This window comes from Adiantum capillus-veneris, chromosome 1 (genome assembly GCF_014529385.1).
Source record: "Adiantum capillus-veneris isolate H3 chromosome 1, ASM1452938v2, whole genome shotgun sequence".
Taxonomy (NCBI): domain Eukaryota; kingdom Viridiplantae; phylum Streptophyta; class Polypodiopsida; order Polypodiales; family Pteridaceae; genus Adiantum; species Adiantum capillus-veneris.
The window spans coordinates 74802463-74874551 of NC_140931.1; the positions used below are offsets into that span (position 1 = coordinate 74802463).

At 44.4% G+C, this 72089-nt stretch overlaps 1 protein-coding gene across 1 annotated transcript; it reads left to right on the forward strand.

Moving 5' to 3' along the window:
- Window positions 1–34132: 34132 nt before the first annotated feature.
- LOC147464982 (uncharacterized) lies at window positions 34133–37513 on the forward strand. The gene has a single exon (XM_086517322.1). It carries the CDS (start codon window positions 34348–34350, stop codon window positions 36697–36699), a length of 2352 nt encoding a protein of 783 aa, XP_086373448.1. The 5' UTR covers window positions 34133–34347; the 3' UTR covers window positions 36700–37513.
- Window positions 37514–72089: the final 34576 nt, after the last annotated feature.

Below are 72089 nucleotides of genomic sequence, written 5' to 3' on the forward strand. Positions count from 1 at the left end.
AGGGCGACATTATTTGTATGGTGCTCAGTTTGAGATTGTGTTTGACCATGAAAGCATGAAATGGTTTACACAACAAACTGATTTGAAGGGTCGGAAATCCAGGTGGGTTGAGATTCTTCAGGAATATGACGCCAAGCTCCGGTATCGTAAAGGACGATACAATGTGGTGGATGACGCTCTAAGTCGTATTTCGGAGATCAATTCTCTCTTGTTCACGGAACTTCATAGTGAATTTTTGTGTTCTCTAAAGGGCAAATATGAGCATGATGACACATATTCCAAAGTGTGGAGCCATGTACAAATGAGGGATACTTCTCACTCCAATGATGGTAGTGTAGCGTTAACCTCCACACATAGTTCTCCTTTGTCGAGTGATGAACTACAGCGATGGAAGAATTTCACCATCGACAATGGGTACCTACTCGATAAGGGGAGAGTTTGTGTACCGACGGACACAGACATTCGGCGCCAAATTCTTTATGAATGTCATGATAGTCCAAGTGCAGGGCACCTAGGTATTAGAAAGACCTATGCTCTCATGCGACGACAGTTTTATTGGCCAGGTTTACATGACTTTGTTCAAGATTATGTTTTGCATTGCCAAAAATGTCAAGTTAACAAAGCAGAGCACCTGAAAGCAGGAGGACTCTTACTTCCTTTGGAGATTCCCAATGGTAAATGGGAAAGTATCTCTATGGATTTTATTGTGGGTTTATCAACCACTGTACGAGGTCATGACTCGATATAGGTGGTTGTAGACCGGTTGACTAAACTATGTAAGTTTATTCCAACCAAATCAACAATTAAAACTCCAAAACTAGCCAAGTTATTTGTGGACAACCTATACAAGTTGTATGGTTGCCAAGTAGCATTGTCAGTGATCGTGATCCCAAGTTTAACAGCCATTTTTTGAGGGCTGTGTTCAAACGATTGGGTACACAACTAAACTTCAGTACAACCGATCATCCAGAAACAGATGGTCAAACTGAACAACTTAACCAAGTGCTAGAGGATATGCTACACACATATGTTAGCAAGAAACATTCAGATTGAGAAGAATATTTACCTATTCTCGAGTTTTCCTACAATAGTGCTAAGCATGTCACGACTCGATTTAGTCCTTTCATGCTCATGTATGGTTTTCAACCTAGGTCACCTGTTACGGTGGGATTGGCAATCGAAAAACTCCAATAGGTTAAGGATTTTCTCCAAGACCACATGGATATGTTGAAACTCACTCGTCAAAATGTCCGACAAGCGCAGGATCGGTATAAGAAGTACGTTGATGAGAAACGTCGGGGCAAGTTACCTTTGAGGAAGGGGAGGAAGTATTTTTATGTGTGCTAAAGCATTCAGAAAGGCTGAAAACTGAGCCAACACCTAAATTATCTCCACGATATTGTGGTCCTTCAAAATACTCAAGCGAATAGGTGATCGTGCCTACAAATTATCGCTACCTACACAATCTCGTATTCATCTGGTGTTTCATGTAAGCCGTTTACGTAAGCGGCTACATAGGGACAACAATGTCATTGTCCAACAGATTTTTGTTGATTTTGTTGAACCTCCTACCTTATCGCATGAACGTGAACGAATTCTCGACTATCATGATTTACGTACGTGTCATCATGTACGTCAATAAGCCTTAATCAAGTGGAAAGATCGACCTGAGAAAGGTGCCACTTGGGAAAACATTAGTGTTCTTAAGAAGAAGTTTCCCACTTTTGTTTTTGATGACGTAAACTGTTCCTTAAGGGGGGAGTAATGTCAGGACAAGGGCAAGGTTGGACTGGACAAGGGCAAGGCCAGACTAGGCAGTGTGGAAAGGGAGTCCAACTAGGGCAAAGGGCTAGGAGCTTGCTATATAGTGGGAGGTTGGGAGGTGGACTCCAAGGCACTAGTTCCCCTAGTCTTACATCCCACACGGAAGAGTGTTTTGCATCGAAGGTCCTCAACTGCACCTTGAGGGCTATCTGCTTCATTAGAGAAACTAGATCATAAAGTGAAGAAAGACAATCCCAATTCAACTTTGCAACTTTCATCAATCGTATGTGGCTAATAATTGATGGTGTATTGTTGAGGATAATGAAAGACCAGATTCAAGCATTAACATGCTTCCATAACTTTACTCCCGCAGGGTCCTTCTACTTTTGTAAGTTACTTGAGACAAAAACTCCAAGCTCGTAAGAGTCAAAGACCGCCATCATAGAAGGGTCCTTCTACTTGAGACAAAACCTCCAAATTTGTAAGAGTCAAAGACCGCCATCATGGTAGCTTTTTAAATGGCATAGTTGTCTCCATTCAATTACCAATCCAAGGGGAAAGTAGGAAGGATAGGTATCTTGATTGGTTGATCACATATGTCGAAGGAGAACTAGGATCAATATCCCTACTCCTCGTTGATGGTTGATTCACCACCATTGATCTCATTCTCATGATGAACTTCATCATCACGAGTTGAATTTGTTTTAGAGTCATCACTCTTCTTCATTGTGTTGGAGAACTTAGGCATGTGATAAGGCTAGGTCAAGGAGATAGAAGAGCAAATCTGCAAATCTATCCACTACTTCCAAAATCAGTCCCAAATGAGTGAAAATAGAAAAGAACAACAAATCTTCTCTCTTCATTGAGAAATTTAGCACCAAAAATTCCCAAATATCACCGATCCAGTACAAGAGCACACCGTGACTCTTATACCATGTCAAAGGTGCAGCAAAAAAGGGTGAATTGGGTGATGAACTTGTATGCAACCATGAACAAACCTCATGTCCATAGTGATAGCCAATAGATCTTGTTTTCTATTGTAATGGATCTCCTTGTTGTCAAGCTTCTAGCACGTACCACCCACCAAATGGGTACGGGTGGCCAAGCATGCATGTAACCACATGTGTAGGGATCAATGCAGAGAGGAAAGGGAGCACTAGTAGAGAGAAGAGAGATCATAGGTAAAACACTGAGAGGGAGAGAGATCGATGGTGCTCGAAAATGCTAGAGAGAGAGAAACCAGGCGTGCACACACAGACCGCTACAAACCAGGTGTGCACACACACCACTACAAACTAAAAACGCGAGAGAGAGTGTGTGATTCTCAAAACACTGGCTAACTACAGTACTCAACTCATATGCCATAAGTAGGGGAGTAGGGGGGTGTTGCCTATATAGGGAAATTGGTAAATTGCCCTACTGGCTTGGCAAAAAACCCCACGACCCTACAAAGCGGGAAAATGCTAATAAATTTGTAAACTCACTAAAAGTGACATGTTGTATATATTTAGTAGTAGAACTGCAGAGAACTAGACTTTGACAATGTGCAATCCTAGGAATGGGGGTCTTGCCTCATGCCAGCCTATTGGGTGAGAAACATTGTGGGATGCAACGTTGAGAAAGGTATGTCTACCTCAGATACAACCAAGCACAATCACAAAACAAGCCTCGTTTCCTAATTTTCTCCTGGGAGATACAGGAGCTACCACCAAACATGAAACTGAACTCTAACAGAAAGATGGCTACTAAAATACAGTAGATTTGTCACACAATGCAGAGCTGAAATTACAGATGATGATGGAGTTGATGATGGGCAATAATGGGAGCACTTGATGCGACAAGGAAATGACTGAGAAGAGGCTCAATGGGCTTCTAAAGTACTTAGCTACAATGAAAAGGCTAGCAATAACAGATTCGGGCCGATTCTGGTGAGGAAAAGGACTAAAAGTTGAAAACGTTTGGATGATTTTCTAAAATCTCGGCTCCAAGAGCAAAACACCAAGCTTGCAAATGCAATGCAAAAATGTTGGGCTGAAGAGTAGAGCTTGCAAAACTTATGACAAAATGCTAGGTTTGTTGCTCCTTTTATAGGACTTTTAAGTCAGGTCACAAATTTTAGGCCACATCAAGAAAAATGTGTAAATGTGTGCACATGGGAGTTTTCTAACAAAAACTCACTATATTGTGACCCATTCGAAAAATCGACTAGACCGACATGTTTCTCTAACCTAGACCTACATGCATGTCAAGTCGTATTACCAAGGCAAAGGGTGTACTCACATAATGAATTTGCCAAGGCTGTAGAGGGTGAGTCAATAGACTCATGAAGATAAAGAGGCAGTTGAGGAAGAAGAGGCAAGTGGCAAACTATCCCTGCTACCTGGGTCACAAATCTACCTTTGAGGCTGCAAACCAAAGAAACATTGGTGCAACCAAAGTGTGTCGATCCTAGCAGAGGGTAAAAGTAGTGATGTGTATGCTTGTAGATACATGGCAGAGGGCTAGAGCAGATGGGAAGAGCCTGGGCAGGAAAGTGGCAGCAGAAATGTATGCTTTATGTGGTCTTTTAGACCAGATGGGCTCCAGATAGGGCTTGATAGGGTGGCAGGTAAAGAATATTCGAGGTGCTATTTTTTGGCCCGGATATGTAGAGCTTGAAGTGTTGAAGGAGTAGCTGTAGACGACTCGTCAAACAGAGCCATGGTGCCCAAGTCATGACAGTTTGAAGTTGAAAGTGATTGTAGATCTGAGATGGATATGCCAAATGATGCCATGTAGTGCATGCCAATTTGGAGTTGTGGGTGTATAGAGCTCGGTTTATGGAGCCCAGTGGTCTTTTCAGATCGGAAATTGGAGTTTTGGATGCCAAGCTATTAGCAGTTGAAGTTTTGTTGGGGGCCAAGTTTGTATCGGGTTGGTTGCCTCGGTAGGTGTTCCATCTGCTCGTATTTTTTGGAGCTCGACATGGTTTGAGAGGGTAGTGCTCAGTACATGGGGCTAGCAGGAAGTGATTGTGCATCAATCAAAACCCGGGTGAAAAAGATATAATAAGTTGAAGTGTGTGCCAGTTGTCGATTGTATGTTAGCATACGATTTTGTGCCAATTTGTTGCTCGTTGTTGGAGGCCTAATGGAGGTTGGAATGTGGGTAGGTTTGCAGATATTGAAGTCCAAAATGGTGGCTCTAGGTCGGTCTTCAAGGCTCAAGGAGAGGAGCCATGTGCAGTGTTTGGCAGGCAGAGCAGGGAGGACCGCAAAAGGGGTTTTTTTGAGAACTATGTTTGATTCTTTGGGGCCTTGGAGGAGGGTGGCCTAGGTGATGCCACATGGGTAGCAAAAAATCCCACATGCGTGCGCCTTAGTGAGGAGTATGGAATATTCATAAAGCATGGTGGTCTCACTATAAGGATCAAGGGAGTGGGAGCTCACGTGAGCTTCTGGCAATGGGGTCGAGCGCATTTAGTGCTGCTAGGCGGCACTCACGGTGTGAGTAGGCGAGAGCGGCGGTGTTTTGAGCCGTCAAGGGCAGTGTTGATGCTGTGGGATGTTGTTGATGGTGCCATCCATCAATTGTGTTCAATGATGGCACCCCACTAGGGTATGTTCACACGCCCTCATGGGAAAACCTTTTTTGAGAGAAAGATGGGGAGCACTGGCAGCGCCGTCGGTGCCCCAGCTAAGGAGAATTTCATGTAGAGTGGGTTGCAAGCAAGTGTGCCAAAAGTTAAGTGGCCTTTCACATGCCATGAAATTCTAAAAAAAGAGTGGCCGACAGAAATAGAAAGAAGTGCCCATGCATACTCCCAATAAGGGCCCCATTTTGGCAAAGGTGGGGAGCTTTTTGGAGAGTCGACGCAGGTAAAGAAAGCTACTTCATCTTGGGTAAGAAGAGGGATTCTTTGGGGGAGAAGCTTCTTTATAGGAGTGAAGGGAGCTCTCGTTTTTGGTAGAGAAGGAGGCCGAGGAAGGGTTTACCAAGGGGAGGAGTAGTTCGGAGCCAACAAGAGCTTTGACGACAGTGTTTTTTCTTTGCCTGCCACTCTCAGCGAGGAGAGCCGCACAAGCGGTGAAGCCAAAATTACCAGATTTGTGTTGCTTGAGGTTGCCATGCCGAGGTGGATGTTATAGAGATTTTGTGAATGTTTGCAAAAGTTTTATTCTTTGTCACAATTGAAGCAAAGCATGCCAGTTTTTGGTGTTGTTTCTTCCTTTTTCCTCCCTTCTTCTCTTTGCTTTGTTCCAACTCTGTGGTGCCGGTTTTCGAGATGTCTATGCCTCCCTGGGCCTCTGTGTTTGTGAGAGAGAAAGAGAGAGTGGTGTGTGCTACGACACGGTCGTAAACGAGAAATTCGATGTGGATTGCTGTCAACAATTATGTGAGTTTTGAAGGTGAACTCTAGTGCATTGGGGAGTAGTGATTATCCTGGGCTATTGAGAGGTAGTCTGTTTGGATTTTGAGTGTGTTCCCCTTTCCCCTTGTCCATCTTTTAGTGCCCCCACTGAGGAGCGTTGATGATCTGATTTGAAGGTTAACGAGTCTTTGGGAGCCGACAAGCGATTGGCGAATGGTTGTGAAATATTTGGTGGTCAAAATTGAAGCTAGCAGAGATGATGGAACCAAGATTTGGCCCCATATTTATAAGTGTTGAAGATCATGAGGATTGGTTAGCAGATTTTGAATTGTGGATGCTATCGATGCATATGCTGACAGATGCAGAAAAGCTACAGACGGTGCCACTACTGATGCATGAACGTGCAAAGATTTGATATGATGATTTGAAGGATGATGGTCGAAGTTCAAGGCAGGAATTACAGAGGCAATTTTTGGAGCGGATTTGAGAAGTGATCACCCCGATAGAGATTGGTGCAAAGCTAAAGGCGGTACTCCAAGACGTAAGTAAATATTTTTTCGTATTCTTTGAGCAATTTGAAACCTGTTGGAAACAATTAGAGGTTGCCACTGGGATGAAAGGCGATCAGTTTTTGAAGCTATTGATTGTCAAAAATGACGTGCCAGGTGGGGTGGCCTCTACACCACACATAGCCTGAAATCCCCAAGCATCATCTCGAGGGGGGGGGGGGGGGGTAGCACCTGAGGCGTGCTATCCTATAACTCTAAAGGGGGCACCACCTAGCATAACCGCGGCTAGGATGCGTATCATAGCCTCCGACTTGTCACTCTAGCACAACACACCCAAACCACATTTTTTTGAATCCTGACTATGAGGGAGAGAGTGTGTGTGGAGAGAGAGAGAGAGAGAGAGAGAGAGAGAGAGAGAGAGAGAGAGAGAGAGAGAGAGAGAGAGAGAGAGAGAGAGAGAGAGATTTCCCTTTTCTTATCATTCCCTACTATGAGAAGTCCCAAATGGATACAAACCATACCACCCACACCTAGGAGTCTCCTTGAATCGTGACCGTTGGATTTTTTGGACCGTCGTCATGGAAGGTTAGATATGAAAACCAGACCCAAGAGCTTCCATAGAGAAGAGTTGTCACCTAGGGGGGTGAATTCTTACACCCAACTTCTACCACATGATGCAACACCAATACACAAGTCTTGATGGCGAAGAGGTCCTTGCTATTGATGTAGTTCCGCAACAAGATTACAAGCTACTTGAGCTTCAAGATGCGACTTGGGCTAATCAAGAGATTTTGCATGAGCTAGATGTGTGCCTAAACCCATGTTCCATGGTGCTAGAATCAAGTGCTCCTAATTCCATATGATTAGAGTGCCAACCTTCCCAAAACTACCACTTCTCTATCATGCTTGTGCAGTGAGTGCATAATGTCAAGGCTATGGTGATGTTGTGCTTCTCTGTATTGGTGTTATCTCGGTGTTTTTTTGAGTGGAGAGCTCACCCTTCTTATATAGGATTGACGTCTCTTACAAGTGGGGTGAGAGAGAGTGTGAGTTTTCCATGTGATTGCAGGACGTGCTCCAGTGGAGCCTTTTCTTATTTTATTGAGCAGGAGAGAGAAGGTGAAGAGAGTAGAGAGAGGGAATGAGACATAGGGAGTGGGGTAGGGTAGGTGAATTTACAAGTGCTAGCCATAGCTAGACTTAGGGCAACTTAGTTCAGGGCTTTTTTACAAGGGTGTTGCTGATGGGGGGAAGTCATAGAAGAGGGGTGGAGTATGCTTCTGCCGTTGCCGGTGTTTTGCCGATGCCGAGATGACACATGTCCCTTTCAAGGCTATCCGGGGCATGCCTTCAACGTCAATCTTTGATTCGTTGTTGCTATTGCGTGCTTTTGGTCGTTTTTATCCTTTTGTCGATGGTGTGGTGTTCGTTTTCTTCTTCGCTTTACGTGTTTGTGCATATGTTATTATGCTTGTGTGTATGTGGGTGAGTGTTCTTGTGTGTATGTGGGTGAGTGTGTAAGTAAGTGCATTTTTTTAATGCGTGAAAGTGTTGTGTGTGTGCAAAGCATGTGGGTGTGTGTGTGTTGTAGTATATGGGTGAGAGAGACCGAGAGATTGTGTGTGGGTATGTATATGGGGTTTTATGTGTGTGTGTGTGTGTGTGTGTGTGTGTGTGTGTGTGTGTGTGTGTGTGTGTGTGTGTGTGTGTGTGTGTGTGTGTGTGTGTGTGTGTGTGTGTGTGTGTGTGTGTGTGTGTGTGTGTGTGTGTGTGTGGGCAAGTATGTGTGTGGGAACAAGAGTGAATGAGAGGTTTTTTTGTTAATTCGCTGGCTCGCCGACTACACAGAGAATGAGAGAGGGAGGGAGAGCATGAGTGAAACGGGTGAGGGGAGAGGGACTGAGAGGGTGTGTGTGTGTGAATAATGAAAGAGAGAGAGAGAGAGAGAGAGAGAGAGAGAGAGAGAGACAGAGAGAGAGAGAGAGAGAGATTATTCTGTTGTTTCACGCGACTCAGGAAAAGAGAGAGCGGGAATCTGAACGAGGGGGAGGGAGATAGTGAGCGAGAGATGGAGAGAGAGGGAGGGAGAGTGTGAGGGTGTTGGGGAGAGAGACTAAGAGTGAGCGTGTGTGGTGGGTGTTTAGAGAGAGAGAGAGATTTTTTGTCGGCTTGTGGGCTACCGACACAGGGAAGAGGGAGAGAGCGAATCAACAAGGGTGAGGGAGAGAGAGCGGGCTAGGGAGAGAGTGTGTGTGGGTGTGGTTAAGAGAGAGGGAGAGAAATTATCCCATGCATGGCGGCCCCCTCCCGGGTTGACGAAAGAGAGAGAGAGAGAGAGAGAGAGAGAGAGAGAGAGAGAGAGAGAGAGAGAGAGAGAGAGAGAGAGAGAACTTGCTTGCGCCATATGGGCTGGCCCGGCACAAGACAAGAGAGAGAGGGAGAGCGTGAGTGAGGAGGGAGAGCTAAGAGTGGGAGAGGGAGTGTATGTGGGTGAGAGAGGGAGGGAGAGCTGAATAGTAGATGAGGGAGAGAGAGAGAGAGAGAGAGAGATAGCCTATGGCGGCTTGCAAACAAAGGAGAGGGAGAGAGAGGGTGGCGATAATGGAGGAGAGGGGGGGGAAGTGATTCCAAGGGGAGGGGGCCGGCCTTTGTGGGTGCATGCATGAGCAAAAGAAAAAGAGAGGGTGGTGGTAGCAATAGGCAAGAAAAAGAAAAAAACATTTTTTTGTTGTTTATTTTATGCTCCCCCAATGTGGTCGGTTCCTCCGGCCAAGCTCCGAAAGTCGGGCATCATTAGCCCTGGGTGAGCTAAAGTGTGGTACGGCTAACCCTGTGTCACTGTCAAAGTTTCTTAAGTGCTTGCATCCGAGGATGAGAGATAAGGTGGAAGACGGTGCTGATACCTATGAAGAAATGGTGTATCTGGCCAAGATGAAGAGCAAAAAGGTGAAGAGGAAGCTAGAGCTGGGTTTGTTGAAGCTTGTAGCCAGATTATGTGCCCGTTGCAAAGATAGTAGATTATTCTACAGTTCAATCAAAGGCAATGCCGGTTGTGTACGAGATGCCAAGTGTGTTGAGCTAAGGCCCACAATTGATTATGTTCCTTGGAGGTTTCGAGTTTATGACGTGCATGTGCCAGTGATGGATGAACTTGTCAAAGAGGATAGACCCCTTGTTGAAGTGAGCCAGTGTGCCAAAGAGGTAGCAGGTGTTGGGATTCTAGAGTAGATTAAAGAGGCAGAGCATGTTCTTGTGAGAAAGTTTGCATGATGATAACGTAGCAGGGTGCAACTCGAATGCAGAGGCCGACAGCTTGGAAGGAGATTAAGAAAGTGTGCAAGCCTAGATGTGGTGAAACTTTTGTGGAGCAGCAAGACTTTGAAAACGTTGATACCGAGTCAGTGTATGATGCTGATGAAGATGGAAAGGCCAGTTCCAATTTCTAGGAGACAAGCGAGGAAGATGGACCGGATGAGCCCACATCCTGGCGGCGAGGAGACCGTGTCTGATAAACCGGTGCTGGTAAAAGTAAAGGTGCCTTCTTGTTTAGCTAATGATGTGGTCATAGACAATGTGGAAGAAGAACAGGTTAATGTGCCAAAGCAAGTGAGAGAGGATGTATCAAAGGTGACATGCAGTGCTCTATTGGCAGCTATGCTGATGAAGGTAGCAATGGGAGATTGTTGTGGCGGTGCAATTGGTTCAAAGCTTTGAAATGAGGATAAATCTGAATCTATGGATAGCCAAGCTGGCCTACCAAGTCGAAACACGAGGGTGATGATGAAGCGGATATCAAGGGGGTTGAGCATATTTTTGATGCTCATGATATGCTAGATGTTCACCAAAGGGAGGAGCAGTTGGAGGTGCGTATGGATTTCCATGATGATGTTATAGATGCAGGCCTTTTGGATCAAGTATGCTATGAAAGTGAAGCTGATTGGGGATTTGATTGTGTCGAGGATGCCGTGGATGAAGAGATGCAAGTGCTTGTGGATAAAGCTCTTACCAGGGTACAGGTGATGCGAGGGTTAATCCCTCTTCAGGTGGAGCTTCCAGTGCCACGGGCATATTCTATGGCAAAGAAAACAGATGTAGAGGGTGAGTTCAAGCTGTCAAAAGAGGTATACAATGCATGGTTAAAGTGTATGCTAGTAAGTGCATCCATGAGGTATGTTATTAGCCAGATATGGAGTTCCATTGAAATGAACTCTACTTTACATGGTTGGGAGGGAGGGTCAAAATTTTTGGTTGGTTCATGTAATATACTTACAGGGCCAGGTGTGTTGATGAGGCAGGTAAATGTGCGAAGGGATGCTAAGGTGCTTTGGGCATATTGTGTGCATGGATGGTTGCGGACATGGGTGAACCACTATTGGAGGGTGTTGCACATGGATGGAGGAAATCATTACAAGGTTTTTGATCCAGGCAGAGACTATGTGATGCATGGTGTGGGGCAACCCACACGAGGTTTGGCAGTAGTGTACATATGGTAGGCTTTTTGTGGTTTGCTCATAGTTTTAGATAATGGTTGCCAGTGGTTGCAGTTGGTAGAAGAATAAAGTAGTTTTTTTGTTAAACATGAATGTTCAACAAGGGGGTTGGGCAATGATGGTGCAACCAAAGTGTGTCGACCCTAGCAGGGGGCACAAGCAGTGATGTGTATGCTTGTAGATACATGGCAGAGGGCTAGAGAAGATGGGAAGATCTTGGGAAGGCAAGTGGCACCGGAAATGTATGCTTTATGTGGTTTTTTAGACCAGATGTGCTCTACATATGTCTTGACAAGGTGGCAAGTAAAGAATGTCTGAGGCACTAGTTTTTGGCCTGAATATGTAGAGCTTGAAGTGTTGAAGGAGCAGGTCCAGATTGCTCATCAAACAGAGCCACAGTGCCCAAGTTATGGCAGTTTGAAGTTGGAAGTGATTGCGGACCCGAGACGGATAGGCCAAATGATGACATGTAGTCTGGGCTAGTTTGGAGCTATGGGTGTGTAGAGCTTGATTTATGGAGCCTGCAGGTCTTTTCAAGTCACCAATCAGAGCTTTGGATTCCAAGTTATTAGCAGACAAAGTTTTGTTGGGGGCCACGTTTGTACCGAGTTGGTCGCCTGGTAGATGTGTCATCTTCTGGTGTTTTTTGGAGCTCGACACGGTTTGAGAGGGTAGTGCTCAATATATGCGGCTAGGAGAAAGTGATTGTGCATCAATCGGAACCCAGGTCAGAAAGATATAATAAGTTGAGGTGTGTGCCAATTGTTGATCATATGTTAGCAGACGATTTTGTGCCAATTTGTTGCTCATCGTTCGAAGCCTAACGGAGGTTGGAATGCAGGAAGGTTTGCAGGTATTGAAGTCCGGAACGGTGGCTTTGGGTCGGTCTTGAAGGCTCGAGGAGAGGAGCTCTCTGTAGTGTTTGGCTAACAGAGCAGGAGGGCAAGAAAAGGGTTTTTTTTTGTAGCAAAATGTTTCATTCTTTGGGGCCTTGGCGGAGGGTGGCCTAGGTGATGCTGTAAAGAATGAGGATGCAAGAGAGCTACACAAGATAAGCACAAAGCACACAGAGATGGAAAGCTTCTTCTTCTTCACACAGAAAAGAGAGTACAAAATGAGTAAGTGCTAAAGCTGAAAAGTAGCATATGTACATGCGGTCACTAAGTGTGAACACGCTAGAAGCGTACTAGGCTGGCACTATAAGTGTAGTCCAGCTGTAGAATCACTGGCAGAGATCCTCCGTGTCGGTCACCTAACGCGCCAGTGAGTAAATGCCGTAAGCGGCCAAGACCCGTAGTGGATGCCAGCTCAAGATGTAGAGCTCGACATCTCAACACTCCCCCTCAAGCTCTGTATGTCGCAGAGTCCAAGCATAGTCCGGAAACGTCGAAGCTTCTCAGCTCCGAGGGCCTTGGTAAAGATATCTGCTATCTGCTCCTCTGTGCTGACGTAGACCAAGTCGATGTCGCCCGCCAACACTCGCTCTCGAACGTAGTGGTAATGGACCTCTATGTGCTTGGTCCTGGCATGGAACACTGGGTTCCTAGCCAACTGCATGCTGCTGAGGTTGTCACAATGGATGACAATCTGCTGGTCCACCTGCACTCCCAAGTCCTCAAGTAATGTGCGTAGCCAAGCTACCTCGCACGCAGCAACTGCTGCACCTCTGTACTCGGCCTCTGTGCTCGATAAAGCAACCGTAGGCTGCTTTTTGTTCCTCCAAGTTGCAGCATCACTCCCAAAAGAGAACATGAAGCCACTCGTAGATCTCCTATCAACAATGCAACCTGCCCAATCTGCATCTGTATACCCATACAATGCTAATGGCACATCTACTGCATAGAACAATGCGTAGTCAAGAGTCCCTTGCACATACCGAAGTGTGCGTCGTACTCCATCCAAATGTGGCTTCCTCGGAAGCTGCATGAACTAACTCCCCAAGCCTACTGTGTAGCTCAAGTCTGGCCTCGTGATAGTCAAGTAGATTATACTACCCACAATCTTTCTGTACATCTTGACATCCTCAACAACATCACCCTTCTCTGCACTCAGCTTTGCATTCACATCCAAGGGAATAGAAATTGGCTTACAATCAGCCATACCATACTTTGACAACATGTCCAAAGCATATTGTCTCTGTGACAGCCATACACCCTCTGGAGTCCTGATCACCTCAATGCCAAGAAAGTAGCGCAACTCGCCCAAATCTTTCATTTCAAACTCCTGTTTGAGAAGACCCTTCACATGGTCAATCTCCATAGCATTGTCACCCACAATAATAAGGTCATCTACATATATGGTAATGACCACAATCCCCACATCACTCTCACGTACATAGAGTGAATGATCAGCATGAGCTCTCCTAAACCCAATACTGACAAGATACTTGGAAATCTTGTCATACCATGCTCTAGAGCCCTGCTTCAAACCATACAAATCTTTGAGAAGTCTGCATACATAATCTGGGTAACCTGGATCGACATAACCAGGTGGCTGATCCATATACACTTCCTCTTCCAACTCACCATTCAAGAAGGCATTCTTTACATCCATTTGATGCATAATCCATCCTCTAGATACAACCACTGCTATGACAGCTCTCACAGTCGTCATCTTTGCCACTGGAGCAAAGGTCTCCTCATAGTCTATGCCATACGTCTGTGCATAACCCTTTGCGACCAGCCTTGCTTTGTGACGCTCAATGTTACCATCAGCCTTATGCTTGGTTTTATACACCCATTTATAGCCAATAGATTTCTTGCCACTTGGCAATGGCACCAACTCCCATGTGTCGTTTGCTTCCAATGCAGCCATCTCTTCATTCATTGCATCATCCCAATGCACATTTCCAACTGCATCCTCAAAACATGTGGGCTCCACATCCTGTATCACCTTAGCCATGTAGGCTTGGTGATGCGCTAGATACCCATCATAAGTCAATTTCTGAACTGGATTTCTGACTCTATTAGATGTGCGTGGTCCTAGGTCACTCCTTTGCCCTCTAGCATCTTCTTGTGCTTTCCTTACACCAGGGGTCCTGACAGCCAGGATTCCAAATTCCTCATCAAGACTTTGTTCAGAACCATCTGAATCCATGTCTACATGTGAAAAACCTGATGATGCATCAGCCATAAATGGAGGTTCATCAACCTTTTCCTTTCCTTTTCGTGATACATTCCCTGTACCTGCTGGTGGAGTAACATGCGTACGTAGTCTACCATTCCATGGCTTCTCAACAAAGCCACGAGAAGAGGACTCTTGTGGTCTACTCAAAACCTGTGACTGTGGCCTCACATTTTGTACAACCACATCATCTTTTACATCAGCCCCAATAGTGCCATGTGCATTACTGTACCAGTTGCTCATCTCATCAAAGACTACATCTCTGCTCACTCGTAATTCTCATGTAGTAGGATTGTAGCACCTATACCCCTTTTGTTCAAGGGAATATCCCACGAGAATACATTTCTCTGCTTTAGGATCCAATTTCCTACGCAACTCATCTGGTACATGCAAGTAAGCTATGCATCCAAACACTTTCAAGTGTGCCAAATCAGGCTTTGTACTTGTAAACTTTTCCTCAGGTGTTACATCATGCACCGCAGTTGTAGGTGTCCTGTTCATAATGTACACAGCTGTATTTACAGCTTTAGCCCAGAAATGATGAGGCATGTTCTTCTCATTCATCAATGCACGTGCAACCTCTGCAATGTGCCTGTTTTTCCTTTCTGCGACCCCATTCTACTGTGGAGTATATCTACATGTAAATTGTCTGCGTATACCATGCATTCGCAGAAAATCTGAAAAATCGTTGGAGAAGTACTCTCCCCCTCCATCTGACCTCAATGTCTTGATTTGCATATCTGTCTCCTTCTCAATCATGACTTTGAAGTCCTGAAAGTGACCAAACACTTCACTTTTGTTACGCATGAAGTAGACCGATACTTTCCTTGTATGGTCATCAATGAAAGAGACATAATACCTACAACCATGTATACTTGCAGTATCGGTTGGACCCCAAACATCTATGTGCACCACCTCAAGTGGATTTTTACATACATTGCGCTCATGTGGAAATAAGCCCTTTGAATGTTTTCCAAACTGGCATGCTGCACACACTTTATGCATACCATCGACCTTGAATTTGGGCAAACCTTTTACAATCTGTTTTGATTGCATGCTATGCAATCTCTGCTCATTGACATGGCCAATGCGTTTGTGCCAAATGTCAACATCAGCCACAACACCTGTGCCCCGTACAAATAATGCAGCTTTTACCTTAGGCATGTCTGCATTCAGCGTAAACATTCTGCCCACACATTTGCCCTCTGTGATCAGCTTACAGCCATTCTTGAAATCTTCTACATAACAGCCATTCGGATTGAAGCGAACCTGCAAACCCTACTCAACCATTTGTCCAACATAAACAAGATTCTTTGTAATGTTTGGGACATGAAGTACATATGCTAAGTACTTTGATTTCCCACTCTTCATATTTAGAGGTATTTCCCCTACATGAGCAATGGGGTGAGCTGTGTCATCTCCTGTCTGCACATAGCCTGACACATCTGGTCTGCGCATATCTCTAAACCACTCTCCACGAGACGTCATGTGATTAGAGGCACTTGAATCCACGTACCAAACATCATCTTGGGTGGAATTCTCTGCAATCATTGTATTCATTACATGCTGCATAACAAACATGCGCTCGTTTTTGCTGTCATCTGCATCTCTGCTAGTAGATACATAGTTGCCCTGTTCTCTCTTTCCACTTGCTTTTCCCTTTGGACAGTCACGTGACATGTGACCTCTTTCACCACAAATCCAACATTCTCTGCTATCTGCAGTATGTTGCTACCTGCTTGATCCTGCACCACGACCTCTTTGACTCCCCTTGCCTTGAGACTAGTTTCCCCTGCCACCTGTATTGTTTTGATTTGATTGACCTTCTTGAAATTGGCCCCTGCAACCACTTGGGCCTCGACCACGACCTCTACCTCTACCTCTGTTGGAGTTAGAATAGAAGGCCTGTTCATACCTATTTCTGCCACGAGAAGAAGATGTGTCAAGACCAAGGTTCTTCTCCTCAAGAATAAGCATAGAAATCAAATCTTGGAACACGGGGATGTCGTCTCTTGTATTCATGGAAGACCTGAAATGTACATACTCATCTCCTAAACCATCCAAGCATGCACGGACAATGTCATCGTCTTCCACTGAGAATTTAATAGATCCAAGAGCCTCAATGATACTCTTGATCTTCAAAGCATAATCTTTGATGGAGAGGTTGTTCCTCTTAACCTGATTTAGCTCCGACTTTAGTTGAAGCTTCCTGGCCTTGGTGTTCACCTCGAACACTCTGCCTAGGTTTTTCCATGCAATGGCGGCGGTTTCAGCATCCTTTAGATAGCCCATCATGCCATCTGTGATGCTCATAGAAAGCCAATACATCACTTTGCTATGGCCTTGTTGCCAGTCCCTCAAAGATTTTCTTTGTTCAGCTGTAGCATTTGCCTCGGGAATCTCTGGTTCCTTTTCATTGTCTCCTTCTACATAGTCCCAATAACCTTTTCCTTCGAGGAAATTTGTTATTCTGAACTTCCATGTAGGGTAGTTATTTTTCTCAAGCTTCTCAGTAACAATCTAACTGAAACCGTCAGACATCTTGAATCACTAAGACAAAATAGCTGCAATCTGCAAAAACCTGCAAATCTGTTGAACCTGCTATCGTGGTGCCTGTAACGCTTTCTACACTCAACGAGTGTCCACAATCAAGCGTACATACAACCACTGTACTTGTACAGTAAATCTCTGTGTACTGCACTTTGGAGACCTGTTCAGAAACTTGTACGAAAAACCCCTAAAAAAATTTTCGCTACGCGGGGCGCCTTTGGCATCTGGTCGTGGATTGCGAATGAAGGGATTGTGATTCTCTTGCTTTCTTAGCCTCTCTTGCCTGCACTAGGCTCTGATACCATGTAAAGAATGAGGATGCAAGAGAGCTACACAAGATAAGCACAAAGCACACAGAGATGGAAAGCTTCTTCTTCTTCACACAGAAAAGAGAGTACAAAATGAGTAAGTGCTAAAGCTGAAAAGTAGCACATATGTACATGCGGTCACTAAGTGTGAACACGCTAGAAGCATACTAGGTTGGCACTATAAGTGTAGTCCAGCTGTAGAATCACTGGCAGAGATCCTCCGTGTCGGTCACCTAACGGGCCAGTGAGTAAATGCCGTAAGCGGCCAAGACCCGTAGTGGATGCCAGCTCAAGATGTAGAGCTCGACATCTCAATAGATGCCATGTGGGCAGTAGGAAATCCCACATGAGCAGGCGTGAGCAGGCGTGAGCAGGCGAGAACAGTGGTGTTTTGAGCCGTTGAGGGTGGCACTAAGCTGTGGGATGTTGCGAGTGGTGTCATCCGTCGACCATGTTCAGTGATGATGTGGCACCCCACTAGGGTATGTTCACACGCCCTCATGGGCAAACCTTTTTTGAGAGAGAGATGGGGAGCACTGGCGGCACCGTCAGTGCCTTGGCTAAGGGGAAGTTCATGTGGAGTGGGTTGCAAGCAAGTGTGCCAAAAGTTGGGCGGCCTTTCACACGCCATGCAAATCTAAAAAATGAGTGGGCGACAAAAATAGAAAGAAGGGCCCATGCATACGCCCAATAAGGGCCTTGTTGGCAGAGGTGAGGCGTTTTTTGGAGAGCCGAAGGAGGTGAAGAAGAGGTGCTTCATCTTGGGAAAGAAGAGGGCTTCTCTAGGGGAGAAGTTTTTTTGGAGGAGTGAAGCGAGCTCTCATCTTTGGTAGGAAAGCAGGCTGAGGAAGGGTTTACCAAGGAGGAGAGATCTTTGGAGGAGCAGTTCCAAGCCAATGAGAGCTTCGACGGCTGTGTTTTTTATTTTGCCTGCCACTCTCAGTGAAGAGAGCCGCATAAGCAGTGAAGCTGAAATTGCCAGATTTGTGTTGCTTGAGGTTTCCATGCCGAGCCGGATGTTATCAAGATTTTGTGGATGTTTGTAAAGTTTTTTCTGTCACAATTGAAGCAAAGCATGAATTTTTTGGTGTTGTTTCTTCCCTTTTCCTCCCTTCTTCTCTTTTCTCTGTTGCAATTGTGTGGTGCTGGTGTTTAAGATGTGTGTGCCTCCCTGGGCCTCTGTGTATGTTAGAGAGAAAGAGAGAGCAATATGTGTTGTGGCACGGTCATAAACGGGCAAAATCTGATGTGGATTGTTGTCGTTTGTGTGAATTTTGAAGGTGAACTCTAATGGATTGGGGTGTAGTGATTATCATGGGCTATAGAGAGGTAGACTGTTTGGTTTTTGGGTGTGTTCCACTTTTCCTCTAGCCAACGTGTTTGATTTGCAAATATTTCCAATTCATCGCTATCCTCTTCTAACAGTTCAAAGAGTTTTTTGTCTTCTAAATCTAGTGATGAGGACAGAAAGGACTGGAAGCAAAGAAAGACTCAGAGAATGAAGAAAGGCAAGAATAAGGCAAAGAAGAGCATATCGCGCAAAAAATCTCAGAAGCACTTTGATCGTTTGGATAATGACTCCTCGTCCTTGGAGAGCTCAGATTCCAATGAACCGATGTATGCAACGAAGAGAAAGTATCTACATCGAGCCAATCAGTACGAATTCCTAGAGGACAAGGGAAAAAAACAAGGATTTCAAGGAGAGTAGGCAGGCTCTAAAGTTTGACACGTTTTCCAGCTTTAAGGGTACTCACAGATCCCTCACTTTTATCTAGTTGTTTTACATTGCTTTTTTGCGAGGTAGTTACTCAGAGCAACGTCTTATCTCAAGGGGAATGCTCAAACATGGTGATCTTCCTTAGTGCTACGTAGGGGAAGCACCAACAAGTGTCTATAGTTCAAGTGGGTTGTTCATGCCAAGTTAACTAAGTATTATCATTATGTTGCTATTGTCAATTTTCACCCTCTATGCTCTCAAAGTAGTCTCACAAAAATGTTATCTCTAATTCTCTTAATTCCGCTATTCTCAAAGTTCATAGGCCATTTCCATTACAAAAACCTATAAAGTAAACCTCAGCAAGCAGTAGTACACTAGGACACAAAAAGTAAACCTTTGCACGTAGAAGTAACCTCGGACATGACCCTTTGAAATCGGACGGCCGGGTTTACCTTGCATCTCGCATCCCACTTCGTTGCCACAGATCCCATCATTAGGGCTTCATTAAAGACCTCGTGCCCTTTAGTGAGATGAGGTTAGCACCTTGGTGACCTCGCCCTACGTGTTTTTGATCCATTAACTTCATTCCCTTGCTCACAAATTGGTTTTCCACCAAATGTGTGTGTGTGTGTGTGTGTGTGTGTGTGTGTGTGTGTGTGTGTGTGTGTGTGTGTGAGAGAGAGAGAGAGAGAGAGAGAGAGAGAGAAAGAGAGAGAGAGAGAGTCTCCTTAACTTTTTCAATTTTTGTTGTTGTAGGGCACATAGTCACTATCCATAATGGCTTGGATGAAAATAAATTCCCATCAATAATGAGATTCCCCCTTGCCCTCCCCAAAAATAACCTTAGTATGCGTGTCCAATTTTTTGTTGTTGTAGGACACATAGGCACTATCCACCATAATGGCTTGGATGAAAATAAATTCCCATCAATAATGAGATCCCCTTGCCCCCCCCCCCCCCCCCCCCAAAAAAAAAATAAAAAAAATTAGGTTGCATGTCTACATGCGCGACCTTCCTCCTCATGCATCCCCAATGTGCACAGTCCTAGCTTTGCAGACCCTACACCTTGCCTTGCGCGACTGTGCGCTCCTTGCCGCACTGTCGAAGCAAGGGACTTGCCAATACACCGTATGCGAGCCACAAACGGCTCCAAACACACAACAAGCCTAAACTAGCAAGCTCAAGAAAACAAAGGGTGTGTCACTCACCGCTCTACGCTCGCCTTCGTGGTGGATTCCTCGCCGCGATGAAGAAGAAGCTGCAGTCGTGCCGTGCTCAACCGCTTCGCCGCCGTCGTGCCTTCGTAATGCTCGATCGCACACACACTCTCCCTCTCTCTCTCTCTCTCTCACACACACACACAAGGAGGTGAAGAAGAAGAAGATGGAGATGGAGCAAGAGCACTCTTCAATTGCACAAATGAGAGAATGAGTAAAAATTAGGTTTAGTTTGCTTTTATAGGAGCTCACCCCATTCACACTTGGGCGCCCATGCTTAACCAACTAATCCCTTGAATGTCCAAGTTAAAGTGCGCCTCTCATCGGCGATCACTCTACCTTTCCCTATTGGTCCGACAAGCCCGGTACCTGACTCTACCAAATACATAATACACGTCCGTCGTAGGTGATGGGGTGTCCGTGTGCCGTGAGGGTTAACATGCCCCCCTTCCTGATGTAGATTCCGTCCTCGGAAGCTATTGAGTTGAAGCTGGTTCGTCGAGGTGGAAGAGCATTTGAGATGAATGTCCTTAGCCTTCTTCAGTCACTGCAAAATCAAACAACATTGGCACAGTAATGGCATTCTCTTAAAAAGCATATGCAGTTTGAGGTAGACACATTGATTGGTCAAAGAATTTCAAACAATTTGTTAGCAATGAACATTAAATTGCAATGTAATCAAATGCATAAACAGATGTAAAGGTATAAAATTAAACAAGTCTGGGGTCGCTAATTTGACGGTCGAAAGGCACTAGAGATCGAATATTAATACCATGGGTAAGCTTCTTAATTTTCTCTGGTCAATTAAGTTGTTTAATCGCGAGAGCCAAGTATTCATGTTCGAGGGCTGACTAGAGGCTATATCTAGAAAACTTTGTAGTTAAGCTACCATAAAAGGAATTTCTCATGAAATCATCGCCTGACTGATTACTTTTTCTTTGACCCCCCAAGGTCTTTTCACAGTGATTCAATTATGATGTGTGTGCTTATTTTGTATGCCTTGGGTTTTTTGCTTTTCAAGGAAAAGCGCCCACGCTGGGAACCTCTAGGGCTCTAGTACCATAGGCAATACATGTGAGTGAAGTACCAAATCAAGCTGAGATTTCTCTTCCAGCTTAAAATTTTACATTGTGGCACTTTGATTTTTTGTTTGTTCATTTTCAACATTTTAATTTTGTAACTTTGGGGGGTCATATAACACTGTTACACTCCCCAGGCTCATCACATTAGTAAACTCCCTTTATAATACTTAAGCTAAAGGTCAATAGGGTTAAGCCCACTAGAAAGCCCTAGTACATTTCATACAATGCTGCCTAAATCGGATTAAGAACCTAAGTAACCATTGATTATTAGGAAGGCATTCCCCATGGTATTAAGAGAAAATCTCTAACACCTAGCTTGGTCAAACTAGCTTAGTCGGACTGCTTGATTTTTAAACCTAGACAAGTGACTATGACAAAAGATTACATTGAATTAAATGTTTGATACTAAGCCAATGCGCTGAGTATTATGCTACCAATCATAATCAAAGCAGACAATCATGGATGCAAAAAAGATAAGGGCAATGCTAATGGACAAGAAACACCTGTTTGTGTCGATGGTCGCGCTTGATTTGAAGGTTCCATGAAGGTCCAAATCCTATCAATAGCAACACGCTCCTGTACACACTAGGAAACAAAAGGAATACCTCCAGGAGGCACATCAGTGGGAAAAATTAAAACTCCTAAAAAACAAACTCAAAACACCATCTAGAGCCCTAACCTACCTATCTGTCACCCCTTTTAGAATCAAGGAAAGAGGATATTATATAAACCGGGTGGCCACCCTAAGGCTAGGCCTCTATCCTCATCATCTAGATAAATAAAATCGTTGTCCGTGAGGCCATAGTCTTCCTCGGTCTCTATTAGTTCCTCTTCATCATCCTCTTGTGCAAGCATGCTAATCAAGAACCTCGTGATGCATGGATACTCATCTTGTGCAAAAGAATAAGCATGTGCCATTGGAGACACATTCGCTACTGGGTAGGGATCACTAGTTAGCCATAGACGTATCATCCATTCTAACTCCTCAAAATTTCTCTCACATGCAAGGCTCTCTATCAAATCCCATTCGCAAGAAAGTATAGGGTAGCATACGTAGAACACTTGTTGAAAAGACAAGGGGTACCTTTCATCAAAAATAGAAGTGCATGCCTCTGGTGAAGTAGCCATTTCTGACAAGACAGATAGATTTGGTTAGGCCTTTAAAACATAAGAGTTGTTTTTGTGTGTTGCTTGACTTGACACGGTGAATTTGGACTTATATGTAAGATCTGATAGGGTGCTCTCTCATTGCTAGGCGCTCTTGCTCTTTACTATTTTTGTTTTTTTGCGAGTATAAGGCTATATATATACATTCCCTAAGATCGGAGATTGAGAGGTCAGGGAAAAAGGTTGAGAGGGAAACAAATGAATGATGACTGTCAGCAAACACTCCCCCCTTCCTTGGGTAGATCATACCGTTTGAAATGAGCTTGTCACCCTTTGAAACCAATTGTTCCAGTTGGTAATAGGTGAGGATTTTTGCCAGTAGTTTGTTATTACCCTAGGTGCCTTGTCAAGCTGCAAGGGTTGTAAGGTACTCTCCCAGGATCGAACTTGAAGTGGTTCATTAGGTGATTCTTGAACACTGGGAGGTGTGGATTCTTTTGTAGCTTCATGGAGGTCCACTACTATAGATGGAGGCTGTGTAGAAGATTTTACCTCTATGGATGTATTACATGATGAGCTAGAAGCTTCATGGGACTCCCCCCTTCCTGAGCTAGGTGGAACAAATCGTTCTTTCTTTGGTACCCAAACTAGCTCGGGAGCGGGTGTGTAGCATTCTGTGATTTTTTTCTTTCCACGATCATTGATTCGTTTTGGAGCTACGGGATTGGGCTCACTTGGGTCAGGTGATAGGTAAGAGCACAATCTACGTTTTGGCACCCAGATTTGATCATTTCCTTGATAGTAGCCTTGGGCTTCCAATAGTCGTTTAGGGATCCATCGCAACATTTTCTTACTTTTCTTGGAGCGAGTGGTACGTTTCTTACAAGGCTTCTGTTTTTTAGTACTAGCTATGGTCACTAAAGAAGCTTTAGGGACCCACTTGTATGTTTTCTTTGTTACCTTAGGATGAGTCTTGTCGGAAGCGATACGCATTGCTCGTAGCATATTTAAGGGTATAGGCATTTCATCCCCCTCAGGTGTTACCCAGGTCGTCCCTCTATTTCCCCAAGTGTCTATGGTTGATGCTAGGTGGACCCAATCCACATTGTCTGACTCAGTCATACCCGGTAGGATATCCATATAAGGAGAATCTTTGCCAATGTCTGTATCCTTCTTACAAGTGTAACAATATTGTAGTGGGGCCGAGTGAACTGTGGTGTCAGAGCGATGATCAATAATGGTTTTACTCCCTAAGGGGTGTACCTTACCAGTCACCAAATCCACTCTAAGGACAGAGTCTTGGAATTGCAAATAGACATGATTTTTAGACCAATCGTGAACCATTTGTGCTTCCCTCATGAATGGTCGTCCTAAAATCATTTCATATGACATAAGGTGTTTAGAGAAATCCATTACAATGAACGTATGTCGCACCTTGTGTCCTAGAACTTTGATCTTAAGATCCTTGAGCATCCCCATAGGTTTGGCTATGGTACCATTTGCCATCTTTACCACAATGTTAGTAACACTGAGGCGGGGTTTTCCCATGGATTCCCAACAATCTTTTGTAACGATGCTAACTCCCGCACCACCATCAAGAATTCCCTTTATAGTTAATCCCTTGGTAGTGATGGGTAGGGTCGCATTAGACTCGTCGCCTTCAAAATACTGCCCTAATTCGTTAATGGGTACCTCGATCACAGACTCGTGTCCATCTAAGTCAAGTGATTGCACATGATTTTCCTCATCAATCATAATCGAGTCAGGACTATTTGGTTGCGCAAACTGCGGTAATCCCGTTCGTAGCTCTCCGTTAAGGAATGCTCGAAGTGCAAGGAATAACTCAGGATCTCCATACAGCTTTGCTATGATCATGGTTCGAACCTCAGAAGACATAAAGTCCACTAGTTTGGAAACATTCATTGGCGTTTTGCAGGGTGTAGGTCCTTGACTAGGAACTGGTGAGGATGGAATCTCATATTCCTCAATGGGATCAGGTATTCCTTCGTTAAACATCCTTTTCAACAAGAAGGGTGTATGCTCACTTTCTGATGTCCCGTCCTCACTCCCTTCTTGGATGATACTAGATATGGCTAACGGTCTATGGTTCATGTGGGGTGGATGAACTTGCGTGGGAAACACTGTGTCATGAATTTTGATATGCATGGGTTCTGGTTCTAGTTTCCTTTGAGTCTCCTCCACTAAACCTCTTAGATGTTTCACCTGCATAATCTCGTCTACAGGGTTTGGGTACGTCCCAATCTTCTTTTTACGATTCTTCCCTTTTTGCCCCTGCGGTTTATCTTGGGGGTCTTGGATTGGATTTGGAAACACTTGTGGTGTTTTCAGAGGCTCTTTATGGTTTTCTCTCATTCGGTTTTCATTTGGTTCCATGTTACGGTTTTCTTTGTCGGTCTTTCCCTTTGTGGTATTGGTTCTAGTCTCCATTGTCTCGACTGAATCTGAATCATCCTCGAGGTCATTCATATACACGGGGTCATCTCCTGTTCCTATGTTTGTTTTGGAACTTGGCTTTGAATTTTCCGTATTCTGCGACTTCTTCCTTCGTGTCTTCTTTTTCTTTGCTTGGATAATTGACGCGGTATCTCTCTCTTCGAGGATATGTCCTGGCCCTTGAAGCATGGACCGTGTAATCGCATAAGCGGGTGCGATGGGTGGTATTGGCGATGTCACACTAGCAATTTCGACCAAATTTAGGGGTGTGATTTTAGGCACATTTGGGTTATAGGGGCATTGGGAAATCAAGTGATCTATGCCACAACGATTACATGTGAGTATTGGCATTGCAGACGTGCTCCCTTGATTCACTTGCATCTGTGCAGCATTCTTTTGCAGCCTAATAGGGCACTCCGCTACTCGATGTGGTCCACCACACTCGTAGCATTGAAGAGGTGGCCTCCTAGCCTGGGTGTTGATATTTTGACCTCTGGATGCGAGAGCAGCAGCTTGATAAACCGGCTTGACTTGTCCCCAACAATCTTCCATGTAGTATATAGGACACTCTTCCAATGTATCAAGTCCGTAGGCAATACTAGTGTCTATTTCCTCCTCACAACCATCTGCATAAGCATTAGATGGCTCGAAACCCACTTGGTTCATAGGGGCGACTCTTGGATGCGGGGGCTGCGGTCCTAGCACAGGAGGTGGTAGCGGTGTAGCTTGTACAACATTTTGAGGTCTAGGGACCATGTGTTGCGGTAGTTGCTCAACAGGTGGAGTAGGCATCAATACAGGAGCTCGAGGCGCATCCGTCCAGGCTACAGGTGGTCTATTTGCCATCATACGTTTGATCATTAAACAATCCTTAGCTTGGTGACCATACCTACCACATGCGTTGCAAGTTCCATTAAATTTTACTCTAAACGTAGGGCACTCACTAGTGCTATGTGGACCTAAGCAAATGGAACACCATTGTTGCTCCCTTCTTGGATACATGTGACTATTTTGAGGGGGTCGATTATCCTTAAGAGACTCTTGGATTGCCTTGGTGAGGTCTGTCAAGAATGTCTCAAATACCTTTGGCTCATTGGCAATGGGCTTTGCAGTCATGGGTTCATACTCAATGGCTTGTGAGCTAGTGGATCTCGTGTCAGTAGACACCCTCATGCCTGCTATCATCAAGTTGTCCTCTAGTTGGATTGCATTGGCAGTGACATCTTCCCAGGTTGTGATACCTCTAATCACTAGTCCATTATAGATTCCTTCATTCCTCAACCCTCGAATGAATCGATCAAGCAGTTGGTTATTGTTGAAGCGCTCATTTACAGGGCAACGAGAGTTTAAGTGCTTTAGACGACTAATGAAGTCCCTTACTGACTCTCCTTCCTTACGTTCGGCCTTCTGTAGCTTAGATGCTACACCCCAAAGCACAGCTTCTCGTATGTACTCCTTTAGAAACAACCTTCGAAGGGTAGGGTAGATTGTTTTCTCGTCCACCCTTAGGGTCCTATACCAACCTCCAGCCTTCCCACTTAATGTCAAGCTTAAGGCATTGCACTTATGTAGTTCGTTGTGTTCCCCTAAGGAATCACATACTTGTTCAAACACTTCAATGTGTTTCCTAGCATCTTCGTCCCCATTGAATTTTTGCATGAGTTTGGCAATTTGTACTGCCTTACTTCTAGGCTCTCTATCAGATGCATGACGCATATTTTCCGCGATAGATCGACCTATGGTTTGAGCAAACGCTGCCAAGTCACCTATGTGAGGAGGCAGGGCCGGTGGAGGTACTCTTGGAATCATATGTGGGAGAGGAACGGGTACCGGTCTTGGCATATGTATAGATGATGCAGGATATGGAACATAACCGGGCATAGGTCCACTCGGATAAGAGCTAGGGAGCGGCACTCGAGGAGCATAAGCAAGTGGTACAATTGGAGGTGTGGGGGCCATGTGTGCATAAGGGGCTAGAGGCACATATGGTCGAGGCCCCATATTAGGTACTACGACACTAGGTAGTGGCACTGCGCTAACCGTAGATGTCATCGGTACATTCTCTGTCAGGCTTATCCCTGGAGTGAGCACTGTGTTTTCCTTGATAGAGGGTTGAGCCAAGTTAGGGAAGCTAAATTTTTCGCTCGGAGGCTCAGATTGCATAGAGACCCCAGGTGAAATGACGTAAGATGGGTCCATGGGGCTCATTAGAGGAGTCTCCATTTGAGATAGAGTAGGCTGTTGAGCCTTGCTCGTATCCAGAAATCTCATGGGGCCAGTTGAGAGTATATTTACCCCTCGGTTTTGCCTTTCTGATTGAATAATGCCATGGATAACATTACAGATCATTTTCTGTTGATCTTCGATGCTCGTGGCACTAGAGGTGGATTGTACAATCTCTATCCATCCTACATGGTAGGCGTGGCCAGAGTGTAGATCCGTCAACACCTCAGTGTGGAGGTCGTATGTCCAATGATCATTAATGAACAATCCTTCTAGAGTCGACGTGTTAACGGTTTCTTGTGAGGTAGAAGCAATGTTGCTCCCCGTGGTTTTACTTGCCACCAACGGTACTCTAGAGGGAACTTCTGAAAGAGGCAGCTCAACAAGGCCTTCTTGGTAAGAAGTTGGTAGGATATCCACATGGACACTCTTTGGGGGTGTGGGGTCCACGTGCGATGTGAAAGGAGATTCCACTTCCCCACTCCCTTCGTGTGCTTCATCTGCATCAGGTTCCGAGCGAGTAGCTCTACCTAATGTTTCCATGAAACGGCTAAACATACTAGTACTAGGCTGTGGAGCTTCGGGAGGTGCATGGCCTTCTCTCTCAGTGTTTTGGGTAGGGTATGCTTCCATGATTTCTGAGTCGGAGGAGGAATCACTAGCGGCTATTTTAGGGTCTTGGGTGGTGCTACCTTGTGTCCCCGCTGAGGGTCTAGAGCTTATCGTGGATGGGTAATGGGTGTCCGTATGAACAGAGGCACCCTCAATATGCTCGTGTTCTAGCACCCGCCCAGAGCGTAAGTGCATGTGCTTTTGATACCCTAAGGTGTCAAAAAGCTGCTCTAGGAGGCCTTGTGACTAGTTTTTAGCGTGTTTTTTGTTTGTTTTTTTGCTAGATTTTTTAGAGCGTGTCGTGGAATGGGCCGTGTGATAGCTCGAAACGAGCGTATCGGTCAGAGGGTCGTGCCGTGCTTTACAACCCTCCGTTTGGTCACTCTATGCTCTCGGAATCCCTAAAACTGTCAATTTCCAGTAGGGAACTAGGCCCAAACTAGAAAGTCTAAGGGTGCAAGTGGGAAGAGAAAGGAGGAGAGTGGAGGACTTGTCCCACATGCTCTCATTCTCTCTTGAGGGAGTAGGGTATATATATAAGAGTGAATCTAGTATATATCATAGGACTGAGGCCTGAGGCTTGGGCCTGGGCTTGGGCTTGGGAAAATGATCCCGATCCCGATCTATCTTTTATACAAACCAACCCGTCCGTTTTAAGAGTCACGTTTTTTATTTTCGAAAAATTTCGCCGCCCGCTCACTCGCGTTTTTTATTTCCGATTTTTTTATTTTCTTTTTTTTTCAAATTTATTTATTTATTTATTTTTTTAGGAGAAAAAATAAAAAACTTTTTTTTTCTTTTTTGTGCAGAAATACAAAAATTGAAAAAAACGCAGAAATTGCAGAAAATGTAGAAAAGACGCAGAAATTGCAGAAAATGCAGAAAAAACGCAGAAATTGCAGAAATTGAAAACGCCGAACTTGAAAATGCAGAAATTGCAGAAATTGAAAACGCCGAACTTGAAAATGCAGAAATTGCAGAAATTGAAAAAACGCAGACAATAGCAGAAGTTGAAACTTGACAGCAAATGTAAAAAACGCAAAAAACAGAAACCTTCCACACACTCCTTCCCTGCCTTTCCTATGATAGAAATTGCACCACAAGGAAGCGTAAAGTGCTAACCGAGCTTAGTGTAGGGCATATCCCCGGCAGCGGCGCCAAAAATGTGCGCTCCTTGCCGCACTGTCGAAGCAAGGGACTTGCCAATACACCGTATGCTAGCCACAAACGGCTCCAAGCACACAACAAGCCTAAACTAGCAAGCTCAAGAAAACAAAGGGTGTGTCACTCACCGCTCTACGCTCGCCTTCGTGGTGGATTTCTCGCCGCGATGAAGAAGAAGCTGCAGTCGTGCCGCGCTCAACCGCTTCGCCGCCGTCGTGCCTTCGTAATGCTCGATCGCACACACACTCTCCCTCTCTCTCTCTCTCTCACACACACACACACACAAGGAGGTGAAGAAGAAGAAGATGGAGATGGAGCAAGAGCACTCTTCAATTGCACAAATGAGAGAATGAGTAAAAATTAGGTTTAGTTGGCTTTTATAGGAGCTCACCCCATTCACACTTGGGCGCCCATGCTTAACCAACTAATCCCTTGAATGTCCAAGTTAAAGTGCGCCTCTCATCGGCGATCACTCTACCTTTCTCTATTGGTCCGACAAGCCCGGTACCTGACTCTACCAAATACATAATACACGTCCGTCGTAGGTGATGGGGTGTCCGTGTGCCGTGAGGGTTAACAGCGACCTAGTACGCCCTCCACTTGCTTCTACTTCGTGCGCACGTAGTCACACACACACCCAGAGAGAGAGAGAGAGAGAGAGAGAGAGAGAGAGAGAGAGAGAGAGAGAGAGAGAGAGAGAGAGAGAGAGGGAAATGAAATGAAATGTTATATTAACATCTTCAAAAGGCCAAAATGATCTATGAGACCAGAGCATTACAATGTGGTGAATCTGATACAAAGTCAAAGTAACAAAATGAAATGATAAAATAAAAGTACTATGGGATCCTAAACTGGTAGGTGTGAACTAGGCAGCTAGCTGGAATAGCTAAATCACAAGTCACAAGAGATCCAGCATCGGTTGCTGGCGGATCTCATCAATCTCCTCCATGGTCAGTCTAATCGGGCGTCATGCATGTCGGGCCAAAGTGATCTAAATCCTCTAATGTTGTGTAGTCCTCCATAGTCGTGGGCGTATGGATCTCCCCAGCTCAGTTGCTGGATTGATCAGTGTGCCTTTGGTGTGAGGCGACAAGATCTGCTATGGTAGTAGCTCCTCCGGGTGTCCGTGTCTGCTCTAAAGAAGTTTGTGATGTGTCTCTGAGACTGGCTAGTCTCTCCTCTCATCAAGCTCTCTCTGTGTCTGCGCAGCTCAAGCAGAAACAAACCCAGGCATCTCTGATCCTCGTACCTCATGACTTTGGAGAGTGGTCCAAAGCCCTCTCTAAAAAAGCAGTGGAAGCGTCCTCGTATCTCGTAGTAGACAAGGTAGTGGCATGCGTAGTGTAACTCTGTCTCAGGCTCCATGTCACACAGGGGGCATGTCCTCGCCTCTGTTGGTAATCCGTTGTATCTCCCAGTCTCGATCTGCAGCTAGTGTGAAGATATGTGTATCTGGCCAATAGCACACCGTATCCCATGAGACAAATGGGTGTCCATGTATCTGGGCCTCGTCACAAAACCGTCCACCGTAAGCTGGCGAAGGTGCTCTTTGTAGAAAGCCATCTTCGTGCCCAGCTCTATGCTGGCTGTATCCATGTCCTTCAAGTGTCTAGCTGAGTCAGGTCCTGCCGAATGAGCCTGGTGGTCTCGGACTGTGTAAGAGTCAGAGAGGGTGCATCTAGTGAGTACTAGAAGGGGGGAAATCTTTCTATATTGAATCCATGCGCCTGGAATCATGATGCCATCTCCCCATACCAACGTGTTGTATCTCCTTGCATGGCTAACTATCGAGAGGACTCAAAGTGCAAGGTGGGCATATTTGTCTCTGGGAAGTTCCCACATGTGGTGTATGAAGGAAACAACCTAGTGAGCGCCTCAAGTACTAGTGGGGGGTCAACTAGCTCTGCTCGAACAATGGCACGTGGTACTGAAGCCTTGGCTCTAATGAGCTGCGAGATCATAGAGACCAGAGGCTTCATGTTCCCCCATCCATCAGTGCAACGTATTCTCCTGTGATGATCCAATGAAGGCCCCCATATCTCAGCTCCATAAAGCAATGTAGAAGCCATCAAAGTGTCAAAGAGCCAGAGCTTCGTCCGAGGCTCTTGAAACTGAACCTGTGAACACATCCTCTCCAATCTCCGCAATGCCGAATGGGCTCTGGTCAATCTAGTCTCTGCTGCTCTCTTCAAAGAAAATGCCGGATCACTAAAAACCACTCCAAGATAAGTGTAAGCATCTGTATATTCCATTGTCTCTTGGCCATATGTGAATGCGAGCGCTGACCTCCTGATCCACTATGGGGTGGTATTAAATACCATGACCTTGGTTTTACCAAGGTTGACAGACAAGCCACTTTCATGGGCAAAAACTATGCAAAGCATCCAAGTGCATCCCCTCCGGAGAGTCGGAGATCAACACAATATCATCAACATATAACAATAGTGGAATCCATGTCCCTGCCAGTGGTGCACCTCTATCACCATCTCTCTCAATGTAGTTAGAAACCTCATCCACATACATACCAAATAGAATAGAAGAGAGCGGGCAGCCATGCTTCACTCCAATAGTGGAGTGAACAAGTGTAGATAGACCCTCTGCAGTGCGTACATGCCCCACCACTAATCTATACAATGCCATGATCCCCCAAATGAGCTCTGTGGGTACTCCCATCTCCTATAATCTGTGTATCAATCTAGCTCTGGGTACTGTGTCAAATGCTTTGCGGAAGTCCACAAAGCAACAATAAATCCGTCTCCCACGGGATCTGCCCTCCTCAATAATGGCCCTGAGTGTCAAGATATGGTGAAGAGTAGAAAAAAATATATTGAACCCTGCCTGCCCAACTGCACTCATTCCCTCTCTCTCTGCCCATCTACTCAGCATGATAGTGCGATAATTCCTAGGCTCCATAGGGTCTCCTATTTGAAGATGGGTACAATCATAGATAGGCTCCAGGTATCAGATAAGCCCTCAGACATGGCACAGTTTAACATAACTGCTAGAAGCTCTACTAGTAGATCTCTGGCATGCATGAAATGCTCAGCCACTAAGCCATCATGATCATATGCTCTCCCAGTCCTCATCCTGTCAATGGCCTTCTTCACCATCTCAATGGTGAAAAAAGCACATGTGTGTGGGCATGGATCGAGGGGGTCGGGAAGGGGCTGCTGTCCAGAAACTGTGTACAAAGATGATGCGTACTGACCCCTACGAGCTATATGTATCAATGGCTGCAACTCCTTCCTGAATAACACTGCCACTCCTCCTGAGCCCAACCCTTTGTGCTCTGATCACGTCTCCTGTCTACAGACTGTCTCCTACCTGTATCCACTAATGTGAGGCATAGATAACCCAGGGGCCTGATGTATCTCGGAGTAGAAGATGATGTCTTTCCCAGTAAAAATCTCCTCAAAAGCACCCACATCAAGACGCATAGATCCATTACAATTCTAGGTAGCAACTTTGAGTGTGGTCCCATCACACCGTCATGTGGAGTGTGGCTCCAATACCACCACTCTTCCAACTCGGGTAAAAAGAAATCTTACCTTTTTCCCTTGCTGCTCTAATCTCCGGCATTACCTTCTATATATGGGCGATCTGTGAGAGGGTAAGGTCATCCCCGAGAAAGATGCATGTCTTCTTAAGAGTTGGTCTCTTCTTCAAAAAGTCCTTCTTCGCTTCCATGGAGGGAAAACGAAGGATGAGTGCCCTTTCTTTCGAGGTTTCCCCCTTGCTCCCATTTTTCTTGTTGCCCACTCTCCAAGCTCTTGAGTGCATTGGCTCATGAACCCCATCAAAGCCATAAGTTATTTTACCTCTTCATCTACATTATCTTTGTCTTTAAGGCCACAAATTCTCACATGTAGAGAGCTACACATCTTCTTTTCTTCTCTTCTAGTGTCAAGTTGATAATGGTGGGTGTGGATGTTATTTCCTTGCTTTTCCCTTTCTTGGCAACCTCAATCCATTTCTCAGCCTCATCTGCTTTCTGTTGAGTCTTTGTAATAACGTCCACCCAAGAAGTCGTCATTTCTTTATGTTGCTCTTCCCCCTCTTTGATGGCTCGCAATTGCTCTTTGATTGTGTATTACAGAGGGTTGCAATTCTCCCTCTTTAAGTGTGTTTTGTGATCGTGCCTCAGCGAGCTCCTTCTTGAGTGACGCAATCTCTTCGTCTTGGGCCGTCACCCGATCTCCCATAGCCGTGATCTTGCTTTCTCGGGCCAAAACGCGATCTTCAAGCAATTTTATTGTCCCTATTAGGTGGCAGTTGATCTTGTTAATGGTTTCGGTCATTTCTTCTTTGCACTTTTGAACTGCATCGTCTAAGGGGTCGGCCTTATCATCGTGCTTCCTCATGTTTGGTCGTTGCCAAAAACGAGAAAAAATTGACCTACACGCACAAATGCTTCCACATTATGCATACATGTCCTCCCACACTAAGCATACATGGCGTGCATTTATGCAAAATACGACAAAAATGACAAAAATCCGCTTTATGCAATTTTTGAAATTTTGCAATGTCTACAATTTCTTGAAAATTCCCTGAAAATTATGCAATTTCTTGAAAAAACCTGCATTTTTTTAAAAATTCCTTACAGACTGTCTGTTGCTGTACCTGCGGGTAGGAGAGGGGGGGAGGCAGGGAGGGGGGCTGCAGGGAGAAAAATGAGGGGGGACGGGGCTTGGGGAGGCGGGGTTGCAGCGTGAGGGGGAGGAAGAGAGAGAGTTGTCTACATCACCCTCTCCCACACTGCCCATCTTGTTGCCTGCACCATACCTGCCACATACACACACGCACACGAGCACACACACATAGAGCCCTCGCTGGCGTTGCCCCAGAATAGAAAGAGAGTGACAGAGAGAAGCGGCTCCATATCCCCCTCCAATTGAGTAAAAAGACAGAATCTCCACAGGCATCTTCGATTTTTTATTTTTTTGTTGTGGTAGAGTCATAATAAATAAACACCTTCTTAATGATTTATTCAGTGAGGTCTATTATTCATTTAATTTTATTCTTCTTCTTTTTTTTAAACAGAGTGGCAAAGATTAATAGAAAATAAAAAAAGGAGGTACAAAGGTCCCACATGTAGGGGGTGGGACAGCCCCAAAAGGTTCTACAAAAGGGGATCCCTCATGCTGAGTCTGATAGGGGAGTAGAGCCTAGAGACCTTGGTTTTCCATTGATGCCGTCTATTCTCCTTCTGGATATCATTGATATTAACAGTAGGGTCAGGGGCTTCATTGATAGACTTACATAACTCGAAGGCAGAGGACAACATGTCATGCCGTAAAATACACAGGGGAGGAGGAGTTGAAGTCTGTAGGTTAACACGGGGAGGAGGAGTTGAAGTCTGTAGGTTAACAGCTACTCTTTGTGACCATACATGCCATAGGATGAATGCCATAGGATGAACCCCCTCCAGACATTCCATAGTAGTATATCCAAACCTTTACAAGCAGCACATCTTCAAAACTAAGGTTTCGTTTGCCCAGCAAGGAAATCTGTCCATTTGTGGAAAGCGAGGAACCTGTCTTAACTCATTCGCTACGTAGCAGCGCTTCTGTGGTGCTTTCTCGTCAGTTCCTCTGGGCCAAATCAGTCAGTTGCTAGAGATTCAACCGAGAAGACTCGAAATGAAACCCAACTGTTTTCAGAACTTGCAAGCTCACTATGGCAGTGCTTGCAATGGAAAAGGAAAGCCTGCTTCCTCTGCGTGCAAATATACAGAGGCTTTGCACGCAAGGCTCGGTTTATCGGGCTTATCGGTTTCTCTTGAGTGCACTAGACGACCACCTTGATGTGGATGTTTCATCTTGCAATGGTGTGCTCGAAAAGTTGTGCAAGGCGCACAAGCTTGGTCAAGCAAAGAGGCTGTTGGAGCGAATGGTCACACAAGGGTGCAGACCCAACAAAGAGACTTTTGGTATGGTGGTGGAGGCTTACTGCAAAGCTCGCAAGTTACATGAGGTACAGAATGTCTTGGAGAATAGCAGCGTGTTATTGCCTGATGTTCCTTTGAATGGAATGCTCATCAAGGCTTTTTGCAGCCTTGGGTCAGTTGATAAGGCCCTCACGATTATGAGGAGCTCAGAACTAAAAGGTTCTCCTCCCTCTGTCATCACCTACAATATTTTGGTAGATGGCATGGTCAAGTGCAGCAGAGCCGCCGATGCACAAAAGCTTGCAGATGAGATGGTGAGGAGAGGCTATGCACTAAATCTGTTTACGTACAACTCTCTCCTTCTGGGTTTGCTGAAAGCAAATTTGCCTCGCGAGGCTATGAAAACTCTTAACACCATGGTTAGACAAGGATGTCTTCCAGATGTTGTGACGTACAATACTCTGATTGATGGATTTTTCCATTTAGGTAAGATGTTTGAAGCTTCCAGGCTTCTCCAGATAATGCGCTCGAGTGGTGTTGAGCCTAACACCACGACTTACAACATACTCATCGCAGGCTTTTGTAAGGCTGGGAGGCTGGAGAAGGCTTTGATTTACCTAGAAAAACTGATAGAAGATGCTTCCTGCAAGCCAGATCATGTTACATGCAACACGCTTGTGCATGCATATGTTCAAAAGCAGATGTACCTAGACGCTCTTCAGATTTTACATAGACTTACAAACATAGGCTGCCAGCTAGATGCTTATCCTTACAATTGTCTAGTGGGTAATTTTGCAAAAGCAGGTGATATTGGGCGGGCTTTATGTTTATTGGACACCATGATCAGAAATGGTTTTGTGCCAAATGTGTTTGCGTACAACCCATTGATCTGTGCTCTTTGCAATGTTGACCAGATAGATCAAGCTTATGAACTTTATGAAGAGATGCAGGATGATGGGTGTGTTCCAAACAAGGGGACTTATGCTGCGCTTGTGAAGGGGCTTTGCGAGGCTGGAAAACCAGAGGTGGCCAGTGATGTTGTTTTAAAGATGATTGAGAATGGGTTGCTTCCTGATGCCCCTGCGTACAGTGCCGTGATTGGCGGTCTTTGCAAGCTGAAAGAAGTTAATAAAGCTTGTGATTTTACTGATGAAATGGTTAGGAAAGGTTGTATTTCAGATGCTGTTTCTTATGGATCTCTTATCAAGGGTCTCAAGGATTTATTTTTACTGGATCAAGCAGAGGTTCTGTTCAAAATGATGAGGGAGAGGAGTGTACCTTTGACTGTGACAATATACAATACTTTGATGGAGGCATTCTTTGGTGTCAATGAAATGGCGAAGGTGATGAAGTTGTTCAAGACCTTGCCAAATAGAGGATTGGAACCCAATGAAGTAAGCTTCAAGGTCTTGTTTAGAGGGTTTATGGATAAAGAACGGTATGATGAAGCAAGTTACATCATACATTTGATGCTAGAAAAGGGAATTCGACCCGATGAATCCTATTGGCCCAAATTGATGGAGGGCTTTTTTGCAAAGGGAAAGCTACACAAAGCCAAAAGCTTGTTCACGTTCATGACTGAGCAAGGTGGAAGCCTAGTTGCCATAGCATATAGGGCATTACTTGATGGTTTTTTGGGAAAGGGTATGGTGGACAAGGCTTGTTGTTTGCTGGATGAGATGAGAAAGAAGAAACTTTTACCTCATGTTGCAATCTGCATAGCATGGATATATGGTTTCTGCCATAGAGGAAGGTTTGACGAGGGAAAAGCACTAATTCAAGATGTAAAAAGGAAAGGGTTTATACCAGATTTGGCTACTTATAACACGGTGCTATTGGGCTTGGATGATATTGGGGACCTACTGAGTGTTCGGGCACTAGTAGAAGAGATGCTACATTTCCATCTTGCTCCTGCTGCACAGCCTAGCAACTCGTTAGTGCGCAGTATTTTCAGTCAAGGCAAATTAATGCAAGCATATGAGCTATCAGTGAGATTGATAGAAAATGGAACGGTGTTGGATCCGTCTGTTAGTAACAGCCTTGTAGATGGGCTTTTCAAAGCTGATAGAGCTAATGAGGCTTTGAAGTTGTTACAGTTAATCCAACATGAGTATTTGAGCGAAGAGACGAATCCTGACTAGACTGTTGGTGGCCTTCAGGACTGTTGTATGTGACCTCCAAATTTTGAGTTGGGACGTCGAGGCATCAACGTTTAGAGCAGCTTGCAAAAGGTCAATCACTCCAAGCTGCTGACTGTGTAACGAATTGTCACTATGGTAACTGGTGCCCTCAGTGCCCTCCTGCTAAAGAAGTTGGAACCCATGTTGGTTATGACAATCCGGTTTTTGAGTGCAAAGACATGCACAACACAGTCTCATCAAGTTGCAGCGAAAGCCATGTGCAGAGTCAAGGCACTTGGTTTGGTTTTGAGTTACTGAGAGTTCATCACTTTCAAGAAGGTTATCACTGATATCATTGTTGGTCAAGTGAGGCAAATTCACACTGCCGCATGCCTTAAGCCAAGTAGCTGTGGAGTGGTAAACGTCTCCACTTCCAGAGCGCTGAAATGTAATGCATATGGGGAGCTGGATTGAGGGTTAATGAAACTAATCTATCCTCGGGCAAAGGCTTGAGGAACCTTTGCTAAATTGTCAAAACCTTATGCGGTCCATCTCAGTTGTTTCCAGGTTTGCTTGGATACTGGCTTCTTTATCTTTAATCACACCTTTTTCCCATGAGCGTACTGTGTCAACTGTCGAAGTTTGGTTTGCTTTTCTCAAGCGGGCACTTCAAGGAAATGCAATATCTCCACTGTTTCTGCATATGTGGACAGTATTGTAGTTTTATGGATGATCTATTGGTTAACAAGGTTGAGGGTAAGGTTATCATTCGTGAATTTCTACTATTGGAGCAAGATCTTACAAATATGATGAGATACCCCCCTTTTTTGGTCAATTACAAGATGGAAAGTTCATACCATTGGCACTTGGACTATACAAACACCTTGACCATCCGGACGACATATGTTGTCAAAGAACCTCTCTTCTACACATGTGAACTACTTTGGAACTGCTTGCAAACTCTCCCCTAACATCTGACCATAAGCATTATTGCTTGAGATAGGTCGTGAAGTTTTTTGGAGGTGCTGGTATGAAAGGTAAATAGAGCTTTAAAAGCTTTAGTACACACACACACACACACACACACACACACACAGAGAGAGAGAGAGAGAGAGAGAGAGAGAGAGAGAGAGAGAGAGAGCTTGCTTTATTAACGTCTTCTAGAGGCCGTAGTCGCGGCCTATGAGAAAACCATATACATGTGTGTATCCTTTGGATATCCAAAAAAGGATAAAAAAGTGCTGAAAAGAAAAAATGATACAAATTGCTAGAGGTGGCTACGATAATCTCATCAGAGGTGGGGTGAGTACATGTGCATGTATAAGGAGGGGATGAAGCTCTATGTCGAGTCGATGTGAAACTATATGCTTAGGGAGTACAACCATGATATGCAAAACTAGCTCCATCCGGTATATATATATATATAGAGAGAGAGAGAGAGAGAGAGAGAGAGAGAGAGAGAGAGAGAATCAAGGTCTTGTAGAGGCCAAGAGAACTTGCCTATGAGACCAAACCATGTACAACGTATTGGTGTTAGCATGATGTCATGAGATAAATCAATAAAAAGAGTCCCCACTATGATGTAGCTTCGTCAGAGATTGTGGATGTAGAATTTTTTGTGGATGGATTACTTGAGGGTTGGATGAGCACTGCTTTCTATGGGGCTTATACGGGAGTAGATATGCTCGAAGGGGCCGATGAACAAGGATCCCCCACCCAGACATGCTAGTCTCGCTTTACACGGGTGGGTCGTGGGTCGCGCTTGAAGCATGGGACTATGTGGGGCTAGGGACTTGGAGACAGGATGGCATCCAAGTCAGACTGAGGACGGAAGCCACCAGATGCAAAGGCGCTTTTTGAAGGCAATGAGCCCATTTACAAAGAGGACCAAGGGGCCGTGACTTCACATCCACACAAGGCTTCAGGGGCCAAATGAGCCCACCATGAAAAGGGGATGAAGATCCAACAAGAGCCTGTCAAAGAGCATTAAAGGCCATCAAAACGAGGCCCGATTTCACCAATATTTGACATGGTGGCTCTCACACACGAGACCCCATCAAGCAAGCTATGGCTCAATGGAAGGAGCCAGACATGTATGAAAATTCTGATTTAGTTTCAACCACAAATCCGCGAATGTGAGACGCCAAAGATCGTCGCCCCAAGCCGAACCGAGTAGGGGGAACGTAGAAGAGGGGAGGTTCATTTGCTGTCACCATGGGGCAAGTTTATGTGATTATCAAACACAGGCTTGACTATGCAAATACACACAATGACTGAAGACAGAAGACGAGGAATCAACCATGCAACAAGCAAGCTATGGAGATTCATGTAGGAGGGGAAGTATAGGCTACTTCCTCTCTGAAGTGGGTCAAGGTGGCCCTACCAAGGAGAACAATGCTTTCGAAAAACTTAAAGAAAAGCTTATCTCTCAACTGTGCTTACACTGTCGGATCTCTCAAAGCCATTTGAGGTCCAATGTGACGCTTGTGGTGATTGCCTTGGAACTGTTTTGCTCCAAGAAGGGCACGCCATAGCCTATGAAGGTCGAAGGCTCAACCCTGTTGAGCAAGCTGTAGGCATATATGAAAAGGAACTTCTCGCAGTTCTACATGCCTTAGACTCATGCAAGCACTATTTATTGGGACTCCTTTCATTTTGCGAACAGATCACCAAAGCCTTAAGTACTTCATGACGCTGAAGAATCGTACTTCATGACGTTAAATCAGATGCTAAAGAATCGTTGCCCACCGAGCTGGAAACTCGGGTCAACAAAATGGATGCCGACATGATCATTGATCTGAACCTGGCCTCCCCCCTGCCAAACATCGCCAACAAGAAAAATGTCCCCCCTTCGCCCCCCCGGCACCAATGGACATCTAGAAAGACAACAAAAGGGCTCATGATCAAGCTTTGCAAAAGTCGACCAAGTCCCCACCTTGGAAATCCAAAAAAGACAAAAAATAGCAGAAATGAATGTTCTAAATTGGAACATAAAGGGGCTGACTGACCCCTACAAGTCTCGCAAAATCAGAGCATGGGTGGTGGATAATCCGGTTGACATCATCTCACTTCAGGAGATCAAGGTCAATGGAGATGATCTAGTTAGGCACCTTAAGGAAGTGTCGACTTTCCTCAAATGGTTTACCTCCTCTCACTCTAGAGGGTCGGGTGGCACTGCGTTAGGTATCCCTGCGGGGTGGTTCTCTCATAATCCTAGGGTGCTAGGTGGGGAGCATTGGGTTGCAGTCCCCATCTCTTCCCCGTTTCCAGCTACTTTAGTCTCGGTTTTATGCAGCAGGTTCTTCAGCACAAAGAACTCAGATGTGGTCTGATCTCTTTCTCCTAAAGGGGGACATCATTCTAGTTGGTGACTTCAATATGGTCGAGGACTCGCATGACAGATTCCTAGGCAAAGGTATGGTCATCGATGGTGGCGAGAAGCTAGCATGGGACAAGATGAAGGACCTCTTAGAGCTGTGGAACAGTGGAGTAACATGAGTTTTCTCATGGCAGAACTATTCCACAGGGAGTCTGGCTAGAAAAGCAAGACTGGACCGTTGCTATGTATCTCTGCCATTAGCTAATTCCTTCAATAGAATCAAGAGTAGGATCAACTTCAACTCATGAGCAAGATTAAGAACCAGTGGTTCCATACGGACCCTTCTCTGTTCCACCTCCCCATTGTTCAAGCTGCAATGGAAAGGATATGGACAGACCACTTTGCTAGAGTAGTTAGACCCGCGGCTGCTTGATCCTCAGCCATCAAGGAGATTCAGAGCTGTCTGTCTAAATTTCGCAAGGACATCTCTCAGATACGTCGATCTCGAAGGGATAGTATCTACAACTCCCTCCTTCTCCTTGAATCAGGGCCGCAGGGGGAGTCTACTCAGTCCTCGACCACTGACCTACGAGATAAACTCAAAATTGAAGAAGACATAGCCTCCAAACATGCCTACATCTTCTTCACAGAGTGGTGGGCAGGTAAAATTGACAGGCCCTCTAAACAAATGTTCAAGATCCTTCAAAAAAAGAAAATACGAGAATCCTCCGCTATTTGTGGCATTCGATGCCTCTATTCAAAATGAAACTGAAAATCTTGAATTCACTCGGACCCACTTCAAATCATTGTTCAGTCCCAAGGAATCGATCTCCCCTCAAGTGACTCAAGCTAGAGAAGAAATTTGGAAATTCAGGCAGAAGGTGGTCCCTAACGCAGACAGCTTCCGAGCTGATCTCTCCTTTTCGATTGCCGAAATCAAGGCTACTATTGAGTCTCTGGCTCCAAACAAATCTCCTGGTATTGACGGCCTACCGGTAGAATTTTTCCAAGTGTTTAAAGACACCCTTGCCCAATGTCTCCTGAAAGTTTGGGATGAAGCAGTTAGGTTCTAGGCACTCCCTTTCTCTATCAACATGGGGATCATCAAGCTTTTGCATAAGAAAGGTGCCAAGGATAACCTGTCTAATTGGAGACCACTCACGATGCTCAACACCTGCTATAAAATTTTTGCCAAAGTGGTTGCTCCTCGGATCCTCGGATCACCCCTATCCTTATGAAATGGATGTGTACAAAACAAAAAGGCTTTATCAAAGGAAGGAGAATCATTGAGGCAGTCATTGCTCTCTGGGAAGGAATCGAGCATGCTGAAGACTTGAGAATGGATTATGTATTCATCAAAATTGATTATGACAAAGCTTATGACCGCCTCGAATGGTCCTTTATCTTACTTAGCCTGGAAAAGATGGGCTTTGCAAAGGGGTTGATCCAATTTGTAACCACTTTGTTTGGGCGTGCTAGAGCGAGAGTCTCTCTTAATGGAGCTCTGTCTGAATACTTTGAGCTCAATAGGTCTATTAGATAGGGCTGCCCCTTGGCCCCCCTTCTGTTTGTTGCCAGTGCAGATGGCCTCAATTGCCTGGTCAAAGGGAAGATGGAGCCAGGTAGTATCAAAGGTATTCCCTTGCCAGACAGTGTCAACCAACAATGTCTTTCTCAGTTTGCTGTTGACACAAATGCCTTGCTAAGCAACGACAATAACTCACTGCTAGAATTCTGGACTGCAATGGATATCTTCTACTCTGCTTCTGGTTCAAGAATCAACCACAACCAAACAGGTGTCAGATCCTCTCAGACCCCGCTGCCGGGTTGGATTCTTTAGTCAAGGGTGCTCTACTATAAAAGACGGTGAAGTCTTTAGGTTGTTAGGCATCCCCTTTGGGTTCAAGGTCTCCCTCAGACAAAGGTGGGATTGGGTGTTAGAACGTTTCAAGGCCAAGCTGGAAAGATGGAAGGGCTTCTAGGGCTCTCTGGCTGGAAGAGTTATTGTAGTTAATCATTTTCTGTCAGCTTATATTTTTTTCTTTCTCAGCTGTTGGCGTCCTCCTGACTCTCATCTGAGCATCATAAGCAAATACTGTAGGAGCTTCCTTTGGGGAGGTGATCCATTTAAGAAAGCTGCAGCCAAAGTACGTTGGGATATTTGTTGTCTTCCGGTTGTAAAAGGGGGTCTAGGAGTTTAAAACATTAACAAGTGGGCGGATAAAATCACCGTCAAACTCTTCATCCGTGCTCTAGAAGATACTAGTCAAGAAGAATGGGCTCTCCTCCTGTTTAGGAATATAAATAACTTCGCTTTGGCTAATTGGAATCCAGGGTAGAAAATGAGTTGGATCACTATTTGTTTTGGGCCATTCCCCATCAAGGCTTAAGTGTCAGACCTATTGGTATCATTGTTGGGTGCGTGGAATAGGGCAAGGATTAACCTGTCATCCTTCTGGGGTAATAACAGAGTTAATGCTATACGGCAATACAACTCCATTTGGTGGCCTCTCTCCCCCCTACCCCCTATCTCTAACAATCAGATAAGGACGGCGCTTTGATGTCACAACAAAGGCATTACCACTTGGGGAGTTCTTTGGAATAATCATCTACATAGGTGGAAATCAACTGAGGAACTTCTTCTCCAGTTTCCCTTCCAACCATGGGAGCTCACACTCATTTTAGCTAGACTTGAGGTTTTCCCTTGTTCAAAACTATGGAAGCTTTCTCTCAAAGAATGTGTCCCTCTTAGTGCCTTTGGATGCAAAGGTGGGTTCAAGCTCCAACACCCGCAATTTAATCTAAGTGACATCACCCCCTCACTGCACAACACTTTGAAAAGACGCTAGAACGTTAGCCTGGACAGGAGGAAGTGGATTTTCAAATTCAGAAGTTGTGGGACACTTCAATTCAATTTAAAAAAATTGTCCTCCTCTGGCTTATACTCCATAAAGCCCTTTGGGCAGGGGAGAAAAGCCTCAACAATGGCTTATCCACAAGAATCTGTCTCAGATGCAATGTAGAAGTGGAGTCCATTTTTCATTTATTTTTAAACTGTCCTCAGTCTGCTGTTATTTTGTCCCAATAACTTCTGTGCTAAAAAAACCAGTGTCTTGGAGAAAACTTCTGCTAGGTGACTTTGTCGGTGTTCTGTCCTGCTATTGGAACCGCACCAGGGCTGAATTTTTATGGATTAACTGGAAATTGAGAAATAGTCATGTGTTTAATAAGCCCGGCCCATAGCTCAATACTAATAACGAGGATGAAAAAAGTTAACATGTCCCCTTCCTGATGTAAATTTCTACTATCTAAGGAACTAGATTATTAGGACGCGGAAAAAGCCCACCTGGCTATGGAGGCAGAGGACCTGGAACTCCCCATCAATAAGAGGAAGTTAGCTAAAATCAAGAATATGCTGCTAATAATCTGGAATCCTCTCGTGCGGCTTTCGAGGTCATCTCCAAAGCCGGAAGCTTCATTGAGAAAACTCAAGGGATGATTGACTCTCTTAAGGACTAATGACTGTTAAGATGTATATGTTCGGGTTGTTCAGTCTTAGCTGTTTGGATCTAGTCAAGCCAATGTGAAGAATCGGTTTTGTAAAGGGAGAGTCTCCCTGGTATAGTCATGGGTAAAGTCATGGACTACTGGTGTCTCATGGTGCACATGGTGCTCAACTGTAATTTTGTCTCGTTTCTCCTGTTAATATAACTTTCACCACTTTGTTGGAAAAAAAAAACTCTTGTACACAATTCGGGCCCTCCAGAGGCCACTCTCCTTTAGCTCCCAGGAACCAAGTTTGAAGGTTGAAGAATTGCCAACAGAAAGACTTCACAGTGTCATGCTGTGCGCTCCTTGCGGCACTGTCGAAGCAAGGGACTTGCCGATACACCGTGTGCGAGCCGCAGACGGCTCCAAGCACACAACTAGTTTAACTAGTAAGCTCAAAGAGGGCAATGGTGTGTCACTCACCGCCTTATGCTCCTACCGTAGAGGATTCCTCGCCACGAAGAAGAGGGAGACGCCGCTACGCCGCGCTCAACCGCCTCGCCGCCGTCGTGCCGCCGCAACGCTCGATCGCACACACACTCTCACTCTCTCTCTCTCTCTCTCTCTCTCTCTCTCTCTCTCTCACGCACACACACAAGGAGATGGTGAAGGAGAAGGTGGAGATGGAGCAAGAGCAGCTTCTATTGCACAATGAGAGAATGCCTCAATTTTAGGTTTAATTGGCTTTTATGTGAGCTCACCCCATTCACACTTGGGCGCCCATGCTTAGCCAACTAACCCTAGCATGTTCGTGTTAGAGTGCGCCTCTCATCGGCGATCACTTTACCTTTCCCTATTGGACCGACAAGCCCGGTGCCTAACTCTACTTAAATAAATAATACGGTTACGGTGTCCGTCATAGGCGATAGGGTGTCCGTGAGCCACGAGGGTTAACATTGCCCCCCTTCCTGATGTAGATTCCGTCCTCGGAAGCTATTGAGTTGAAGCTTGGTATGTCCATGTTGTAGAGCATCTAGATTTGAATCTGCAAGGCAAAGTCACTGTTTTAGCAAGCGGAATTATATTGCCATAAATCATGAGGGGAATGTAAAGTACATGTGGAAATGAGTAAATGCAAGATTTATGAAATGTTAGACTGCCATTAAGGACAAATAAATTGCACTTTGAGTAAATTAATTAATCAAGAGTTTTGAGCTTATGGGTGAGTCTATCAATTAGTTAGCTATGACTAAGGTTAAAACAACTACTCAATTACTAGCTAAGCTAAGAAGATTATCTAAATGCAAGATTCCCTAATTATGCTTTTCAGCTTTGATTAGCCAACTCGCTCTCACAACTGCAAACAAAAGCTTGAAATGTTAACTGTAAGCTCAATGGAAGTCTTTTAATTTTTTATTTTTTATTTTTATTTTTTTTTAATACTTTTTTACTTTGGGTCACAATCATGTGACGTGTGTGCTTATTTTGTATGTCCGGGGTTTTTTGCTTCTCAAGGAAAAGCGCCCACACTGGGAACCTCTAGGGCTCTAGTACCATAGACAATACATGTGAGTGAAGTACCAATTCCAGCCAGGATTTCTCTTTCAGCGTAAGATTTTTCATTTGTGGCACTTATGTTGTTTTTTTTTTTTTGCTTCCATTTCCTTGGTATTCGCACTAGTGTTTTTTGTTGTTTAAGTGAGCAAGCCTTTCTCTGCCTAAAACATTCCTAAGGTCTCAAATACTCGGATAATTTTATTAGCTAGGCCTAGTGGTCAAGTAAATGAGTTAACCTAAAGTCACGGTCTCGTAATCTCCAGGCTCATCCATAAGATTAAACTGGAGTTCAATCAACTTAAGCAAAGACAAATTTATACATCTATAATGGCAGATAACAATCATAACTATTGCACTCAAACAAAGAATGAAAAATCATTATTAGCAATTACACATATCCACCAACATGAATCATGGAAAGTAGTACACCTGGAGGTATGGAGTGGCTCATTTTGTTGAAGCAGATGTCTTCAGCCATGTGGATGGAGATCCATATAAGTCCTACCTAACACATCCAAAAACAGGCACTATACCTCTAGGAGGCATGTCAATGTGAAAAATTAAAACTCCTAAAAAACAAACTCAAAACACAATCTAGACCCCTAACCTACCTATCTGTCACCCCTTTTAGAATCAAGGAAAGAGGATATTATATAAACCGGGTGGCCACCCTAAGGCTAGGCCTCTATCCTCATAATCTAGATAAATAAAATCGTTGTCCGTGAGGCCATAGTCTTCCTCGGTCTCTATTAGTTCCTCTTCATCATCCTCTTGTGCAAGCATGATAATCAAGAACCTCGCAATGCGTGGATACTCATCTTGTGCAAAAGAATAAGCATGTGCCATTGGAGACACATTCGCTACTGGGTAGGGATCATTAGTTAGCCATAGACATATCAGCCATTCTAACTCCTCAAAATTTCTCTCACATGCAAGGCTCTCTATCAAATCCCATTCGCAAGAAAGTATAGGGTAGCATACGTAGAACACTTGAGGAAAAGACAAAGGGTATCTTTCATCAAAAATAGAAGTGCATGCCTCTGGTGAAGTAGCCATTTCTTACAATACAGATAGATTTGGTTAGGCCTTTAAAACATAAGAGTTGTTTTTGTGTGTTGCTTGAATTGACACGGTGAATTTGGACTTATATGTAAGATCTGATAGGGTGCTCTCTCGTTGCTAGTCACTCTTGCTCTTTACTATTTTTGTTTTTTGTGAGTATAAGGCTATATATATACATTCCCTAAGATTGGAATTGAGAGGTCAGGGAGGAAGGTTGAGAGGGGAGCGAGTGAATGATTGATGTTAGCAAACACTCCCCCCTTCCTTGGGTAGATCATACCTTTTGGAATGAGGTCGTCACCTTTTGAAACCAATTGTTCCAAGTTGTTATGGGTGAAGGCTTTAACCAATAGTTTTCGACCGCCCTATGCGTTTCATCTAGTTGCAAGGGTGGTAAGGTACTCTCCCATGATTTTATTTGCAACATTGTTGTAGGTGGTGAACTTACCCCGGGAGGTGCAAACTCTTTCGTGCTTGTATGGATATGTACAGTGGTAGGTGGAGGTTGTGTCGAAGCTTCTATTTGCGTATAGGAACTACATGAAGAGCAAGAAGCTTCATTCGATTTTTTTGTTCCTGAGCTAGGTGGAACAAATCGTTCTTTCTTTGGTACCCAAACTAGCTCTAGAGCGGGTGTGTAACATTCCATGATTTTTTCCTTTCCGCGATTTTCAATTTGTTTTGGAGCCACAGGATTGGGTTTACATGGACCAGGTGATAGGTAAGAGTACACTTTACGTTTGGGCACCCAGATTTGATCATTTCCTTCATAGTATCCTTGGGCTTCCAATAGTCGTTTAGGAATCCAACGCAACATTTCTTTACATTTCTTGGAGTGAGTGGGACGGTTCTTACGAGGTTTCTGTTTTTTTGCATCAACCATGCTCACTACAGAAGCTTTAGGGACCCACTTGTATGTTTTCTCTGTTATATTAGGATGGTTCTTGTGTGTCTCAAGCTTTCTTTCAACTACATCAGTTGAAGCTCTAGAGAGTTGGGCTATGGGGACGTATGGTTCAACCTCCTGGACATGCAATGTCTTGGGTTTTATTTCCTTAGGCAATATCTCAGGGACTATGGCTTGAGTGGTAGTGCTAAGAGTTGGTTTTTACGTTGTAACACCCCCAGTCCCCGAATCAATAGTGCATTTGGTGGCTATCATCCACGTGCGGCCTAGGTTTATATTACCCTCCATAGTTCCAGTAGGCATGACCAAAAAGTCTTGAGCTACAATTCCATTGTCATAACTGACAAAAGTGTGCCAGATTCCAAAAACCGTAGTTTTTTTCTTGTTGACACCCTTGACTTGGATAATACTCTCAGATAGAGGTGGCTTCCCTAACTGACACCACACCCCATAGGATAGCAGATTTATTTTGCACCCGTGTCCAATAAGGCGTTATATAGCACTTTTCCATAGGCACTATTTAACTCAATAGGGTATCGTAGAGGTGCGTCAGAGTCCAACCAATCCTCTTCGATTTCCACATGGAATGCATTTGTGACTCCAAGGTTAGCCTCTCGTTTTTGTCTTATACGTTGTTGTCGCTCCTTAGCCTCAGCTTGAGCTTGTATCTTGTTTAACTCGGTTTGTGCTTTGGCGGCCTTCTTTTGATGAATGGCCCGTAGTTCTTCTTGGCTTAAAGGATCATAATATCTTTTGAATTTACTCCCATTGAGGAATCCAATGGTTTCAACTCTATCAAGAGTTTCCACACGAAGGGTACCTTGTGGGGTAATTTCACATACTCTATATGGTCCTTTACTAGCATATTTCAACTTTTTCTTCTCTTTACGTACTCCATACATAAGGACTTTATCACCAACTTTGATGTCCTTGTCCTTCACATGGCGATCAAACCACTTCTTTCTCCTATCCTTTTCCACAAGAGCATTTTGCACAGCCAACTGTCTCTCTTCGTCTAGTTTTTCTAAGATATACAAGCGCTCGGTTAAGGGGTTACCATTCCATCCTTCCTGTGAAGCTACCCTAAGACTAGGAATGACAAACTCCCAAGGCATAACCGCTTCTTGGCCGTATACCATTTTGAATGGCGTACAATTAATAGCCACTTTATAAGCAGTACGATAAGCCCATAGAGCAGATGTCAACTTCAAATCCCAATCAGTGCGATGAGCTTCTACCGTCTTGGTTAAAATAGAGATTAGAGTCTTGTTGGTGCTCTCGGCTTGTCCATTAGCTTGTGGGTAATAAGGTGTAGACTTATGGTGGGATATCATAAAGGTCGTGGTAAGCTCTCTTATTACCTCATTTATAAAATGGGTACCATTATCACTAACAATTTCAAAAGGGCAACCAAATCTTGTGATAATGTTCTCATAAAGAAACTTAGCTGTTGTCCTCGCGTCAGCTTTTTGTGAAGCCTTAGCTTCAGCCCACTTTGTTACATAGTCCGTAGCAACTAGAATATATCGAGATTGAGTGTTGCGAGCTGCGGGACTAATTGGACCTACAAAGTCTAAGCCCCATTTTTCAAATGGTTGGGTTACTCTAATAGGATGTAAGGGCATTCTGTCTTTGCGCTGTGTGGTCTTGTAACGTTGGCACTCATCACACCCTTTTGTAAAAAGTGATGCATCCTTAAATAAATTTGGCCACCAATAGCCTGATTGCAGCACCTTTCTAGCAGTCAGGTCTCCTGAAAAATGTCCTCCTGCTACGCCCATATGTGTTTCTTGCAAGATATACAAATATTCATCCTCGAGGGCATAACGCCTAAGAATATCGTCCTTGCCTAGTCTATACAGAGTTCCGGCAATCAAACAATAGGGTTCACATTCTTTTACTAGCCTTCGAGCGATATCCTTACGAAGTTCCTTGGGTGGAAAACCATTAACTAAAAAGTTAACAATGTTCTCACTCCATTCAGGCATAGTCTCAACTATGAATAGGGAAGTATCGGGTAATTCATCATCAACTCGTGTAGGGGCTTCACCATTGGGTATACGAGACAAATGATCAGCCATGACGTGCCTTTAACCGGGTCTCACTACAATCATGAAATCAAACTCCAGAAGAATTAACAACCATCGTGTGATTCTTCCTGTGGAGCATGGCTTGTTTACCAGATACAACAACGCTTGATGATCCACATAAAATACAAACTTGTTTGCCAGAAGGTAGTAGCGAAATTTCTTTACTGCATAAACCATTGCTAAACCTTCTCGCTCTGTAGTGGTGTAGTTCCTTTCAGCATCGTTCAATTGACGGCTTGCAAAGCTAATGGGATAGTCCAATTTATGTTCTCCTAGTTGAGTGAGAACACACCCAATAGCAAAGTTTGATGCATCAATATGCACATGGAAAATGACATCCCAGTTAGGTGTCCTTAAAATCGGAGAACTTGCTAGTGTTTTCTTCAATTGTTCATAGGCCTGGTCACACTCTTCAGTCCATTTAAATTCAATGAGAAGCTTGTACAAAGGACGTGCTATCTCAGTGAAAAATAAAATAAACCGTCGATAATAACCCACGTGTCCCATGAACCTTTGAACTCCCTTGTAATTGGTTGGTGGTGGTAACTCTAGAATCACTTTAATTTTGCTCTCATCGGTTGAGATACCATTCTTAGATACTATATGCCCTAAAATAACTCCACGCTTGACCCAAAATTGGCATTTGAACGGGTTCAATGAGATACGATATAACCTACACTTTTCAAACACCTTCCGCAAACATGATAGATGTTCTTTCCAAGAAGAGTAAACACAAAGGTCGTCTAAGAAAGCTTCACAAAACTCTCTCAAATATTCTTTAAAAGCAGTGTTTATTAATCGTTGGAATGTAGCAGGGGCATTTGTTAAGCCAAAAGCCATCACACGAAATGCAAACACGTCAAATTCTGTGATGAAGGCAGTTTTAGCTTGGTCCTCTAGCGCTATCGTGATTTGGTTGTAGCCTGAGTATCCATCTAGAAAGATATAAGCTTCCTTGCCTGCAACTCTTTCGAGTACATGTTCGGAATATGGTAGGGGGTAATGGTCTCTTCTAGTAGCTGCATTAACTTTTTTGAGGTCCACGCACACCCTGAGTTTCCCATTCTTTTTGGGCACGATAACTATTGGAGACACCCATTCAGAGTGTTCAATAGGATATATGAACCCACATTTGATAAGCTTTTCTAGTTCTTCTTGAATGATCTTTGCGTACTTAGGATTCATCGGGTAGGGTCTTTGTTGTACGGGCTTCGCAGTGCTAATCATAGGGATTGTATGTTGGACCAGAGAAGGTGGAACACCTTTCATATCATGGTATGTCCAAGCGAATATGTCCTTGAATTCCTTGAGAAGCTCTTTGAGGACCGCCTCTTCAACTTCTGTGAGGTCTTGGGCAATAAAAACAGGTTTTGATTCTTCACCGGGGTCGGCTAATTCTATTTCTTTAACTATTGCTGGACCATCGTAGATTCCATTATTCCCATCGATAGGTATTCTTTGGGCTTTTGTGTACACAACCTTTGCTTCCCCTGTGGTGTAAGATTCGAAATGTTCTGGTGCAGGATGCAAGTCTGTGGATTCTGGTTGTGCTTTGGTTTGTGCTTCCATTTCTGCTTTCTTGTGTTGTCGAGCTAACTCTTGGTTTTGACGCCTCCTTGCAGTGCGGCTCAACTTTGGCTTTTCTATGATCTCTAATTGGGCTATGTCACGGGGTCGCGGTCTACAACACATAACATTTTGGAGATATTCACCCCAATTGTCTACCAATTTTCGATGAGCATCACATGCTCCTATATAACTGAGCCATTCTGCTGAGGATCTCTTCTTTTTTATCCTAGCACGTACATTGGCTCGATATCGACGCCTCTTAAGGTTTTTCTTTTTCTTATTTGAGACCTGCTTTTGATTTGCATTTAGATCTGGCTCACTAAAGGAGTCCTCGTTGGTGTCCTCTTCACTCTCGGAGGAGCTATCATGGGTTGATGTGCTCGGTCCTTCCGAATGTTTTGACTCTGAACTTGCTCCACTCTTTAATTCATGAGATTCAGAATCCGTTTCACTCTGGGAGTCAGTGTCCGAGTCGTGTTGGTCAAAGTCTTCTATTGAGCTATCGGTGTCACTGTCAAATTGGTCCACAATTGCCTTGCCCTTAGAAGATGCATGTATGGCACTTATCATGTTCAGAGGTGCAATTTGTGGTACCTCTTCCCCCTCTGGTGTGACCCAAGTGGTTCCTCTATTTCCCCAGGTATCTATGGTTGCAGCTAGGTGTACCCAGTCTACGTTGTCTGATTCCGTCATACCCGGTAACACATCCATGTAAGGAGAATCTTGGCCAATGTCTGTATCCTTCTTACAAGTGTAACAATATTGTAGTGGGGCCGAGTGAACTGTGGTGTCAGAGCGATGATCAATAATGGTTTTACTCCCTAAGGGGTGTACCTTACCAGTCACCAAATCCACTCTAAGGACAGAGTCTTGGAATTGCAAATAGACATGATTTTTAGACCAATCATGAACCATTTGTGCTTCCCTCATGAATGGTCGTCCTAAAATCATTTCATATGACATAGGGTGTTTAGAGAAATCCATTACAATGAACGTATGTCGTACCTTGTGTCCTAGAACTTTGATCTTAAGATCCTTGAGCATCCCCATAGGTTTGGCTATGGTACCATTTGCCATCTTTACCACAATGTTAGTAACACTGAGGCGGGGTTTTCCCATGGATTCCCAAAAATCTTTTGTAACGATGCTAACTCCCGCACCACCATCAAGAATTCCCTTTATAGTTAATCCCTTGGTAGTGATGGGTAGGGTCGCATTAGACTCGTCGCCTTCAAAATACTGCCCTAATTCGTTAATGGGTACCTCGATCACAGACTCGTGTCCATCTAAGTCAAGTGATTGCACATGATTTTCCTCATCAATCATAATCGAGTCAGGCCTATTTTGCGCAAATTGCGGTAATCCCGTTCGTAGCTCTCCGTTAAGGAATGCTCGAAGTGCAAGGAATAACTCAGGATCTCCATATAGCTTTGCTATGATCGTGGTTCGGACCTCAGAAGACATGAAGTCCACTAGTTTGGCAACATTCATTGTCATTTTGCAGGGTGTAGGTCCTTGACTAGGAACTGGTGAGGATGGAATCTCATATTCCTCAATGGGATCAGGTATTCCTTCCTTAAACATCCTTTCCAACAAGAAGGGTGTATGCTCACTTTCTGATGTCCCGTCCTCACTCCCTTCTTGGATGATACTAGATATGGCTAATGGTCTATGGTTCATGTGGGGTGGATGAACTTGCGTGGGAAACACTGTGTCATGAATTTTGACATGCATGGGTTCTGGTTCTAGTTCCCCTTGAGTCTCCTCCACTAAACCTCTTAGATGTTTCACCTGCTCAATCTCGTCTACTGGGTTTGGGTACGTCCCAATCTTCTTTTTACGATTCTTCCCTTTTTGCCCCTGCGGTTTATCTTGGGGGTCTTGGATTGGATTTGGAAACACTTGTGGTGTTTTCAGAGGCTCTTTATGGTTTTCTCTTATTCGGTTTTCATTTGGTTCCATGTTACGGTTTTCTTTGTCGGTCTTTCCCTTTGTGGTATTGGTTCTAGTTTCCATTGTCTCGATTGAATCTGAATCATCCTCGAGGTCATTCATATACACGGGGTCATCTCCTGTTCCTATGTTTGTTTTGGAACTTGGCTTTGAATTTCCCGTATTCTGCGACCTCTTCCTTCGTGTCTTCTTTTTCTTTGCTTGGATAACTGACGCGGTATCTCTCTCTTCGAGGATATGGCCTGGCGCTTGAAGCATGGACCGTGTAATCGCATAAGCGGGTGCGACGGGTGGTATTGGCGATGTCACACAAGCAATTTCGACCAAATTTAGGGGTGTGATTTTAGGTGCATTTGGGTTATAGGGGCATTGGGCAATCAAGTGATCTATGCCACAACGATTACATGTGAGTATTGGCATTGTAGACGTGCTCCCTTGATTCATTTGCATCTGTGCAGCATTCTTTTGCAGCCTAATAGGGCACTCCGTTGCCCGATGTGGTCCACCACACTCGTAGCATTGAAGAGGTGGCCTCCTAGCCTGGGTGTTGATATTTTGACCTCTGGATGCGAGAGCAGCAGCTTGATAAACCGGCTTGACTTGCCCCCAACAATCTTCCATGTAGTATATAGGACACGCTTCCAATGTATCAAGTCCGTAGGCAATACTAGTGTCTATTTCCTCCTCACAGCCATTTGCATAAGCATTAGATGGCTCGCAACCCACTTAGTTCATAGGGGCGACTCTTGGATGCGAGGGTTGCGGTCCTAGCACAGGAGGTGGTAGCGGTGTATCTTGTACAACATTTTGAGATCTAGGGACCATGTGTTGCGGTAGTTGCTCAACAGGTGGAGCAGGCATCAATACAGGAGCTCGAGGCGCATCCGTCCAGGCTACAGGTGGTCTATTTGCCATCATACGTTTGATCATTAAACAATCCTTAGCTTGGTGACCATACCTACCACATGCGTTGCAAGTTCCATTAAATTTTACTCTAAACGTAGGGCACTCACTAGTGCTATGTGGGCCTAAGCAAATGGAACACCATTGTTGCTCCCTTCTTGGATACATGTGACTATTTTGAGGGGGTCGATTATCCTTAAGAGACTCTTGGATTGCCTTGGTGAGTTCTGTCAAGAATGTCTCAAATACCTTTGGCTCATTGGCAATGGGCTTTGCAGTCATGGGTTCATACTCAATGGCATGTGAGCTAGTGGATCTCGTGTCAGTAGACACCCTCATGCCTGCTATCATCAAGTTGTCCTCTAATTGGATTGCATTGGCAGTGACATCTTCCCAGGTTGTGATACCTCTAATCACTAGTCCATTATAGATTCCTTCATTCCTCAACCCTCGAATGAATCGATCAAGCAGTTGGTTATTGTTGAAGCGCTCATTTACAGGACAACGAGAGTTTAAGTGCTTTAGACGACTAATGAAGTCCCTTACTGACTCTCCTTCCTTACGTTCGGCCTTCTGTAGCTGAGATGCTACACCCCAAAGCACACCTTCTCGTATGTACTCCTTTAGAAACAACCTTCGAAGGGTAGGGTAGATTGTTTTCTCGTCCACCCTTAGGGTTCTATACCAATCTCCAGCCTTCCCACTTAATGTCAAGCTTAAGGCATTGCACTTATGTAGTTCGTTGCGTTCCCCTAAGGAATCTCATACTTGTTCAAACACTTCAATGTGTTTTCTAGCATCTTCGTCCCCATTGAATTTTTGCGTGAGTTTGGCAATTTGTATTGCCTTACTTCTAGGCTCTCTATCAGATGCATGACGCATATTTTCCGCGATAGATCGACCTATGGTTTGAGCAAACGCTGCCAAGTCACCTATGTGAGGAGGCAGGGCCGGTGGAGGTACTCTTGGAATCATATGTGGGAGAGGGACGGGTACCGGTCTTGGCATATGTGTGGATGATGCAGGATATGGAACATAACCGGGCATAGGTCCACTCGGATAAGGGCTAGGGAGCGGCACTCGAGGAGCATAAACAAGTGGTACAATTGGAGGTGTGGGGGCCATGTGTACATAAGGGGCTAGAGGCACATACGGTCGAGGCCCCATATTAGGTACTACGACACTAGGTAGTGGCACTATGCTAACCGTAGATGTCATCGGTACATTCTCTGTCAGGCTTATCCCTGGAGTGAGCACTGTGTTTTCCTTAATAGAGGGTTGAGCCAAGTTAGGGAAGCTAAAGTTGTCGCTCGGAGGCTCAAATTGCATAGAGACCCCAGGTGAAATGACGTAAGATGGGTCCATGGGGCTCATTAGAGGAGTCTCCATTTGTGATAGAGTAGGCTGTTGAGCCTTGCTTGTATCCAGAAATCTCATGGGGCCAGTTGAGAGTATATTTACCCCTCGGTTTTGCCTTTCTGATTGAATAATGCCATGGATAACATTACAGATCATTTTCTGTTGATCTTCGATGCTCGTGGCACTAGAGGTGGATTGTACAATCTCTATCCATCCTACATGGTAGGCCTGGCCAGAGTGTAGATTCGTCAACACCTCAGTGTGGAGGTCGTATGTCCATGATCATTAATGAACAATCCTTCTAGAGTCGACGTGTTAACGGTTTCTTGTGAGGTAGAAGCAATGTTGCTCCCCGTGGTTTTACTTGTCACCAACGGTACTCTAGAGGGAACTTCTGAAGGAGGCAGCTCAACAGGGCCTTCTTGGTAAGAAGTTGGCAGGATATCCACATGGACACTCTTTGGGGGTGTGGGGTCCACGTGCGATGTGAAAGGAGAGTCCACTTCCCCACCCCCTTCGTGTGCTTCATTTGCATCAGGTTCCGAGCGAGTAGCTCTACCTAATGTTTCCATGAAACGGCTAAGCATACTAGTACTAGGCTGTGGAGCTTCGGGAGGTGCATGGCCTTCTCTCTCAGTGTTTTGGGTAGGGTATGCTTCCATGATTTCTGAGTTGGAGGAGGAATCCCTAGCGGCTATTTTAGGGTCTTCGGTGGTGCTACCTTGTGTCCCCGCTGAGGGTCTAGAGCCTATCGTGGATAGGTAATGGGTGTCCGTATGAACAGAGGCACCCTCAATATGCTCGTGTTCTAGCACCCGCCCAGAGCGTAAGTCCATGTGCTTTTGATACCCTAAGGTGTCAAAAAGCTGCTCTAGGAGGCCTTGTGACTAACGTTTAGCGTGTTTTTTGTTTGTTTTTTTGCTAGATTTTTTAGAGCGTGTCGTGGAATGGGCTGTGTGATAGCTCGAAACGAGCGTATCGATAGGAGGGACGAGCTGTGCTTTACAGCCCACCGTTTGGTTCTATTTTGCTCTAGAAAAGTCCGAAACAGTCTTTTCCTAGCTGGGGAACTAGGCTCCAAATAGCAAGTCTAAGGGTGCAAGTGGGAAGAGAAGGGAGGAGAGTGGAGGACTTGTCCCACATGCTCTCATTCCCTCTTGAGGAGGTAGGGTATATATATAAGAGTGAGTCTAGTATATATCATAAGACTGAAGATTGAGGCTCGGGCTTGGGCTTGGGCTTGGGCTTGGGGAAATGATCCCGATCTAACTTTTATACAAACCAACCCGTCCGTTTTTATAACTCACGTTTTTTATTTTCGAAAATCTAACCTCCCCCTCGCTCACGTTTTTATTTTTCGATTTTTTTTTTCGAAAACAAGTTTTTTTTATTTTTTTTTTATTTTTAATTTTTTTTTGAGATATTATTTGGTGCGCGTTGACCTCACCTAACTATTTACTGTCACACCTACCTACTGACCTGCTAATCAGTGGTTCACCTAATTACTAACCTGCTTAATTAACTAATTGTGCGCCTACCTGTGCACAAACCAGAAAATCGAAACTTGACAGAACTGTGCAGTGCAAACCAGAAAATGCAAAAAATACAAAAAAACGCAAGAAATGCTAACTGTGTGACTAATGCTAACTGTGTGCAAACAGATAAACAGAATTTTGCTAACTATCTAACTAATACTAAATGTACGCAGCATAAAAACAGAAAATGCAAACTGTGCGCAACAGAAAAACAGAATTTACAACTTGCAGAAAAAATACGCCTTCCTCTCCCTCTTCTTTCCTACTGCAAACCACTCATACAAGAAGCACAAAGTGCCTCTTGGGCTTAGTGCAGGGCTATTCCCTGGCAGCGGCGCCAAAAATGTGCGCTCCTTGCGGCACTGTCGAAGCAAGGGACTTGCCGATACACCGTGTGCAAGCCGCAGACGGCTTCAAGCACACAACTAGTTTAACTAGTAAGCTCAAAGAGGGCAATGGTGTGTCACTCACCGCCTTATGCTCCTGTCGTAGAGGATTCCTCGCCGCAAAGAAGAGGGAGACGCCGCTACGCCGCACTCAACCGCCTCGCCGCCGTCGTGCCGCCGCAACGCTCGATCGCACACACACTCTCACTCTCTCTCTCTCTCTCTCTCTCTCTCTCTCTCTCTCTCTCTCTCTCTCTCTCTCTCTCTCTCTCTCTCACACACACACACACACACACACACACACACACACACAAGCACACACACAAGGAGATGGTGAAGGAGAAGGTGGAGATGGAGCAAGAGCAGCTTCTATTGCACAATGAGAGAATGCCTCAATTTTAGGTTTAATTGGCTTTTATGTGAGCTCACCCCATTCACACTTGAGCGCCCATGCTTAGCCAACTAACCCTAGCATGTTCGTGTTAGAGTGCGCCTCTCATCGGCGATCACTCTACCTTTCCCTATTGGACCGACAAGCCCGGTGCCTGACTCTACTTAAATAAATAATACGTTTACGGTGTCCGTCATAGGCGATAGGGTGTCCGTGATCCACGAGGGTTAACACATGCATACTTAAACTAAGACTTGATGTAACTAGGTACTTATCAAATTCAAGATTATCTATACTGGAATTAAAAGAGGGAGAGATCCCCCCCCCCCCCACACACACACACATGGCACAACATCGTTCATCCGGCGGTGTGCCTTGCAGCACGACAGTGAACAGCGAGAAGGGTGCCGGGAGAGAGAGAGAGAGAGAGAGAGAGAGAGAGAGAGAGAGAGAGAGAGAGAGAGAGAGAGAGAGAGAGAGAGAGAGAGAGAGAGAGAGAGAGAGGCAGCCTTCAACCGTCGACCACACTAGTGACCATTAAAAATTGAAAGTGAAACAAGTGTTAGCTAAAGCAATAAAGCATGTCCTAATAAAGATAAGCTACTTGCACATCGCAAATGCTGCATTGCGGAAAATCTACGTCGAATACGACTTAGACAGAGTCTCCGCACGAACCAACGGAGGAGGTGGTCCTGCTTACAATTTTGTGAGAAGACAAATCTAACAACAATGGAGATTCAAACAACAATAGATTGACTAATGAGGACTTGGATGGCCAACTCGAAGAAACTCTCATCGAGGATTCATTGCTCACAGATCTTCTGTGGAGACTGCAAGTCAAACAAAGCACCTTATGAAGTATTATAAGGATCCAAAATATGTTAACTTACTGAGGAAGCACCACTTCCAAAATTTTATGAGAGGTGGTTGAAGGACACCTAAACCCTCCTCTAAAGTCGATAGTGAAAGTTAAAGCAAAGCCAAAACCTGACAAGAAGAACTCTCATTCGACAGCAAAGGAAATTACTCAAGCCATGTGTGCGCATCTGTCGCATGTGTCAATCTCTCTCTCTCTCTCACGCATACACACACACACAAGGAGATGAAGAAGAAGAAGATGGAGATGGAGCAAGAGCACTCTTCAATTGCACAAATGAAAGAATGAGTGATTTTTAGGTTTATGTGACTTTTATATGAGCTCGTCCCATTCACACTTGGGCACCCATACTTGGCCAACTAACCCTTGAATGTTCCTGTTAGAGTGCGCCTCTCATTGCCGATCACTCTTACCCTTTTCCTATTGGACCGACAAGCCCGGTTCCTGACTCTACCAAATAAATAATACGGTGTCTGTCGTAGGTGATAGGGTGTCCATGAGCCGCGAGGGTTGACATGCTCCCCTTCTTGATGTAGATTCCGTCCTCGGAAGCTATTGAGTTGAAGCTCATTCGTCGAGGTGGAAGAGCATTTGAGATGAATGTCCTTAGCCTTGTTCAGTCACTGCAAAATCAAACAACATTGGCACATTAATTGCATTCGCATATACAATTAAAAATCATATGCAGTTGTAGGCAAACAAATTAATTGGTAACAAAAATTTAAACCATTTTTTAGTAATAAACATTAAATTGTAATATAATCCAACGCATAAACAATTGTAATGGTCAAAAACTAAACAAGTATGGGGTTGCTAATTTAACGGTCAAAAGACACTAGAGATCAACTATTAATACCATGGGCAAGCTTCTCAATTTTCTTTGGTCAGTTAAGCTGTATAATTGCGAGAGCCAAGTATTTCATGTCCGAGGGCTGACTAGAGGCTATACCTAGAAGACCTTGTAGTTAAGCTACGATAAAAGGAATTGCTCATGAAATCATCGCCTGACTTATTTCCTTTTCTTTGACCCCCTAAAGTATTTTCACAGTGATTCAATTTTGATGTGCGTGCTTATTTTGTATGCCTTGGGTTTTTGCTTTTCAAAGAAAAGCGCCCACACTGGGAACCTCTAGGGCTCTAGCACCATAGGCGATACATGTGAGTGGAGTACCAAATCAAGCTAAGATTTCTCTTCCAACTTAAGATTTTACATTGTGGCACTTTGATTTTATTTTTTTTTCGTTTTCAACATTTTAATTTTGTAACTTTGGGGGTCATATAACACTATTACCCTCCCCAGGCTCATCACATTAGTAAACTCCCTTTATAATACTTAAGCTAAAGGTCAATAGGGACTAAGCCCACTAGAAAGACCTAGTACATCGCACACATTGCTGCCTAAATTGGACTAAGAACCTAAGTAACCATTAATTATTAGGAAGAGAGGATCATTAACGCTTAACTTGGTCAAACTAGCTTAGTCAGATTGCTTGTTTTTTTAAACCTAAACTAGTAATTATGACAAAAAATTACATTGAATTTAATGTTTGATACTAACAAATGCGTTGAATATTTGCTACCAATCATAATTAAAGCAGACATACATGGATGCAAAAAAGATAAGGGGCCATGCTAATGGACAAGAAACACCTGTTTGTGTTCATGATTGCGCTTGATTTGAAGAGTGAACGAGAGAAATATTCCATGAAGGTTCAAATCCTAACCACAACAACACGCTCTTGTACACACAAGGAAACACAAAGAATACCTCTAGGAGGCACATCAGTGGGAAGAAAGAACTTTGCTAATCACTACACTCTAAAACAGAAACACTCCTATCGTACTAATCTTACCTATCCTCCATCACTCGAGTGATGAGGATCAAAGGTGTTTGATGACATAGGTTTGTGTTTCAGTGTACCGGATGTGGATGTGTAGGTCTAGTCAATGTTTTGACTTTTATTGTGCATACTCGTTTGCTAATTGCTCTTGCTCTTTACTTTTTTTTTGTGAGTATAAGGCTTTATATATACATTCCCTAAGATTGGTGATTGAGAGGTCAGGGAAAGAAGTTTGAGAGGGAGATAATTCATTAGGCTGACGTGAATGAAGACTTCCCCCCTTCCTTGGGTAGGTCATACTATTTGAAATGTGCTTGTCACCCTTTGAAACCAACTGTTCCAATTGGTAATAGGTGAGGATTTTTTCCAGTAGTTTTCTATTACCTTAGGTGCCTCATCCAGTTACAAGGGTGGTAAGGTACTCTCCCAAGATCGAACTTGAAGTGGTTCATCAGGTGATTCTTGAACACTGGGAGGTGTGGATTCCTTTGTAGCTTTATGGAGGTCCACTATTGTAGGTGGAGGATGTGGAGAAGCTTTTACCTCTATGGATGCATTACATGAGGAGCTAGAAGCTTCATGGGACTCCCCCCTTCCTGAGCTAAGTGGAACAAATTGTTATTTCTTCCGTACCCAAACTAGCTCTGGAGCGGGTGTGTAGCATTCTGTGATTTTTTTTCTTTCCGCGATCGTCGATTTGTTTTGGAGCTACGGGATTGGGCTCACATGGGTCAAGTGACAACTAAGAACACAATCTACGTTTTGGCACCCAGATTTGATCATTTCCTTGATAGTAGCCTTGGGCTTCCAATAGTCGTTTAGGAGTCCACCGCCACTTTTCCTTACATTTTTTGGAGCGAATAGGACGTTTCTTACAAGACTTCTGTTTTTTAACCTAGCTATGGTCACTAAAGAAGCTTTAGGAACCCACTTGTATGTTTTCTTCGTTATATTAGGATGAGTCTTGTTAGAAGCTATATGCATTGCTTCTAGCATATTTAAGGGTACGAGTGGTGGCATTTCATCCCCCTCAGGTGTTACCCAGGTCGTCCCCCTATTTCTCCAAGTATTTATGATTGCTACCAGGTGGACCCAATCCACATTGTTAGACTCAATCATCCCAGGTAGAACATCCATATAAGTAGAATCTTCCCCAACATCAGTGTTCGCTTTACACGTCTGACAATATTGCAATGGGGCCGAGTGAACTGTGGTGTGAGATCTATGATCAATTATGAACCTATTTCCTAGAGGATGTGCTAGACTAGTTACAAGATCTACTCCAATAACAGAATCTTGGAATTGCAAGTAGACATGGTTTTTAGACTTGTCATGCACCATTTTTTCTTCCCTCATGAAAGGACGTCCTAAGATTATCTCAGATGCCATAGTGTGCTTGGAGAAATCCATAACAATGAAGGTAAATCTTATTTTATGTCCAAAGACCTTGATCTTGAGATCTTCTAGCATCCCAATAGGTTTAACAAAAGACCCATTGGCCATCTTTACTACTATGGTTGTGGTTCCAAGGTGAGGTCTTCCCATAGTTTCCCAGCAATTTTTAGTTACAATGCTAACCCCAGCGCCACCATCAAGGATTCCCTTCACATTTAATCCCTTAGTAGTGATTGGTATGGTCACATTGGATTCATCACCCTCAAAGTATTGTCTCAACTTGTTAACAGATATTTCTATCACAAGGTTGGGTTGTAGACTCAAATGTTCCTTCTCTATTGGCATCTCCCCAGCTCCATCCATCTATGAAAATTGTGGTAGCCCAAACTTCAGTTCTCCATTGAAGAAGGCTCGAAGAGCTAAGACTAGCTCAGGGTCTTTATATAGTTTGAACGTGATGGTGGTTCTAACTTTTGAAGACATGAAATCCATCAATTTGGAAATGTTTAACGGCACCTTTTGGGCTTCAGTCCCTTGACGTGGGGAAGATGGGATCTCCATTTCTTCGATAGGATCAGGTAGTCCCTCTGTAAACATTCTTTCCATCAAGAAGTGAGTACACCCACTTTCCCATGACTTTCACTTTCTTCTTAGATGACACTAGGTATGTCAAGGGTCTATGGACTTGGTGAGGTTGTTGTTGCGTAGGGAACACGGTGTCTATAATCTGGATCTGCCTAGGTGCTGGTTCTAGATCCCTTTGGGTATCTTCTACCAAACTCCTTAATTGCTTGACTCGCACGATCTCCTCTCTAGGGTTTGGATAAGTTCCTATCTTCTTCTTGGATCATGGCCATTGTGGCTCATGAAGATCTTCCTTGTTGGTCTCTATCTTAGTGGTTGTTTTTATCTTCGTGGTTTTACCTAAATCCAAATCCTCTTCAGTGCCGTTCATATATACGGGGTCATCACCAGTCCCTATGTTGGTCTTTGAACTGGGGTCTAACTTCGCTTCTTTTTGCGATCTCTTCCTTCGTGTTTTATACTTTTTTTGAGATTGGGCAATTGATGCCGTGTCTCTTTCCTCAAGAATATAATTTTGTTTTTGGAGCATCAATCGTGTGAGTACATTTACTGGTATCACAGGTGTACTTTGTGATGGCTCCTCGATAATCTCAATCAAGTTTAATGGCGTGATCTTCGGTGCATTTGGATTATTTGGACATTGGGCAATCAAATGATCTATGCCACATCAATTACACATGAGTATTAGCATTGTAGATGTGCTCGCTTGATTGGTTTGCATTAGTGTGGCATTCTTTTGTAGCCTAATAGGACACTCGGCCACACAATGTGGACCTCCACACTCATAGCATTGAAGAGGTGGTCTTTTAGCAGTGTAATTGATATTTTGGCCTCTTGTAGCAAGAGCAGCTACTTGATAGACAGGTTTGGCTTGTCCCCAATAATCCTCCATGTAGTATTGTGGACTTTCTTCAAGCATATCCATCCCATAGGCAATATTAGGGTCTATATCTTCCTCATAGCCTTCCAAACAAGCAATAGATGACTCACAACCCACTTGATTCACAGAAGTGATTCTCGTATGTGGTGGTTGCGGTCCTAGCACTTGAGGTGGTAAGGGTGTTGTTTGAACAACAATTTGGGCCCTAGGGACCATGTGTTGTGACGTTTGTTCAAGAGGTGGGGCCGGAATCAATGCAGGCACCTGAGGTGTGTCTATCCATGCTAAGGTTTGTCTATTGGCCATCATGCGCTTAAATACTATGCAATCCTTAGCTTGATGACCATACCTCCCACAGGCATTGCAATTCCCATTGAATTTTACTCTAAAAGTAGGGCATTCATGTTACCATATACATGTGGTAGTGATGTGTGTGAACACACTAGGAGCGCCGGGGCATTTTTTCCCTCTTTAGGAGGTTTTTTCCCCCGAGCATTGTATATACACCCATCACTCTAGGGCTATCTATCTTTTCATTGCATACTAAGTAACACACTCTCTATTGTGTGCTTTGACCTTCCTTCGTCTTCTCCAACCTGTGTGCATTTCTCTGCAACCCTAATTCCAACAATTGGTATCAGAGCAGGTTACGTCCTCCCGGGCTTAGTCGCCAGCTGCTCCAGCACACGCCTGCTCACTTTCTTCGATTTCAGTGAGGTTTGGCGAGTGTTCGCAAATTGACAAATATTTCGAGTGGGCTCGAAGAGCTTAGTCTGCTTAGATTTTCGATTCGGGCTCATTTCGGCCTCCATTTCCACTACAGGTAGGTATGCACTGGCAATTTCGTCATTTTGTGCAAAAATTTTGTTAGTGCCGTTTTCTGCATAACAGGTGCCTTATAGTCTTCTACGGTTTGTGCTATATAGCACGTGTTGTTTCTGTTCCGTTTCTCCTATTTTCAGGCAGTTTTCACATTAGGTGCAGCATTTACCATGGCTGACAACAACAACACAGATGTGTTCAAGATGTTTGCTGCTGAGGACAGGTTGGATGGGGATAACTACCCTATGTGGGCTTATATGATGCAACATGTTTTTGTGTCAAAGGGCGTCTGGAACATTGTGCAGGGCATTGATGTACGTCCTAGTTCTGAGAATGTAGGCGATGATGAGGATGTTGTAGGTCTTGCTGCAAGGACTGCTGCTGTTAGAGTTGTTTTGCCTACGGTAGAACAAGCTCGTTGGGATGTTAAGGATGCGCAGGCTCATGCATTGATTGTGTTGTCTGTGAAGTGCACCATTGTTCCTCACATCCGTTCAGCAATATCTGCAAAACAGGCTTGGGATATTCTAGCAGGTCTTTATGCAAGCCGCAATGAGGCTAAAATTGCTAGCTGGAGTCAAAGATTATGCATGAGGAAAATGATATGGACACTTTCCTTGCTAGTGTCAAGGATATCAATGAGCAACTTATTTCTGCAGGTGAAGTCATTTCGAACAGTTCCCTTGTGCAGACTGTTCTTGATGCCTTACCAGATTCTTACCAGACTTTTGCTAGTACTTGGAGACTCATGACCCAAGGAAATCCAGAAGTTGTCAAGTTTGATGCATTATGCACATTGATGTTGCAAGAGTCACTTTCCAGAAAAAACAGGACTAGACAGCATGCAGTTGAACAGGCTTTTATTGCTTCTCAAAGAAAGGGTGGTAACAGTAATGCAGCCACTTCTTATTGTTCTGCTGCGAGTGGCAAAACTTTTGTTCCCAATGCTTCTGCTGGCAGCACTTCGTCTGGCAATTCTGGTGATAAGGGCAAAAAGAAGATGTGTTGCCATAATTGTAAAGCTAATGATCACTTGATCAAGTCGTGTCCTAAGTTGAAGGCCAAAGAGGCTAAGAAGAAAGAGGGTGGTTCCACTGCAAATGCTGGTTCCACTACAAATGCAGCCATTGTTGAGTCTTCTGTGAAAGGAGACTGTAATGTTGATGTTGATGCAGAATGGGCTTTTAGCGCAGAGTGCACTTACAATCCTGTTGTCCATGATGCATGCTTGTCAGTTGCTGCAGATTCACATGTGCGGTATTTCGATAGTGGTGCTACAAATCACATTACCTCACATCGTGCATTGTTTACCTCTATCGAGTCTATCCCTCATGGGAATTCTGTTACTTGTGCCAACAATGCCTCTTATCCAGTTCAGGGAGTTGGAAAGATTGTGCTTACTGCTGCAAATGGCAGTTCCTTCACACTTGTTGATGCACTTTATGTACCTGGGATCAAGAAGAATCTCTTGTCTGTATCCGCACTTGCTAGACTTGGACTTGTAGTCAAATTTGTGGATGACAGATTTACAGTTCATGATCTCAGTTTTGGTGATGAAATTGTTGCATCTGGACTCTTGTGCCATGGGCTGTATAAGCTCACTTTGTATGACAAGTGTGGACAAAATTTTGCAAATGTTGTTGTAGATTCAAGGGCTATTTCAGATGCAAAACTTTGGCATGCACGTTTTGGTCATCTGAATTTTTCCAGTTTGCTGCGTTTGCAGAAATCTGATATGGTTGCTTCTTTGCCGCCTCTTGAAGCACCTGTCAAACATGTTTGTGAAGGCTGTATTTTGGGTAAGATGCAGCGTTCTAAGTTTCCAAAGGATGGTTCAGTTCGGGCCACATGCAGGTTGCAGCTTGTGCATAGTGACGTTTGTGGGCCCATGCAAACTCCGTCCTTGGGCAATTACCTTTACTTCGTGACTTTCATTGATGATTACTCCAGGCATGCATGGGTATTTCCGCTTAAAGCAAAGTTCGAAGTTTTTATGTGCTTCAAACAATTTCTGGCTATGGCTGAAAATGCCTCGAAATGTACTATGGGCACCTTCCGTTCCGATCGAGGGGGGGAGTATATTTCTCATGAATTTAATGCATTTCTGGCTAGTCGTGGGATAAAACACCAATGTACAGTTCCTTATACACCTCAGAAAAATGGTGTTGCTGAAAGGAAAAACATGTCACTAACGAAAATGGCACGATGTATGGTCAAAAGTCAAGCTTTACCGCATTCTTTTTGGCTTGAGGCCATCATGTGTGCCTCTTATGTATTTAACAGGTGTCCTACGAAAGCTTTGCAGTCTATTACTCCATATGAAGCATGGCATTATAGAAAGCCTTCTATTGAGAATATGCGTGTTTTTGGCTGTTTGGCATATGCTTTGGTGCCACAAGTTCAACGCAGAAAATTAGATGATAAGGCTGTCAAATGTATTTTTGTTGGTTATAGTGCTGAAAGCAAAGGTTACAAGTTGTATCATCCGCAAACAAAACGTATTCTGGCTTCTTGGGATGTAGTGTTTGTGGAAGATTCTGTTCAATCCTTGCTATCATAAACTAGAGACAGTAATGTAAGCTCACAGGACATTTACGACACTTTGTTGCCTCTTTTCAGTGGTGGAAATACGAATGTAAGTTCCAATGAGGAAAATGTACAGCCTATGGGGGTTTTTGAAAATGTTTTAGATCAGCCTATTACTTGATGAGGGAAGGGCTGAAAATGAGCAGGCTAGAGGTATGCCAAAATGGCTGGTGCACACTTTGCATGACAGTAAATTGGATGCACCTTTGTCTAGTCGTACTCGTTCAGGCTCTCGCCATGCATCTTATACATTAGATTGTTATGCTTTGGCTGTATCTAGCTTACATGATGTAGAAGAGCCTCTGTCTTTTGATGAAGCACAGAATTCTGAAAATTGGATGGCTGCCATGCAATCAGCATATGATGCACTTATAGAAAATGACACATGGACTTTATGTGATTTGCCTCCTGGCAAAAAGGCCATTGGTACGAAGTGGGTTTACAAGTTAAAACGCAAGCCGGATGGTGAGATCGATCGCCATAAGGCTCGACTTGTTCAAAGGGTTATGCACAACAAAAAGGCATTGATTATGAAGAGACTTTTGCTCCCACTTGTCGTATGACTACTATGCGTTTTCTATGTGCATTGGCAACTCATTTTGGTTGGGATGTACATCAATCAGACATTGCTACAGCTTTCTTGAATGGTGACATATTTGAGGAAGTTTATGTAACGCAGCCTCGCGGTTTTGTCATAAAAGGACAAGAGGACAAAGTGTGCAGATGTAAGAAGGATTTGTATGGGTTGAAGCAATCTCCTCGTGCTTGGTATGAGAAAGCTGACACTCATTTGGTGAAACGAGGCGTTCGTAACAGTCCAACAGAAAGCACATTGTATGTAAAGCGTGAGGATGATGTACTTCTGATTGTGGTTCTTTATGTCGATGATTTGCTGATCACTAGACCAAATGAGAGACATATTGCTGAATTTTAAGGCTGATTTGAGTGCTACTTTGAAGATGAAAGATTTGGGGTTGTTGCATCATTACTTGGGGTATGCAGTTTAAGCAATGTGATGGTGGTATTGCCTTGTGTCAAAAAAATTACATAGAGACATTGCTATGTAAGTTTGGACTTGAGGATTTTAAACCTATTGCCACTCCCAGGAAACAGGTTTGAAGTTGAGTCTACATGATGCTCGTGATCCTGCTGATGTCACTCTTTACCAAACTGTTGTTGGCTGCCTCATTTATGTATGCAACACGAGGCCAGATATTCAGTTTGCAGTCTCACAGGTCAGCAGATTTATGCATAGCCCAGGGTCTAAGAATTGGCAGGCTGTAAAGAGGATTTTCGGCTATCTTAGTGGCACTTTACATCTTGTCTTGTTTTATCCCAAGGGGGGATCATTGCTGCCAGACTTACATGCTTTTTCGGACTCAGATTGGACTGGTTGTTTTGACACGCGAGTGTCCACAAGTGGTTTTTGTTTCATGCTTTGCAGTTCATGTATATCATGGTTAAGCAAGAAGCAACCTACTGGCCACTTTGAGTTGTGAGGCTGAGTACAGGGCAGTCTTCACAGCTACGGTTGAATGTGTATGGCTTAGACGCCTTATGGCTGATTTGGGTGTTGGACACGACACTGCCAACACTATCTACACTGACAGTCAGAGCGCATTGGCAGTTGCCCGGAACCCAGTTTTTTATTCTCGCACAAAGCACATTGAGGTGCATTACCACTATGTCAGGGACAGGCTCTCAGCAAGAGAGATCAGCTTGGCTTATGTGCCAGCACAGGACAACCTTGCAGATCTTTTCACAAAGGCATTGTTTGAAGCTTTCTGCAAAGCTTTGGGCTTACTCCCCTTTGTGGACTGATCATGTCCTCAGGGCATGGCACTTCCCTTTACTCATGTGCCAGCTCTCGTTCACCGCATCACTCCAGGGGGGGTTTGTTACCATATACATGTGGTAGTGATGTGTGTGAACACACTAGGACCGCCGGGGCATTTTTTCCCTCTTTAGGAGGTTTTTTCTCTCGATCATTGTATATACGCCCATCACTTTAGGGCTATCTATCTTTCCATTGCATACTAAGTAACACACTCTCTATTGTGTACTTTGAGCTTCCTTCGTCTTCTCCAAGCTGTGTGCGTTTCTCTACAACCCTAATTCCAACAATTCACCGGTACCATGCAATCCATAGCATACTAAGCACCATTGTTGCTCCCTTCTTGGATACATATGATTGTTTTGTGGAGCACGATTGTCTCTAAGACTCTCTTGAATGGCCTTGGTGAGGTCTGCTAAAGTTATCTCAGATATCTTTGGCTCCTTAGCAATAGGCTTTAGGGTCATTATTGGTTAATGCCCCGATGCTTGCGATCTAATAGATTTAGGCTCAACAGACACTCTTTCTCCTTGAAGCATTAAATTATCCTCCAATTGGATCGCACTGGTGGTGACTGCTTCCTAAGTGGTGATACCTCTAATGACTAGGCCATTGTAGATATCCTCATGTCGTAATCCCCTAGTGAATATATCAAGAAAATGATTATTATTGAAGCGCTCATTTGGATAACAGCGAGAATTCAAATGCTTCAAGCGACTAAAAAGGTTTCTCACCGACTCTCCTTCCTCTTGTTGGGCTTTCTGGAGCTAAGAGGCTACACCCCAAAGCACTCCCTCTCGTATGTATTGTTTTAAGAACAGTCTCCTAAGAGTAGGGTAAATTGTTTTTTCTTCCACTGATGGGGGCTTTTCATAAGCCAAACTCCCATACCCCTCTTCTCTCGTCCCCACCCCATGAAAACCCCCTCTTAGGGAGGGAGTGATAAAAAGCATTGGAAAAAGTAAGAAAAAAATAAAGTATGATTATGTAAATACATAAGAAAGGTAAAATAGGCCACCTCATGCCTGCGGGGTAGCCCATCCCCACCTTGCCTCCTTTTTCTTCACTGTTGTCCCGCCGTGTGTCCCTTTTCCTCTCCTCCACTCAAAAGGTCAACCCCCTCTCTCTTCCTCTTGTCCTTTCTCCTTTCTCTCTCCCCTCAAGCTACCCCACCTCTCACCAATAATGCATTATAACTCACCAATAATGCACCCTAACTCACATGCAACTTACCCTATCTTCCAAAATAGTATACCCCACCCCCTCTTTCTCTCTCCTATCATATCCCATGACCCAAATACCCCCCTCTCTCTCTAAAGGGTGCCATGTCTTTTGTCTTGTAGCTAAATAACCTCCCCCACACTCACACACACTCAGTTTCACTAAAAAAGGTGCCCACAGACCCATCCCCACCCGGTGGTTACCTGATTTTTCTAGTGTTCACACACATCTGCACACAGATTTACCTCTGAACACACTCCTCTCTCTCCCCTCTTGTAATTACTTTATTCTCCATGTCACCTCTCACTTTTTTTCATCAACCCATCTCTCTCTCTCAGTCTCTCTCTCATGAGACTGCTGTTCTGGCACATATACACACAGCCAGACAAGTGGGGCCCACAGTCACATGGCCTATGTAGATAATGATTTCTTCATTTCTAAATTCTAGAATTTCTCCCCCCTCCTCCCTATATAAAGAGGGGTCACCATCACACAAAAACACACAACATCACCAAAGAACACACTATGCACTGTGTGTGCCTAGTGCACACACACACACCCACACCATCACCATCACCGCAATCACCATGCTTGTCTTGAGCATGACCTCTACACCCTTGGCTATGGAAGATGAAGGGCAACTAAATGAAGGATGATGGCCATAATCCTCGTGCGAGTCTTCTCCATCAACTCCCACCTATCCGCCATGTGCTCTACCACTCTCTCCCTTCTCATTCCCCTACCCTATGCTCCCCATTTCATCGCCTAATTCTCTAAATAAAGCTTGAGGTTTTGTGAGTATGTTTTCTTGCAATGTTTTGCCCATGTGAGGTGTGAGGAATCGCCACCTAGTTTTGTGTTTTGGAGTGAGCTTGTGTATGTGTGAAGGGTGTGCGGATTCGCCATCCTTTTGTGATGCCTAAGTACTAAGCCGCTATACCCCCTCCCTCACTCTCTCTCTCTCTCTCTCTCTCTCTCTCTCTCTCTCTCTCTCTCTCTCTCTCTCTCACTTGATCTCATTCCCTTTCCTTTTCATCATTACTCCCAAGCATCCATCTCTCTTGGATGAAAACTTTGTTATGGTGGTGTGTTGTTTGCGTACTAGCCGCTGAAGCTAGGTGGTGCCCCCTGTTTGCTTTAACATGACAGGCTCGAGGCGCTCCATTCAATCCCCGGTGTTTTAGAGGCCGTCGGGGGTTCGGGGTTCGCTTTGCTCCCGTCATTTGGTGCCCCCACTGAGGATCTTTTCATGAAACCCTTCAGTTTACAAGACTGAAACCCTTAAACTATTGTGAATGGATGAATGGCTAGCAGGATTTGCTAATTGGACGACAGAAGAAGAAGAGCTCCAAGCACAACTAGACGAACTCCGCATCTCCATCGAAGCTCGAGTGCCAGGCGTAACGGTAATCGATTTGCAGTGGGAGAGTCAACCAACACGCCAAACCCAGTGGATATACATAGGCCAAGTGCCAAGAAGAAGAAGGAAAAGGTCGAAACCATGTCCGCAACCTACAACCAACCCACAACAACAAAATGGAAGGAGCTCTACACAATAGAGAATCAACACTATTCTACTTTGAGAATCGGGTAGATTCCCGGCTACGTACGAGTTAGCCGTTGTGATTGCTCGCCTTAAAGACAAGAAGCTACGAATGAAAGCCAAAGAAACCGAGTCAACAGAATCAGGAACATCGCGTCGACCAGCAACTACGACAACCACCATTCCACCACCACCACCGGCTCTTGGGGTAAGAGATGACCAACAAGATATGTTGGCCCATATTACTGACCAACTGCAGAATTTGTCTGTCCACTTAATACAACAAGGGAGGAGTCAAGAAAGAGATCAAGACCCTGGAAGAGCATGACGACAAAACAAGGAGTATCATTGCTACAACTGCGGAGAAGACGGTCACAGTATGTACTACTGTCCCAAACCACGACAAAACTATAATAGAGGAGGTAGGAGGAACCAATTGTTACCCCCTAGAGAAAGAACACCCCCACCCCGAGCACCACCCCCACCAACACAAATTCTACGTCCACCCCAGACACCACTACAAGCATCCATCCCACCTCTTCCACCAGCCCCACCACCTGATTGCCCTGTAAACATCATAAGGCTAGAAGAGAAAGGAAAAGCCGTAGTAGTGGATCCACCCAAAGCAAAGGAGAGGGACAAGGGTAAGGAGAAGGTAACCTTTTTAGAACCACTTGAGGCCATGACTGTGAAAAGAGCTAGGAGGGAGAAGGCTACACAATCAGATGATGAGAGAAGCATGAGAGGAGAAACTAGCAAGAGGCCATCCAGGCCATGACGGAAATTGGGCATCACCGACTTCCAGCTAGGGGAAAGTTCTAAGCCCTATGATCTAACATTGGATGTGGCAGAGCAAGGACCGCAGATTACATGGCCACAGCTGCTACATCTTGTACCTAAAGTAAGGCGACAATGGTCTAAAATGGTAAGTACAAGACGCTCCAAAACAAAGGTAGCCGGAGCAATTTCGGGATGCAACATGGATGACATCCTTCCAATTGTCGACGTAAACATAAAAGGAAAGAGGGTTGGAAACACCTACATTGATGGAGGTGCAATAATTTGTGTAATGAGCGAAGCTATGATGCTTCAATTAGGGCTCGAGGTTGACAGGCCTTCTCCATGCAAGGCAAAGATGGCAAACAACTCAAAAGTAAAGTGTGTGGGTGTGGTAAGTGCCGTGAAAATCAAAGCTTTCAACACTGAGGTAGAGGTAGATGTTTTTGTGATGCCTACTAAGGGGGAGGGCTATCCACTAATTTTGGGAAGGCCATGGTTGATGGCCATGAAGGCAAAACAAGACTGGG

Coding starts and splice junctions, on each gene's coding strand:
- LOC147464982 (XM_086517322.1), top strand. CDS start 34,348: ATGGCAGTGCTTGCAATGGAAAAGGAAAGCCTGCTTCCTCTGCGTGCA.